Source organism: Rhipicephalus sanguineus, chromosome 1 (assembly GCF_013339695.2).
Source record: "Rhipicephalus sanguineus isolate Rsan-2018 chromosome 1, BIME_Rsan_1.4, whole genome shotgun sequence".
Taxonomy (NCBI): Eukaryota; Metazoa; Arthropoda; class Arachnida; order Ixodida; family Ixodidae; genus Rhipicephalus; species Rhipicephalus sanguineus.
In genome coordinates this window covers 202874447-202936804 of record NC_051176.1, presented here as the reverse complement: position 1 = coordinate 202936804, position 62358 = coordinate 202874447, and the positions used below count along the sequence as shown (strand labels likewise).

Genomic DNA, 62358 nt, shown 5'->3' with positions numbered 1-62358 from the left:
CTGTTGGACCTCGATTGGAACTCAGCGGATATTTACGGATCTCCAATTGATACCCATTACAGCCGAAGCGGATATATATAGGATGCCTGAGGGATATCTGTGGTTTGCTTGGGTATTCTTTCATCCATGCATTGTCCTGTACGTCACTGCCGGTGAGTGTTCCGTTACTTTCTGTACAGTGCGGTGAAACACAAGCCGAGGAAACCTCAGTGTGATCGACTTGCGCTCAAATATTGAAATGAGGGTACAATCACAATTTATAATTCCAGTGAGTGAACTATATATTGAGACGTGCGCCTTATGGCCGATGAACAATGAATCGGTTTAGATAGATAAATAATGCTCTGAGCACTCTAATGTCGTTAACTCACCATCATATAGGTTTATTAATACAAGAAACAAATAAATCCAAGTTTTGTTTTCGAATTTCGCACTGAAATCCGCGCGGGTTACGTCACGGATTTTAAGCGTATTTTCGTATTTTGGCGATTGGCTCAACTAAATTCCTGAAACTTGGGTATGTAAGTCTATGCGCTCTCAAAGGACAATGCACTTCATTTTTACGATTACAAACTACGTAGGCCCCAGTAGACGCTGTCAAAACTTATGACGTTACCGCGTTTGGCGCGGAAATTTCAAGGTGATGTCGCCACCCGCATTTTCTTTTTGCGCATTTTCTCGCTTGTGAAGCGTCTTCTCGCGGCAAGCGTGGCGATTCGAGAATGGCGAAAGAGTTCATTTGCTCATATAAAAAAAATCGTTTTTCTCTTTAGTGTCCCTACGTCCCTACTATCCTTGGCATCCAAACTAACCATTCTTCGAACAGTTTAAAGCGAAACCAGAACATGAAACGACCGTTTACACTGCGCACGTGACAGGGTCATGTGGCGTAAATATGTCCCGCCGTTTCGTCGTTTCGTTGGTTTCGTGGTTTCGTCTTGGGACCGTTCGGACGGCGCGTTTGAGTCGTTATTGCCGTGTGTTTCTACTGTTCTTGTATTTTCGTGAATTTCGCGCAGTGTTCGACCAGTTGACTGCTTCATCCGAACGTGCTGTGCTTTATTACGCAATCGTGAAGATTTGCCTCCACTGCTGACGTAGTGAGGGACAATCGGCTGGGAGCCTCGGTGAGGAAACATTCACCTATTTTGCACCATAATAATGCGCGTTCACCATTGCGCAGGCCTTTCTTCAGCTTATGCCTTGGGCTATATTCGCGTGTTAATAATTCCTCTCAAGGGCGTCCGCAGAAATTTTCCAGGGGGGGTGCATCCATGGGGGGGGGGGGGGGTGGAGGGGGAGGAGGGGGGGGTTCACTACCGTGACTTGACCGGCATGGTTAGTCAGATGCCGGTTAGTCAGTAATATGTAATAACGTGCAAAGTTGGCTGGCAATCCTGAATGCCGTTTCACACGGATTGCGGACCTTTTGTGTGCTAACGAACGTGTGCAGCTTATTGCTACTGCATAGAAAGATATCCGAAATTCCAGGGGGGGGGGGGGGGGGGCAGCCGCCCTCCCTTGCACCCCCTCCGGACGCCCATGAATTCCTGTCAACCGTGGCCTCAAGGTACATATATTAATGTCATCTGAGAGTGCGTGAGAGTGGAGTTGTTGCACACCCGCTGAACAATCTACAAAGCGCGTTTTCGGAGCTGCAATCGTATATGAACATTTCAGAAAACATGCACATGAAGAAAAAAAAAAAAAAAAAAAAGTAAAAAAAAATGGGCTCGTCCGGGATTTGAACCCGGGACCTCTCGCACCCGAAGCGAGAATCATACCCCTAGACCAACGAGCCAGCTCGGGAAGGGCGGGCTGAGAATCGTATTTTGCAGCTAGAGAGGCCGCGCGACGTGAAAAAGATTGGGGGTACTGTAATTGGGGGAAATGGCGCCAAAAATCGGGACAAAAGAGGGGTGTTTTCCCCAGCAGGTACGAACCAACCGGCCCATTGGGCAGTGAGAAAAAAAAAAAAAAAAAAATGGTACAAGTTTGCTTTATGCAAAGAGATGTGCTTATTGCAGTTACTGCACTTTATTCAGGATGTCGAAAAAAGAGAAAAATTCAATAAAATTAGAAGTTAAAAAAAAAAAAAAAACATTGGGCTCGTCCGGGATTTGAACCCGGGACCTCTCGCACCCTAAGCGAGAATCATACCCCTAGACCAACGAGCCGACGTATGTTTGGGGCAAATATGCAAAACTTTGGCGTATTGTGCCAGTATTTTCAGTTACGAGAGTAAGTTTGCTGGTTTGCTTGTTCGTCAGCAGGCGCAGTCCTGAACCGCGGCAGCTTTTAACCGGAATTTTTTTCTTGGCGTGCAACTGTTGAAGCATTTGATGTTCACACCATCTGCGGCGACTACACCGGGGATTCGGTGTTTGGATCGAGAAGCCCTGCAGGCGCGGCCGAGTGAAGGGCGCGTTTTTAAGCGCAGTACGAGTCAAAACTTGCGTGAGTGCCGAATCCATTGTTCTTGCGCTACTTTGACGAATGGAGAGATTACATCAGTATGCTAGCATCTGCAGCTGTTCAGACTTTGAAGAGGAGTATGTCTGTCACGATATGCACCGTTCATCATTCGTTGGGCATGTAAATAGGTATTGTGGACAATATGTCAGGAAACTTCCCCGAACATCTGCCGATAATGTCAGTGGCTGTCTTTTTGTTCAACTGAAACGCTGAGATGGTCATGATTAGATATGGCATTCTTCACCTATCAGTCGATAGACGCTTTGAAAATTTCATGTCATTAGTTGCTAGTGTGGTTAGGCGAAGTGTGCCACCGCAATTGCACTTCACGCGGTCCCAATCGTATATTTTAATTAATGTATGAGAAGTCTAACGTAGGAATGTTTCATTTATATCTTTTTTGTGTGTGGCACGATGGTTGTGAAAATAGCAATATTTTTCTGTATTAACCCATTCGACTCTTAGAACTTGATTTATTTGGATCACCACTGTGAACTGATTGTGAACTTCACTCATGCTTGCTGCTCTCCAGTCATCTCGTTGATAATTAGGTATTTGGTAACACTGACATTTGCATCAGGCACTAATTAAGGAGCTCTGGTATCCAATGTCTTCATTTAATAATAATAATAATTTTATTTGCACAACAATGTGAGCCCTCCGGTGGCGTGCGAGGCTAGACAGAAAGGAAAGACCCTACGCGCGTGCGTCTGCCAGCTTAATCATGACTTTGAGACACTCACAAAATTTGATGAGGCAGATTGGTGTGGCACGGATGAGGGTGCAATTGCTTGGTTTAAGCGAGGCCTGCATCCCTCCCCCAACACATGTGTAACACATTCAATCATAAATTTTATGTTGTCGGTACAAGTACACGTTTGCAAAAATTTTTGTTATGAGACGTATGATTGGTCCACGTATCACCTTGAAACCTTCAATGTAGATTTAGGTGCACTTGTTTAACCCCAGCTGACTGAAATTTTCGGAACCCTCGGATCCACAGTGTGCCACATAATCATGTCGTGGTTTTGGCACAGAGAACCCCAGAAATTATTATATGAAACCTCGAACATAGAGAACTCGGGGGTCAGGGAGAGTTTCAGTGCAGACTGGTGCCAATCACAAAGCACATTTCCTTCAACATTATGTCTACTATATTGTGATTCGTTGAATGTTGTGCAAATTGGTGCCAATCATGAAGGAAATTTCGTTCAAACATTAAACCTACTATTTCTTCGTTTACCAAATGTTGTGCAAATTGGTGCCACCCCCTTGTGAAGAACATTTCCTTCAACATTACACCCAGCTACTATATCTTGATCTGTAATACATTGTGCAAATTGGTGCCAATCACAAAGAACATTTCTTTCAACATTACACTTACTATTTCTTGATCTGTTGATTGTTGTGTAGTCCTTGGCATTGTCTCGAGTTTCTTGGTTAACCTCCCAGCTTCATTGCCTTCCCCCAAAATATGTCTTCAGACTTGAAAGTGCTTGCCGAGCGTGCTCCTATATACACCCTTTATATCTGTATGCAAATTTTGTTCACACATTCTTCTATGACATGGAGCTGAAGTGCAAACGGTGATCTACGTGAGCAGGCTGACGATGCGAGATGACGGGGATCATTCAAACTGCCATACCCCGGTTGAAATCCATTAGACTGTGTTAGCTTTACCCATATACAGTAAGGCACCAGACTACAGTATAATATAATCTTGATAAACAGAAATTGCTGAAACAGAACTGCCATTGATGTGGTTGTTCTTGTACTTGACTGCTGCACCACTGTACGCCTTTCTCATTAGATGAAACTGCTGTTACAGGGAGCATATTTTCCCGCCACCTCCAGGTTCCGTGTATTGGGATTCTACAGTGTACTGCACTTGACGACTACGACTCAGCACATGTGTTAGGGAATGCACAAGATTCCGCTACAGTTCAACAGCTAGCTGCACCAGGAAGTTATTAGTAAAGGTGGCAGTTTATAATTGAGGCACGTGGAAAAGCTCAAGACGGGAGGAAGCTTTATGCGCTGCCGACTTTGTTACGAACAATTACCAACCCGCCTACTCAAATGACCTTTCAGGCTCTAACTGATGTTCTTATACCTGGTGCTAACTGTACAAATTAAAAGGTGCATGAGGTCTATACCTTAATTTACAGCTGGTGCTTAGTTGTGCGTTTCAAGAAACGCACCAGGGTGTAATGACTGGTTCAGAATTATGTATTTGGAAATGAACCAGACTCTACACTTGATGTTGGCATAATTGATAACGTCCAGTCGTTTTACGGTCTTTCTGAGGTGAAAACGCTCGCATGACAATACGTATGAAATTTTTGTAACTTGGCATTCTGCCACCAACAGTCGCAGCTGGCGTCAATACTGCCGCCCACGTCTCCGGTAAGCCGGTGGTATGTAAGCTGTAAAAATATTAATGAACAAGCATGCAACTTTCATTAACATGTTCACAACAGCCAAAGACAGAGGTGCATTCAGGCAATTTATTTTCAGCAGGACAGCAGTTTAGTAATGCAGGTGTTGCTCAGTACAGAGAGTCTACAGCTTGCATCATTTCTTGCAAACAGCATAACCGTCGAAGTTGCTAAACGCAGAGCAACTAAAGAACCTCGGATGTTGCACAACGAAACCATGACCTGCTGAGAATTCACGTAAACAGTTCAAAGCAGTGCTGGCGTAATGTGTTCATCGGGAACAATAAGCCATAATAAATGCAGTTGCGTAAAAAAAAAATCAACAGGTGAAACTGAGAACCGCCCAGGTGTCACTGTATTCTACAATACGCTTTCACAGAAAGCTCCACATCTGTGTCTTAGTCGTTCCACTAATCGGCGAGCCGGATGTAAAAGATCCGTAGCGAACAGTGAAAAGATCACATTTAAACAGGAACTCGAGAAGAAGAAAAAGGAAACGTTGGAAAGAAAAAAAACAGATCGTCAATGTGACGATCCTATCTGTCTAGTGATGCAACTTCGTTGGGCGAAAGGTTTACGTTTACCAATGCGGCGAGCAGCTTGTCAAACACGCAAGGGAGAAAGTTTACCTACTGCGGATGTCTACTTGAGCACCCTCAGGAGACTTTCACGGAAGTGAAGCACTCCGTCAGGTCAACTGTTCTTGTCGCATAATGTTGGATCGGATTGCTGGGAGCATGTCGTCCTTTTAGCATGAAATGGCACGAAGAGCCGTCTTTCTTTGCTTTTTCTTATAGACATACAATTTGGCCATTAGTTTCTTGTCTATCTTCATGCTTCTATCTTCTATCTTCATGGCCTTACTGATATAGAATGCAGTTACCCGTCCATTCAGGAAAATACAATTACACTTACAAGTTCATTGTTAAGTATATCCAATTGTTGTGCCACGAATGTTGCAGACATTTCACGTCATTCGTGTACCAACATGTTTCCTTTGCATTGTTATTGAACTTTCTACGTCCCCTGCAGCCTTTGCGACAATTCATGCTTACAGGACTTGGTCATTCCTAAACACAAGCCTACTTGATGTCAAATAAATTCGTTAAAAACATTGGATTAGGCAAAGGACGGTGTTGTTGTGACATCTTTCGACGTTGCAGGAATGAAACATTCCTTTACGCTAGCAATGTTTTGGCCAGCGGTTAAACTATTACAACAATTTATTTAAAACAGATGCTGCTAGAAATCGCAAAGCCCCTGTTGTTTCACCGTGAAGTTTCCATGAAGCTGTGGAAGAAATGCGGCAATCATTTCCACGCAAACCAAAACAAATAATTGACCCATTCAAATCACTTATAGACTAACGCGGGCACGGAAACCAAGACAATGTTAGCAGCCCGTGTCATCAAATGAACAGCCGCATCATTCGTGCGCAATCTTGGGCATGTCGTCGGAAACCGGTAACACTGAAAAACGTGCAGTTTCATACATTTTAAACATACCACTACGGAAAACACTGAAACAATGACAGTGACGAAAGGGTGACATATAACAGGTAAATAAATAAGGAGCTCAGCACGCGTGATGCTGCGTGCATGTTCACATCAAAAACTGCATATCATCATTGGTCGAAGAACAAACGAGACTCCCTTTCCTTTCAATCAGCTTGTAGAGAACAGAGATGTGCTCATGAGGAGGTGCACACACCTGTCATTTGTTCATGTCGCATGAACAGCTGTACGTAGAGCGACATGTACTGTCGCAGGCATCATCCCTACTGTCTGCAACAAAACTTCCATGAGGAAGAAGATCGGCACGCTTGGAAGTCTCGTCTAATTTGCCGAATATACACTACTACCTAATCTTTCTGCCAGATCGTACACTGTGCATTGGCAGCCGCTTGGGATATGTCGAGTCACGCAGGATGACAGTGCATCCCCACGTCTCACAAGAGCTGCATCAGTCCATCGTCCCACACACGTGAGGCCTCGCAGCTTCGGGCATACTCCACAGCACTGAAGCTGCCAGCCTAGTTGGCGCCATGTTTCTTCTCGGCCACTGGCCGCAGCGACATGGGTAGCGAATCGAGCCAGAGAAGTGCACCCGAGACCCTGTAAATGGGGGCAAAAGTGCCGACACTCGCTCCAGAATAAACTAACATCCTTCGACATCGCAACCGCCAAGTGTGGGTTGCCAACCGCGAGAAGTTTTCAGCATCCGGAACCTAGCAAGTTACGATAGGAGCTACTGTTCAGCACAGACAGCTTCACCACTCCTGACAGTGGGAGCATCACTGTCCTGTATTCTACATGACGACTGCCTTGTTGCAATGGTTCCTCTGACTACCTCTTTGCCTTAAAGGGGTGGTGCCACCATGTTTGTGGCTTGCGCGTTCTTTGCTGTAAGCGTTTCCTATAGCTCCAGGAAGAACGATGCACGCACCAAGATTCATGTATTCTGCTAAATAATTTAACATCGCCTTTTGATGTAGACAACTTTCGGTTTCGGTTTCTGGGCGCCGAGGTTGGGCAGTGATGTAGAAGTGTAGGAGGCGTGGTCACGTGACCACACAAGGCTGTGACGCACTTAGCCAGAAAACGATCAAAACTCGGCGAGTGATGTAGCAACCGATGCTTTGCCGGTACTATAGTGAACTAGAATATTCTAGTTCACTACAGCCGGTACGTACGTTGCGGAGGTGGCGGAGGTCCGCAGGCCGCTCACGTCACTACAGCAGATCTGGTGTGACGTCACTACAACTTTCGTTGTCCATCCTACAGATCTACGTCAGTGTTGGCGCGCTAGCGATGGGTTTTGATCGGGAGAATGGGCATTTAAGTACACTTTGGAAGTGAATTAAAATATATTCTAAACGTTTGCTGTGTCCGACCCTTCGTGTGGAGTGTCCTTGCATACAGAGGAAACCACAACAGGCTTGTTATAGCCTCGAAATTTGATGGCACCACCCCTTTAAGGAGACCAAAGATGTGCTGTTGACCTGCAGAGGCTTTGATTACCGGATGCTTCGAGTCAATGCAGGTCTGTTTAAGCTAAAACTCGCTCTGACAACTGAATCACCATCACACCTGCATGCAAACAAGCAGTCTCGCAGCACTCTCTTGCAGGTTCTCAGGTCAACGCCAATTATTACACATCTTTCAAGAGCATTTTGATGGCAAAGCTGACGCAAATGGTCACTTGCTTCTTCGTGCTTACCATATCAGGTCAATTTCACTGGTCATTTCACCGGTTGCAGGAGTGGCACAGCGGTTGAATTATAGTACATTTTTCTTGAAAAAATAGTGCGACAAAATGTTTGGGTTGTTTGCGAGAGTCCACAGTTGGTTTACGAAACTGCATCACAGTTCACCGGAACCCTTGTGTAAGCATGGATCAGGTGCACACAACATCAGTTCGGCATGAGACGTGTCCCCACAGGCATTACAACAACCGAGACATTTCTCGGCACATTCAGTGGAAATGAAATGTGCCACTGAGGGTGAACGAAAGAAAAAGAAAAAAATTTTCACTGTTTCTGAGAACTGAGTCATGAGTGCACATCACAACACGTCCATTACAGTCGCCACGCAGTTTAAATAATCACAAACAGCTGCACACACACTTTCACATGCACAAAAATATCACTGGTGAGCATCTCGCGTCAGAGATCTGTTCCTCGAAGTCGACAAACAATTAGCACATTGTCTATATCCACTGATCAGGTTTGCCTGTGGCAACGTGCCCATGGCTGATTGCCATTTCGGTGGGATAAGTCTTTAAGTGCGGCCCTTAAATGTGACCCTTCATGAAGGAGTGGCGTAACAGTTTTCATGTAAATTGCCTCCTTTTTCCTTGCTTACTGAGAATGCTTGCGATTGAGTCGATACGCAAAAGCACTTGCAGATTACTGCTGAGGATGCCTTCAAATGAGTTGTTTCGACTTGTAACATGTTTGCTGTGCTTCATTTTCAGACTTGTAGGCGTACAATAACACCATGTCTCTCTTAATGTGCAAGCTTTTCTTCGTTGCTAGCGATTCAGTGTGCATAAGATAAGCCTTTCTGAGCAGGCTTTGCTCAACTTGCCACGCTGAAAGCCTCCACCATATGGACAACGTGAAAGTTGCGTGCAGTATAATGTTGCTTGCCGCCCTTGCTTTGTTCCGTACCATTGCGAAGGGCTGTAGGCACGAGTGGAACAGCATTTGCCTTTATGGTTGCTCTGTTCTCGACAGTTTGTCTGCATATAACTATACGTAAGATGACACATGGCTGACGGTGCTGTTCCCTTTCTGCACTCAGCCTGGACTCCTCTGAGGGTGGATGACATCGATTTTTTCACATCACAACGATTCAGTGCCTGGCTTTGAACATCGCAAATGTGACCTCTCTTGACCACAGTTGCAGCCGAAGAGTCAAGACGAAAATGCAGCTGCAGTACGTTGTGCACATTATGAGACGGTGTCTTAAAATCTTATGTTGGGTGTTTTATGTCTGGCCAGTGCAGAAATCGTTCGAATTGGCAGGCCATGTGCAGGCTTGTGTCATAGTGGTTGTCAGCTTTGGAAAGCAGTGACTTGGGCCACTGTGTTGGTGAAGAACTTGCAGCACTCAATTCATTTGAGTGCTGCCCGTTTGGCACTTGCGTTGTTGTGCTTCTCTCAAAGCTGACCACCAGTTGAAAGGCCTGCCAGCCAGATAAGCTGACTAATTTCACTGCCGCTGCATTATGGCGGCAGCAACTGAGTGTAGCTGTCGGTGCTGCACTGACTGTTTTCGACTAGGCTCTCGGTCGAGCTATTTGGCTCGTACGGCGACGGCTCCGGCTGCTCTTCCATTCTCTTGTCATGTTGTGATTCGTCGGTCTGCTTAGCTTCCTCGATGGTCGTCGGAGGTGCGGCCAAGTCGACAATGACTGACGTCGGCACCGACTCCTTTATGGTCGGCCGGTCATCTCCGCGCAGCAGAGACCGGCGTTCCTCGACCGTGAATTCGTGGCTGCGATGGTCAAGGCCCTCGCAGAGAGACACGGTCCGTGCGGTGCGACGGCTTAATTGCGGCCGCGACACAAAGTGTGGCACGAGCGGGTGATCCTTGATCTTGGGTGACTGCGGCAGGTTGTCGTTGCTGCTGCCGATGATGAGGTTGAGGAGCCGACTGCCCGTACTCAAGATCCGCAGTCCCGTTTGGGTGGTGTTGTCAGAGGTGTTCCGAGTCCTGCAAGCCGCCGAAGTAGAACAGGTCAAAATTAAAATGGTGCATCACACATTAATAGAAGAAAAAGAGATATGATGTGGGCCTAGTATATATCAGCTTTCTGATGTTTGTAAAAGTATATGAATCATTACAAGATGTGGACATCTCAGAAAAGCACACAAATTGCTGTTGTCATATGCTGTAATAGCTGGAACATTTTATTATGGACCACGAACCCATGTGAGTTGTAACATACGTGAGAATGAGCGTAAGCATGGAAGTGTACAGTTTAGAAGTACCTCAGAAATCTGTTCTACAGATTATTATGCGTTATGCTGTAAAGCTTGGAGTGCCACATTCGTTTAATGTGATCAAATCTAAGGAATACCTAAAAGCTCTCTTCCAACAACCAAAACTTGACACATTATTGATTGTAGCCATCTCCCACAGCTGGAAATTCCTGTGGCTTTGGTTCTCAACTGCTCTCGCTTTCTATTAGTGCACAGGGTAATAGAATAGGGAAGCATCTAGAATTCGGAAACAGTGTAGCTTCAAATGTGTCAACACCACTGGCATGTTCCGACATAATCACAGAGGCCACAACCATACTGCTTGTGCATATTGTTGGAAATAACAAGCTGCATGGCTGCTGCACAGAAACGTGTTGGCAGTCGATTAGGTAAGCAGACAATATTTAGCAGTGAACTGGGTGTTCAGAAAATGCTGATGCATTGCTGTGCATGAACCCATGTCTTCTCCATGCCATCTGCTGCACATTGCAGGTAATTGCACCTCTCCTTTTTGTCATGTACACTATGTACATTGCTAATTGTCTGCATTGGCAAGGGCAGTACAATTCTTCTAAGTGTAATGTGCCAGAGTGGACAAAGAGGGGACATTACTCACGTGATGAGTGGGCTGTCGAGGAGGTGATTTGAGATAGTGGACGGCGGTGCGCACTCTGATGGCTGAAGGTGCAATGGCACGTGGTAGAAATGGGAGCCCAGTGGCCCGGGCACCTGCGGCACGTCTGCTGCATTGGGTGGTGACGTCGGTGGGCTCGAGTACTTGTGCTCGTCATGGTCCTCCTCCAGGATGGTCTCCATGGGAACGAACTCGGATTCCTCTGGGTCCACACTGTGACAGGAAAAAGGGAATTCCGAATGCTTTATCATGTCCTTGCTTTCTATGTATCTATGCTGTGTAGGAAGACCGACATCATCACACGAATCTAATATTTATCTAGCTTGCTCTGATGATTGCATGCTTATAGTAATTTGATACAAGCAACATATTTTCGTGTCTGACATGACTTCACCTAGCACACAAATAATACATGCATGTTGTTCAGCGCAATATATGAGACAATGGTCTTTGCAACAAGTGTGGATGACATTACAGTGAAAATGAAACGTCAGGTATCAATGCAACATTTCACTTAGTGTAAGGGAAGCCATAGAAGCACCTAGCATGAAGAGATGGGCATTAATACGGTCTTATATGAGTAGCAAAGAACACCAAATGTCACATGATGCGCCGTGAGCATGTGGTTTCTTTCTGTCTATGTTTTTATACTGGTGTATCGCTACTCAAGCAATAGCATAGTATTTACTTGATATTTCTAATACCAGTCAAGTCCTAGAAACTGTGGTGAAGTCCAATGTCCAGTGTGAAATTCAGTGTACAGACACTGGAGAAGCCCATTTCGTTCTCTGTGGCCGTGAAGTAGCCTTCATCAAAGTCGGTCAATTGCACGTTTCATAAGGTAAGAGAGCAGCTAAGCTGTTCCCGGAGTCTGTTATGCTGTCCGTGGAGTCATGCAAATGTAACTTAAGAACCCACGAAAGCCAGAAAGCTTTCAATGAGGACAGTGCAAAGCTTGGCTGTGGACATAGCAACTCACTCGAGAGTCATTGCTGAACCCAGGTGTGGCTGAGTGCGGAGGTTCACCGAGGACTTGGTGTAAGGAAGCTGTGGTTCTGCCTCATCCCAGTAGATGTCGCGTACCAACCGGGGGTGTCGCTGGTGCATGTCGTCCACAATTTGGAATGATACCTGCGGGCATCCAAAGAAAACGATGCCACTTACAATTACAAGGGGAAAGCACTATTGACGTTTGTATAGCATATACAAATGGTTGTTGTATAGCAGCATACGTAATATACTGTTTTCAAGGAAGTGAACTGTATTACGTAATATGTAATACTGCTCACTTCCTTACGTGACATTATAACTGTGGCATCACCTGTCGCTGAGGTCAGTTGCTGTTCACTTTGATGAGGAATTACTCGTTAGCAATCAACCTCTTGAAGCACTTTGAAATGAAAGCCTGCAGGATAATCATTCGTTGACAGATACTAGTTCCCTCTTGGATATCTATATCGGAAATTATGTTGCACTGTCTTCCCAAAGCAGAAGGAAATTTCACTTACACCATGTGCTTCAAGTGGGAATAGGCAAAAGTTTTGTACGCAATGCTTCAGAGACGCTAACAACTGCTTTTTGGAAATGCATTACTGTCAACAATGGATGTCAGTAAACATTCGATAATCACTGATAACTAAGTCATAACTAGGAGCTGCTCATCACCTTTTAGAATAAACTACCTCTAGGACACATGTTGAAATGAAGAGTTGGAAGCTGGTCAGCGTTAAACCATGTCCAATTAGTCGGGGTCCTGAAACTTCAGTAGTTCAGAGGTACCCTTCCCCGAAGTTCCATATGTTACATCAGGCCCGTAACTAGGGGGGGGTTGAGGGGGTTCTGACCCCCCCCCGAAATTTTTTTGATGCTTTAACTTTTCGGGTGATACTAAAATATTTACACGCCTTCACAGCGACCACCAGCTGCCAAAGTTACACTGCAACTTTCCTGGCATTGCTTCCCTCTTCTTCCTTTCTTCAAACCTACCCTTTTACCAGAACACCTCAGCGCTCCCCTCCCCCGCACGCGCACCTGCCCTATTTGTACAGCTTTGCACTTCGCCCTCGCGTTCCTTCGAGTCTTTTTTTTTTTTTTTTCGTCTTTCACCCCGTAGCAGCTCCTTTATTGATTCCAGATGCTTTCCTTGTGCATTGCCGCTGGAGAAGTTATCCGTCTGTGTGGACCGCACGTGTCGGCTTTGGGTTCCTACGAAAAGCGCGTCTCCTTCTGTGAAGGTAAACAGTTCGACAGCAACGGCAACACCAACACGACGTGCGCAAATTTGCCAGGGAACGAAACCCCTAAGCGGAAAAACTCAGCGGCGGCATTCCGAGGACGCAGGCTGCAGGGTAAACTTTTCTCAAACTGTAGTCCTCGCCACCGAAACGAATCATCGAAGATGACATCTACTAAAAGACTGGCATATCCGAGCAACTTCGAACAACCTTAACCACACGCAAGGACATCTACCTCTTCTGTACACAGAAGGTATATGCGCCTCCCTACAAAGCGCACAAAGCGAGGATACAGCCGGCACACAATCCGGCACCAGCGGTCAACTTTCACAGGAGAGAAAAAACGCCGCCAAGCTGGGCTGCGCGCGGGAGTACAGAGGCTGACGTCACAGCCTACAAGGTGCATTTTTGGGGGGTCACGGCTATTTAATTAGCGCAGCCCAGAGAGAATTATGCAGGCGCCCAGGGAGCCGTCTGTGAAAAGGTGACTTTTTCACAGGAACGGAGCAACACCTCCTTTCTGGACTGTACCAGGGGAGTGCAAATGTTTCGGCAGTGCATTCTTGGGGGTTCACGTATATTAAGGGGAGTATGCAGTGCCCGTGGAGTCTTCTGTGAAAAGGTCTTTAAGTAGCGTTAACCCAGCTTGCTGCAGCTGGAGTACAATAATGGGCCTGCATGCACACCAGCTGTAGCGGCGTTCAGAAAACACATGCGCCACGCGGGAGCCGGCGCGTTCATCACACTTCTACATTCTAGCCACTGCAAAGTGGATAAGAGAGGAAGAAAACATCGCCCGCCGTTCACGCCAGGCAGTCGAAGCAGTCGCAAACGTCTTTTTGGAGCCACTGGCCACTTCTGTGTGCGTGCACAGGAAAATGAAAAGACACTCTGCAACAACGAAGCAAAGGAGTCTTGCGTCTTACTTCAAGAAAGTTCGAACCGATGAAGCGGACGGAGAAAGAACCGCCTCCTTCGAAGGATAAAACTTCGCCCTCCTGAGCACTGGTGGAAAGCCAAGCGCGTCCGAACTCCTGTAGCGACTCAGGAGAATGCACCGGTTTATATGAATCACCTGAGAACGAACACAAGCAGGACACCCATGCGCCGCCGGGAAATGATGGTGGCCGCAGTGCAACTCCAAGTGACCTTTGTTCTACGTTCAACGCTGGGCAAAGTGACGCCTTACCACTGGGCAATGCCCAAGGAAGGTGAGTGGCATGGCACCTACACATTCTGGTTCGCCTCCCCTCACACGTCTCTGATCTCTTTACTGTCTCTGCTTACGTACGGAACGACCTAACCTGCTGCCATTCCCGTCGCCGACTTTGCGCTGGCGACGCTAGAGTGGCAGCTTGTAACACATACATACCGTTTTTGTACCGCGGTTACATTGTGTTACTTCATCAGGAGCCGTTGGTCGCGGTGTCCCCAGCTTTGGTGGTGCTATTGTCCAAACTTATTTCTTGCTTTAACCAGAATTTGAGGTTGACATACCAATTTCTTTATTTGGGTACAAATAATTGAAAAGTACCATCGAATTATTACAAGTAAGCGATGTACTTGTTTTATTCACGAAAATAAGCCAGTATAAATCTTAAAAAATGGCAGCCGTTCTACACGCAAACCCCCCCCCCGAAAAAAATTCCTGGGTACGGCCCTGGTTGCAAGCCGATGCGTCGCGGCGAATGAACTACGATTCCGGAGGTTTTCTTCCCCCCGCCTTTGTTCACAAGCCAGCGCGTCCCATTGTTTAGGTCAAAGCTGTGCGCTGTTGTCCAGCAGTGTTCAGCAAGCCTCGTCTTAGAACGAGTTGCATGGGTTGCTTTAGCAACATCCCGTTTTTTCTGCCTGTTTCGCCGATTTAAGTCGCGCCGACATCCCCGCATTGTACATGTGTATAACCCGGCTCTGATATAACACCGCAGGTGTGTGGCCTGGGTTTCGCAAACACATGTTCCAAGGTATAACGGGGCTTAAAAACGGTTCGTATGTCCAGCGGACGTAGAGCTCTCCGAACAGAGTTTGATACACATTGAACATAGGGAATACACACAATGGACGTCGCCTTCACTCGTGATGAACTCCCTGTTCCTCTTCACATGCATTTCTGGGTATCGTTAATAAGCATCCTAGAATACTGCTGTCGATCGTTCCAGTGCATCAACCACGTTTTCCACTTACGGTATCCTAGGACGTTTATGGATGCGACTAAATAAGGCGTACACAACGATTGCTTGTATTGGCCCCCCTTTTGGGTTTCCTTCGTCTAGGGTTCGGCCACGTGCAAGTTTGACTACTCGCACGCCATCGTATGTTTTTATTAAACAAATTCTATCATTTGTTTTGTGATCTATTACATATTTGATACACTAACGAAAAAGTAATGACTTTTTCACAGTAACTGTAACTGTAACAGGTTACTTTTGGAAACACTGTCTCTGTAACAGAGTTACTTTTTTGGCTTAGGTAACTCTAACACTGTTACTTTTTACTGGTAACGTGCCCATGACTAGTTTCGACCACCTGAATCGGTACGTAACGCGGCGCATGCACGCAACGACTACAGTAATGGTTACTCTCTGTCTTCTCGCATTGTAAGTCCAGTTACGGTTGTAGATGAAACAACTTTGTGCTTTGATTCACCGTGTTTGGGAGACGTACCCGTCGTTGTTGAACGTTCACACTCGCTTTATACCGTTATACCATTGTTGATTGAATTGAACTGAACTCGGCACATTGTCAAAAGTTCGGTGCCTGCAGTTTACGAGTCGGGAAGGCTGCTTTATCACGCCGGAACGGACGTCTGTGCATTTTCAGCAAACTTTGACATCGTTCTGCTGGTTTGCTTTCTTTTGTCACTTTATTAGGGTGATATATATTTAAGCCGCTAAATATAACTGGCACTTAATACATGCTTTGCAATTGCCACCTTGCAGTAGCCACCTTCTGACTTGCGATTTTCTAGCCGCGTTGCAGCAGGTTTTATACGCCTGTAAAGTCCGCATCCTCATAAAAAGAGAGTGCAAGCATGACGCGAGAGCCAAAAAAAAAAAAAAAAAACGAGGCGAGCAGTTCAACTTGCTTCACAGTGGTTAAAGCTCAGCTAGCTGCCTCGGGTCTTAATCGGCGGGTGATGCTCCAGCGGAACGGATGACTCGACTCTAACCTGCTCAGGAAAAAGTGTCATGGCCGTATAATTCCTTTTCTTCGCACGCCGCAAACGTTTGTTCACGAAAGTACACGGCTGCTACTGCAAGCATGCCATATCAAAACAACATTCATATGATTCATAGTCCACAACGCAGAACATCGATAGCGTGCATGGCTTCATTTCGGAGTGCATACGGACCATTACGTATCTTTAACACGACAGAATGAGACTTACCTCGAGGTATACGTCCTACACGGTGTAATCGCGACTTGGGAAATGCATTTCGCTTTGAGTCGGGCGTCGTTGTCATCGATCGTCTGCTATTCACCGTGAGGGTGATTGACGACCCTTTTTCCTTTTATCAAGTTCGCTTTTCGGAATTACCTGTCCAGCTTTAAGATCTTTTTGAAGCCGCACTGCAGGAAGTACATTGTGAGGCCAGCAAGTGCACCGTGAGAGCTGTGCACCGAAGCGAGCGGCAGCGCGTTGGAGAGAAGGGAAAACGCGCGTCGTTTGCCCCCAGTTTCTATTTTTCAGCCAGAGATGGCGCTGCCTGTCAAGAATAGCAGCGCCACTAAGCGGTGCTTGGGGAGTCTGCGATGAAAGGAGAGAGCGAAGACGCTGGCTCATCTGTGCCGCGGTTGCCGAGGTTCTCTGCGCGGTCGCAGCGGCGACGGCGGCAAGCTGCGTAGGACCATCCTGTGGACCATCCTGTCGTTCAGCTTGCTAATGAGTTGAAGCGGAAACGTCAGTACAAGCGCGCAAAGTGGCAGGCTGAAATGAGTGTGGAACGCGAACTTCGGCGAGCTAAACATCGGGAGAAGGATGCAGATGACGACATCGACGAGCTTTATTGACGCTTCGCGTTTGAGTGTGGCGACGGCTTCGGAAACTGGCGAAACGACGGCAGTGAGAGCAGGCAGTGCGGAAAGTTCGTCTAGCCATACCGTTCGGTTGACAAACTGTGCTTCGGCTATGAGGGTAAACAAACATAACAAAGAAAACGCGCTTTCGATTGCATAACCGGGCCTAGGCGAGCTAAGCCGCAGCCATTTTTTTTATCTATGCGCCCAGCATTCCTTTATTTTTGACAGAATTCAGAAATAGGAGTGAAATTGAAGTGGATTGCTGAAGCAAACAACCCTCGTTGAATTATAACCATCTTTGTCTTGTGGAGATAGGTTTGCGAGACGCTTACCCTACGAGGCGACCGGCAAGGGACGCGACGTTCTCCACTGCCGCAGCGAACAAAGACGCTACGGCCGGGTTCGTCGATTCTCCGGCACGGCGCAGAAAAGGCACTCGAGGCAGGAGGTCAACAAACAACACGGGTTTATTAACCCAAGATGCAGCACATTACGACAGTCACGGGCTTGCAGGCCGTAAAGGGAACTCCGCAAGACTGATCGAGTACGCTTGCCATCGGCGCTACGACTATCACACAAAGGGCAGCAGTCGAGCACACGAACGAGAAGCCGCCTGCTAGAGCAGCGCGCCAACCTCTCGCGCCAGCCTGAGAGCATCTCCCCCGGACAAGCCCGCGCCAGACAGAAGCGAGCTCAAGGGGGAAGGGGGTCGTCACTGGCGGCCAATGAGGACAGGCGTTGCGCAGTGACGTATAGCTAGCGTGGTGGCGTGAGCATGTGAGCATGTCGAGGCATGCCCGGACGCGTGCCCGCGCGCCGGGAAGCTGACGCATGGCTCGCGCCAGACAAAGAGGCCTGGCGCTGCCGCCGTGGTCCGCCGATTAACGGCGGTTCCCGGCGCTCGAGCCGCGCGGGGCCAACACGCGCGCTAGCTGGGGAACGAGGCGCCAAAGGGAAGGGCGCGCTCGATTCCCACAGTCTTTCCGTTTTTCAGTCACTTCTCGTCATCATAAAAGAAGTTGGCGTGCGGACACGGACACAAGAGATCACTATAACGCCGACTGACAACTGAAAAAGCGCACTTCTTTTTTCATGAATCCATACCAACTAGCGCAACTTTCATTCGTTCTACGCTACTCGTCGTTGCAAGGCGTGCGGCATATGCAGTGAAGAAGTGGGCCAATCATATATACTGTAATGACGAAGAACGATAACGGGGCTCTGGCGCGAGAGCAGGATGCGCGAAGAAGAGAAGAACGAGGTTCAGAATAGAACAGCCGGCCTATTGAACAGGCGTTGTCTCTATGTCTCTGTTTCTTCATCACAATACACACAACGAAGTTTTGCAAACCACCAGACCAGAAGCTTTATTGCTTGTCAATGGACACGAAGCATAACTTTTAACGCAAACTCCAAGCAGCACGACGTCCGCAGAAGCGGCATCAATGCATGGTGGCCAACTGAGTCGCAGTTGTGGTCGTCTTCTGATAGTGCTTATACCGATTTGTCATTGTGCTGTCGGACTCAATTAAGCATAGGTAATTTGTATATATACATTTTACAAGATAGCCACTGAAAATAGATATCTGGTCTGTTCTTCTGGGAAGTGTTTTAGCGATGGGCACCGATATTGATTCATGCGGAGGCAACCTATTTGTAAAGATATAAAAATTTGAAGTTATAGTAATCATAAAAAATCACAGGATATCCACGTGGTGAATTATGATGAGTGGGGCGAAGCTCCGGAGGGAATCATCGGTAAACCGTGAATCTTCCGTGTAACGCATTGTGACTAGAATGCTTGAGAACCACAGTCTGTCGCACACACCACAACTATGGCCGAAACTGTTGTCAAGGAAGTCCCGTTGGAAGCGCGCGTCGGCGCCTTCGAGCAGAACCCGCCTGATGCGTTTTGCAGTCACTTCACGAGCTCGCACAGCCTCGGGCTCTGCCTGCCAGTACGCGCGCTTTCTCGCCGCTTCACGGTCCTTCACATTTTGCAGATCCGATTCGCGCCGCAGCCGTGCAGCTTCGGCCTCGCGGGCTCGAACGGTGGGGTCTTCTCGCCGCACCCGTGCAGCTTGTCGAGCAGCTTCGGCCTCGTGGGCTCTCACCTCAGGATTCTGTCTGCGAGCGCGCGCTGCCGCCGCCTTCCGTGCCCTCCGTTCCGCAGCCTTGTCTTCCATCCGGCGACTCTGAGCGAAAGAGAAAGCGCGCCAAGAGGGAGCCTCTTGGCGTAGAATCACTGTATATGCTACCTTTAGGTAGCAGAGTTGCGCATAGGTCCGGCTAGCAACCACAGCTATGCGGTGAAGTCGCACTTCGTTTTTGCAGGCGACATGCCTACCGTGTCGCCGATTAACCTGTCTGGCGTGTCGAAGACGGGCGATAAACATTGGCTGTCGATGGCTAGTGTTAATTCAGTTCGTTGCCGCGGCGGCGTCGAGAAATAAACAAATTGGCCTAAGCGGCAGCTTCTCCGCCATGCATGGTTGCTAGCGGAGTTGGAAGACAGATGCGCAACTCTGCTACCTAAAGGTAGCATATACAGTGACTCTATCTTGGAGCGCTAACACGCGCCATCTAGGGATCATTCTTCATATTATAAAGCGAGCCATAGAGCGCCATCTGTCTTCCATCCGGCGACTCCGTGCGAAAGAGAAAGCGCGCCCAAAGGGAGCCTCTTGGCGCGCTAACACGCGCCATATCTTAGGTTTAGTCATCAACTATACTAAAACTAGCACCATCTAGCGATATTATATGCAATATATATATATATATATATATATATATATATATATATATATATATATATATATATATATATATATATATATATATATATATATATATATATATGGATGGATGGATGGATGATATGAGCGTCCCCTTTAAAACGGGGCGGTGACATGTCTGCCACCAGGCTCGAAGAAAAAAAAAAAGCTTCCTTGTTTCATGTTGGCCTAATACCTTATCTACATTGATTAAATCTATGTTATTATACCAAAAAAATATAAATTCACGGTCCATCTCTCTGCCTCTTAAGGCCGAATGACCTTATTTTTCCCCCATTATTTATTTTTGTTCTTTATCTCTACTTTTCTGCCACCAATACTCTAACCATCTCTTACTTATTTCTATCGCGGACGTGTGCAGCTTTCCATTGTTGTCCTTAAAACCCAAGGCTTCATGTAGACTCGTGCCCACACGTATACCTGGGTGAATATCGCCACATTCAATCAGTACATGTTCCATCGTTTCCTTAGTTCCCCCGCAGCATGTACATTGTTCTTCTTCGTTACTGAATCTCGCTTTATAACTAGGCGTTCTAAGGCAGCCCGACCTTGCTTCAAACAGTAAAGCGCTTCCCCTTGAATTATCATAAAACCTTTCCCTCCTTATTTCGTTTTTTCCCTTTCGGTAGTTACTCAGAGCCGGCTTCTTTTCCATCGCTGCCATCCAATAAGTCCTCTCCGCCTCTCTGACCTTCCGCTTAATGCTCCTTGTTGCCATATCGCCCGCACTGCTAGCCGTATATTTACTGATGAGCCTCCTAGTTCTTTTTCTCCACTGCGTGTCAACGCTTTTTCTATACAAATACCTGAAAACCTTCTCTGCCCATCTATTGTTCTTCATTTTCCTCAGCCTCTCTTCGAATCTCATTTTGCTCTGAGCTTCCCTCACTTCAAAGCCTGTCCATCCCATATCACCCTTTACAGCCTCATTTGTCGTCTTCCCGTGAGCGCCCAACGCGAGGCGGCCCACCGTCCTTTGATTTACATCCATTCCTGATTGTACCTCTGACTTCATGCACACTACTGAGTTCCCAAATGTAAGCCCCGGGACCATCACACCCTTCCACAGCCCTCGAAGCACCTCGTACCTATTGTATCCCCATAAAGCTCTGTGCTTCGTAATTGCAGCATTCCTCTTTCCCTTTGCTACCGATGCTTTCTCTTGTACCTCCATATATCTATCCCCCTCATTTACCCATACTCCGAGGTACTTGTACTCGCTTACCCTCGGTATTTTTTGGCCCTGTATAAAGACCGCATGGTCCTCGTGATCATTGAATACCATCAATCCACATTTTGTTGCACTAAATCCTAGTCCTAGAGCCTCACATTCCCTTCCGCATATATCTGCCAGTCGCTGTATATCATCTTGACTGTCCGCAAATAAGACAATATCATCAGCATAAAATAGACCTGGAAGCTTCTGCTCAACCATCCTGCCGACCTGCTTGTGTGACAAATTAAATCCAATGTTGCTACCTTCTAGCGCTTTTTCCATCCTCACCATGTACAGCATGAATAACAGCGGGGACAAACGACATCCCTGTCTCAGCCCCTTGCTAATTTCAACGCTGTCCTTACTACTTATTCCTTCCCATTCTATACAAACTGTATTTTCTCGGTATATTTCCCTCAAAAGCTGTATACAGTCGTCACCTATGCCCACTTCTTTCAGTATATCCCACAAAATTTCCTGATTAACGTTGTCATACGCCCCGGTAATATCTAGATAAGCTACGTATAAAGGCCTGTTTTCTATTTTCGATATTTCTATACACTGGGTAAGAACAAACAGATTATCGTCTAACTGCCTGTCAATTCGAAATCCATTCTGAAGTTCTCCCAAAATATCATTTTGTTCTACCCACGCTTCTATTTTTAATTTTACTGCCTGCATCGCCAACCTGTATAGCACCCATGTAATGGTTAGCGGTCTATACGAGCGAATGTTATCCTTTTCTCCCTTGCTTTATAGATTAAGTTAATTCTACTTTTTCGCCAACTGTCTGGTATTTCCCTCTCCTGTAAGCACTTTTCCACGGCTTTCTGCAGTGCTTCTTTAGTTTTATGTCCGAGTTCGTTAATGAGGCTGACGGGAACCCCATCTAAGCCCGGAGTAGTGCGCTTAGGAATTTTTCCTTCGGCCTTCTTCCAATTGAAATTCTCTAGTACTACATCTTCGTCCGTTGAACTCCTTTTCGTACTTTTACTCACTGGGGGAATCCCCTGGGCGACCTTTTTAAACGAATCAGCTGTTATCTTTCGGATGTAACCTAGCGCTTCATACCCTTCCAATTGATTTCCTCCTTCATCTACCATATGTTGTTGCATTGTGACAGACTTCCTACCCAGCGCTTTTAGGTGGCTCCAAAATATCCTAGGCGCGGCCTTCTTCTTTTCGCGAATCTCTGTCATCCAGCGTTCACTTTCACCTTTAATTTTTGCCTCGACTAATTTCTGCACAATGGATTTTTGCTCTAAATATATTTCCCATATTTGGTTGACTTCGTCCTGTGGCCGCTTCTCCTTTTTGCTTGTCTGTGCTCCCGTGATGCCTCACGTCGCTTCTCGATCGCCTCCCGGATTTCTTTGTTCCACCAACGTTTTGGCTTTCTCTTTCCTTTCCAACAAATAGTTTTCTTCTCTTTTTCCATTTCTTTCGTGATTACATGTAGCAGCTCACTATACTTCCAGTCTTTGCCTGGTAGTTCGTCTACTTTTTCCTCGACTCTTGCGGCTATATTTGTTATCTGTTTGTCATTTAGATACAAGCTGCCAAACTTTGATTCTATGTTCTTATTTTCAGTTTTATATCCCATTTGTAATATTATGCGTTTATGATCACTACCCAAGCTGTTAATGCCTTCCTCGTCTATTCTCATCTCTCTAAGTTTGTCATATATTCCTTCTGTCATGAGACAATAATCAATGCTCGATTGCCGGTTTCCGACTTCCCACGTGATCTGCCCCTAACACTTAGGCCCCACGTTAACTATCTCAAGACTACGTTGCTCGCAGAGATCTAGCAATAACTTGCCATTGGTGTCTGAATATCCGTCAAGGTCATGAATGTGAGCGTTCATGTCCCCTAGAAGGATTATTTCGGCATCATGACCAAATTCTTTAATATCGGTGCTTATGCATTTCACTATCTCCAGATTCTTTTCTCTGCAGTTATTGCCTGTCCACAAGTAAGCTACACCTAGCCACGTTTTCTTTCCACCTACTGTGCCCGAAACCCACATGTGCTCTGAACACGTTTGTTTCACTCTATCCAATTTTGTTCTGCTATGAATTAGCATTCCAACACCCCCACCTCTCCTTTCTGAGGTGATCCTGTTACATCCTTCCCAAATATAATTGTCAATATGTGGTGGCTCTTCCAAGTCTCTAAGGTGTGTTTCTGTAACCGCATAAACACCTATCTGTTCCTTGCTTAACTGCTCCTCAATCTCTAACCATTTTGCCTTTTTTCTGCCACCCTGCATGTTTATGTAACTAATTGCAACACGCGCCTTCTCCCTTCTTTTACTTTTTCTCTGGTTTTTCGCTATACTGCCTGTCAAAGAGTCCCCCTGGTTGTTTTCCTCATTACAAGCTACCGTGGGCACCGAAGGGCCCGCGTGCCCCCAAAAAAGCTACTGCGCGTCCTGCCAGTCGCCAGCCCACCTCATGACCAAGCCTCTTATCGAAGTGAATTCTGTCTCTTTGGAAACCGCCCCACCTGTGCACCTCCCTGTTTATATCCACTACCTCGAAGCCCTTCTCTCGACTAATTCGCCATATCTCTTTGTTTGCGTCGACAACCGCTCTTTGCCACCAACGCCATGTAGTGAGCACTTCACGAACTAGAGGCGGTTGCTACAAACAAACGGAGGATGGACAGACCACGGCATAAGAAGCTTCGCCCCTAATAACACAGTAGATGTCGGGCAAAATAACTATGTGGCATTGTGAGCAAAACATAAAAATGAGCATCCTTTAACTGTTTTCATTAAGGAAGGAGAAGCAATAGGTGGAAAGACAGGGAGGTTTGCCGGTTCTGAGGCCGGCTGGCCACACCGTGCTGGGGAAAGGTTGCGCAGGCAATAGATGGTGGTGGAAGGAGAGTCCACCAAACAGAGAAAAGAAGCGGAAAAGAAAGGAAGCAGGAAACAGCATACCTTTAAGTCTGTGTCTGAGTGCACTTGTCCGTAAAAAGCGCAACTGCGCCTTCAACGCCTTCCATGCTGAGGACGGTCTCGGCCAGTGTCCCAAGTGTCTTTCCTCCGACAAAGGGCGATTGTAAAGTGCGTCTAATGCATTTGAGAATTGTTTTGTGGGCGTACTAAAACGGGAAAAATCACAAAGAAGATGGACAATCGTTTCCTCGCAGCTACAATTATCGCATGTACCCAGCTAGCACAAAAGCGATAGAAAACTCCTGGTATACTGATTAGCCAAGACGAAATGAATGTTTTCAATCAGCATTGAAAAGTCTCTTCAATCCATTAAGCAGGACAAAATCGGTAGTACATCGTTGCTAAAGTCCGGCGCATATGACTATCACAAGAAGTTCTATTATCCTGCTTAAGGTAGGTTCTAGAAATTTCTTCATAAAATGGGATTTTTCTCTTCATAAAATGGGATCACCAGAAGCGCTTAAAAATAAGCATAGCATCTTTCTTCAATCCGGACTGTTATACCTATTTCTTTCATTTTCTTCCCCTTTCCTTCCCTCCCCTTCCAGTACCTTTGTACCCTCACTCCTCGCCCATGCCTTTATTTTTTTTTGTTCTTCTCTGCCACCCGCCCTTTTCTTTAAAATCTTCCTGTGATCCCGGTAGGGGCCTAAGGGTTTGCTCTTGCGCTATACAGAAGAGAAGCGCATACATCAACATTTTTTAAATGCGAAGCATTTCTTAGAGAACCTCGGACACTTTGGCCGTTTCTATCTATCTATCTATCTATCTATCTATCTATCTATCTATCTATCTATCTATCTATCTATCTATCTATCTATCTATCTATCTATCTATCTATCTATCTATCTATCTATCTATCTATCTATCTATCTATCTATCTATCTATCTATCTATCTATCTATCTATCTATCTATCTATCTATCTAGCCGCCTACGTCTGGGCGCTCTCCTGGTCGCCTCCATAACTCGTAATATACCAAAGTTGGCATAGCAGGGGATCAGTGTATGACGAACACAACTGTCTGGTCATGACATGAATAACGCAAAACGTTTGTCGCGTACGTCATGAAACCCCTTCCCTCAGTCACGTGTGGCATATACTCGCATACCACAGTTCATGTTATGCAGGTATGTGTCACATGTGATTCACGGTCTCAATCAACACAGTAACCGTGAGCATACACATTGAAACGCTAGGCCAGTGAGAGAGCTGAAGGCACAACTCCCCCCGAAGACGCTCAACTGCCGTCCACTCGTTCACGTGGTCCGCCAGAATTACGTAGTGTTCTCTTCATTTCTTATGAGGCTGGGCGATGGCCACATGCTGACCGAGTATGACGTCAGATTGATTGAGAGCCGCTTTTTGACACGCGTAGAAGCCGCCGCTAAGTACCCTGACGGCATACGGCTATACTACAGCAATGCGGACGTCGAACGCTATAACGCACGTTGCCTCGACGCTGCGGACAACGTGTTATGCATGCGATAATATAACTGGCTATAAGAACGAGAAGGTACATAGGGATGCCCTGACCAAGGTGGCCAAGATGAACGCAAGCGACATGGGTGACTTGCCGGCCTCAATTTGCCTGAGCATCGGCGAGCCGTACATGATCACGGCCAACATCGACGCAAGCGACGGCCTCGTTCATGGAAACACGGGCACCTTGTGGTACACCGAGCGTGACGAACCCGGCAGCCTCGTGCGACTGTGGCTTGAATTTCCAACGTACACGGTAGGCATTGTCGTCCCATCCAGGACGAAGCACGTCACTACCGCACACCCCTCAATAGAATTGAAATGGGTGCCCGTGGTAATGCGAACCACCACAACCACGATATACGCGAGAAAAATATCTCGTGCAAGAGGACACAATTTCCCCTTTCGCAAGCAAACGCCATAAGTGTATATAAGTCACAAAGGGCAACATACGCCCAGGTAGTCTACGGATACGATAAGAGAACCACTGCAATTGGTCTATGTAGCACTTTCCAGGGCTACCGGCCTCGACGGCTTATACCTCACCAACGCAAAAGGTGACGTCAGCTTCCGTCATGTCGTCGGCTCTATCGACAGACGGTCTGTCGACGACATGACCCGGCTCGCAAACAGGCCTCTAGACATTGTCTTGGACCGGGCTACCACCTTAATTGGATGCCACAACCATAATAATCGCCTCAAGCTCGCCGCTCTCAACGTGTGCACGCGCACGTGCACGACCTCGAAAAAGACGCTCTGCTCACAGAAACTGGCGTTTTAGCACTTTCTGAAACCTGCAGTGATGAGCCCACTGTGTCGTCCACAGCAAGCGGCTTCATTGCAGGTGCGGAGGCGTGGGCCCATATAAGAACACGGCGATGTGGAACTTCAACGTAGGCCGCATCCCACTTCGCCGGCCGCCGGCCGCCAGACACAGAACACACACAGACGAGCAGCGGAATCGGAGAGATCTGCGTTGCGCACATCAATTACAATGACAAAGGCATTCTGCTCGCCGCCATCTACCTGAGAGCTCTGAAGAACCCCTTCCACACATATACAGGGGTTCGTGAAACGTGCGTGCGTTCTCTATCATAACGGACAAGTATAAACACTACATATAAGCTTACTGCGTCTGGTGTTAATACCCAAGTTGCTGTTATCATCGTTATGCAGCTGTAAACAACTGGTTATATAACACATGTGCGACTGTTCAGCATATGTGTGTGCGTATACCATTTTCACATATCTTTAGCGGCATTTCGTAACGTGTCGCTCAATGTTAAAAAGTTACGCCACAGTCACCTTCCCGCCGCAAGCTTCGCATAACATCGATTCTCACGGTACGTGGGATATCTGCTGTTAGGAAGGAGGTAGCGCCCCTCGGGTGCACAGCGTAGGATACGAGGTCGTGGCATCCCACCGCTGCCACCGCTGTTACGAATGAGGTTGCATGGCCCATCGCTACCGCCACCGTTATGGTCCGATGTCGTCCCTCAAGCTCGTTGCTGGGAATACGCGTCGTTGTACCCCACCTCTGGAACCGCTGTTGGGACTCGGGTTGCGTGGCCGGCGCGAACACGGGTGTCCATCGTGCTCGGAGTAGTCAGTAAGGACAAGGTGAAGAAGAAAAAGATTTTATGTACAGACTATTTACATATTTTCGCTCTTAGGCAACATGACTGCCAGCCCGACCACGTCGGCTGGTTCGACTCGGTTCGACTCCGTTCGAGTCTCTTCCGTTCCGATCGACCTCCTTAACAACCGACCAGCCTGGTCTTAAATAAGGCACCATTTCATTGTGACGTGTCCTCTCCAGGCAGGTGCTGACCGAAGTCCAGGTGTTGACTCCTCTCCTGGTTGCCTGATAGCAATGCTCTGGCACACAGCACACAGGTGCTGACTCCTCTCCAGGTTGCTCGAAAGCAGATGCCCAGGCACAACAGCACGCAGCTGTTGACTCCTCTCCTGGTTGCCTGATAGCAATGCTCTGGCACACAGCACACAGGTGCTGACTCCTCTCCAGGTTGCCCGAAAGCAGATGCCCAGGCACAACAGCACGCAGCTGTTGACTCCTCTCCTGGTTGCCTGATAGCAATGCTCTTTTAGGCCGCAGGTGTTGAACCTCCTTTACACCGCAGGAGTTGAGCAGCCTTTCCATAGCTGGGCAGCTTTGAAGAACGACTGACGTCAGTTGACGGGGCCGGCTGGGCGAAGACGCCGTTTTCCAGGGACCCTCTTTGTTGAAAAGTCGGCGACATTGTGACCTTTGTGCTGAGGCACAACACTGCCGAATTTTTTCGCTATCGCATTCATTGTTTCGCCCTTGAGGTGAAACTTGGACTTTTTGATAGTAGCACACTCGTCTAATGTTAACGGGACATGCGTAGTGTGATGTTAGCATGTGTATAAAAGGTCACGCAATTTTCGAAATAAAACTGTTGTAAGTTTGCGCTTCGTGCGTCTAAAGGCACGTTCACACCGAGCGCGGATCCGGAAAGCGGAGAGGCGGATCCGGAAAGCGGACGCGGATTATCCGCAAAAGCGGAAAACCCGCGGCCGCTTTCCCGGATCACTCGCGGACCGATTTTCTCCGCGCGGAAATATTAGCCGCTTTTACCGCAGCCAATCAGGGCCCGAGAAGCGCGCGCGCAGTATTGCGTAGTGCCGCAAGATGGCTACACGTTCGCCATCGATTGGTGGATTGCTCCATCCCCGCGGCGGAGCGGGCAGAAGGCAACGCGGTCGGTCTGAACAGCCGCGCGGCTTCGCTGCCTTTCCGCTTTGAAAATCCGCTTGCCCGCTTGCGTGCTTCGAGTTCGGTGTGAACGCGCCTTAATAGTGTCTCCCTTTTGTCCGTGTCTCAGTCAGGCGACTTAGTGCATTCTAACACCGATGCAATACCAAACTTTTTTTTTTTTTTGACGAAGCGCAGACGTTGACATTGTAGGTCCGCTTCCCGAGTCTTAAACGTAATCCAAGGTTAGAGTGGCTCTTAGAGAGCAATAATTGCTTTCCTGAATTCATGAATGACGTTGACATTGTAGGTCCGCTTCTCGAGTCCTAAACGTAATCCAAGGTTAGAGTGGCTCTTAGAGAGCAATAATTGCTTTCCTGAATTCATGAATGGCTTTAGGACAGTCCTAAACGTAATCCAAGGTTAGAGTGGCTCTTAGAGAGCAATAATTACTTTCCTGAATTCATGAATGGCTTTAGGAGAGGCCAATAAGCCATTGACGGTGTCATCAACTTGGTATCCGATGTTGAACAGGAAAGATGTCGACGCAGATTAGTGGCCGCAGTTTTTCTTGATATAAAGGGTGCCTACGTCAATGTCCTGCATTATGCCATCCTTGATGCGCTAGATGATTTAGACATCGGCGGCCGACTGTATGCATGGATCGTGAGTTGCCTTAGTGGCCATACCGTGTATATGTCGACAAGCGATGGAGATACCGATCGTTATAATATTCTCCGCGGAGTTCCCCAAGGGGGTGTTCTCAGTCCGACCATCTTCAACATCACGTTGATTGGACTTCGTGCTGAACTTCCTGACACGGTGAAGGTTAGCACATATCCTTTTTTTTTATCTGGGGTTTAACGTCCCAAACCCACCATATGATTATGAGAGACGCCGTAGTGGAGGGCTCCGGAAATTTCGACCACCTGGTGTTCTTTAACGTGCACCTAAATCTAAGTACACGGGCCTCAAACATTTTCGCCTCCATCGAAAATGCAGCCGCCGCGGCCGGGATTCGATCCCGCGACCTTCGGGTCAGCAGTCGAGCGCCATAACCACTAGACCACCGTGGCGGGGCCACATATCCTGACGACATCTGCATATGGGCGTCTGGAGCTACGACTGCAACGTGCAGTGACCATCAAAGCAAGGTACCTACGACGTCAAGGTCTCGCACTCTCAACTGAAAAATACGCACTGCTAGCATTTACGCTCAAACAAATGACGAGGTACCCAATAATCGTGAATGGGACCGAGATTCCTGCGGTAGCGCAACACAAGTTTCTTGGTATCATCATCGACCGGTATCTATCGTGGTCAAAACACGTCGCTGCTATGAAGTCAAAGCTGAAAAGTTTTTTCCACGTTCTTCGGCTCTTGGCAGGAGCAAGATGGGGTCCGTCGGAGGCTGCTCTCCTATAACTGTACCAATCTTTATTCGTAGGATACTTACGATACAGCATGCCCGTGCTCTCAAACATGAAACCTAGTTGTGTGCGCACGCTAGAAAGCATCCAAGCTCAAGGTTTGCGCACATGCTTGGGCCTGCCACGCTGCACATCAACCAATGGAACTATCGCCGAAGCTTGGGCTTATCCCATGGGTGTATATAGGCTCTGCGAGCCCCTTCGAGTCCATCTTCGCTTGCTGACCCGACACAGGCAACATCCCCTATCAGCGCTCCCTGATACCCACCCAGACTGCTGTTATTCAAGAGCTCTATCGCGGCACGAGAACATTATGCCATCAAGATTCTCTCCAACATCGATTCCTGTGACACCTCCGTGGGTTCTGCCTAGACCGCTTGTTAGGCTTCAGATACCCGGGATTACGAAGAAGTCCCTGGTACCATCTATTGGCCTAAAGCAACTTACCCTCCTGCACATTTATACAATGTATGGCGGTGCGGCACACGTATACACTGATGGATCTACCACCTCATGTGCTTCCGCCGCAGCCTTTGTCATTCCGCAAATGACCGTCGCTAAAAGTTTCATGTTGGATCGCAAGACCACTTCAACTGCTGCGGAACTTGTTACTATTCGGGAAGCAATAAGATTCATTTCCGCAGAGCCCGCTCGAAGATGGACGATATTCTGTGACGCCAAAGCTGCTCTCCAAACCATCGATTGCATCACGAGACAAGGCCCGTATCATACTTTATCGATAGAAATTGCAGGGCTTCTTGGCAATGCTATGAAAAATGGACATCATGTAGCATTCCAGTGGATACCTGCTCACTGTGGCGTGATGGGGAATGAAAAGGCTGACGCCGAAGCTAAAACAGCTTCACATAATGCCCCGGAAGTGTGCATTGCGTTTTCGCGAACAGACACTAACGCCTTACTTTGGCAAGTAATGCGCAACTCCACTTTGGAGCACTGGAACAAACCAGAACGCCGGCACAAGCGGCTTCATAAATGGGACCCCGAAATGAAGTTTCGTATGCCTCACAAGCTGAAGCGAAAGATGACATGCATGATTCACCGCATTCGTCTTGGTGTGGCATTCACAAGACGCTATGCCCACTTGATCGGCTGCAGTGACACAGGTCCCGATTGTGGTCATTGTCAGTTACCAGAGACGCTTGAACATATGTTTTGCGCCTGTCCAGCGTACGCACGAGAACGACAGAAACTGATCTCATCGATTGGGCAATATCATAGCAGGCCATTAACCGATGAGGTTGTGTTAGGTCCTTGGCCTGACGTCAGCAGCACAAGTGTGATTATAGAAGCAGTCGTAGCCTTCTTACAAGCCACTGGACTGGATGCACGTCTTTAGATTTGTCCCAGCGTCACGAACTATATTCTCATCTCCTTACCTTACTATCGTCACTCATCACTCTTTCGCTCCCCTGTCCCCCCTCCCCAGTGTAGAATAGCAGGCCAGAGCAAACTATAGCTCAGGCCGACCTCTCTGCCCTTCTGTAAATAAGTTCTCTCTCTCTCTCTCTCTGTAATCCAATGGTAAACAGGTCGCTGGCATAGTCACAAGAGTCGCGTGATTCAATGGTCAACGGAGGCTGCTGCTCAACGCGCACAAAGTGAAAAAGGGCTGCGCGCAGCGCGAACATTCAAGACGTGCTAAGAGAAATAAAGAAGGGTGCTGCAGACTAGCGAACGACCGGGCAAGCGCTGCTGCGATTACGAATAGCGAAAGGGAATAGTCATGCTTGTAGTGCGCTACCGGTAGGACATGGACCAACAAACAAGGAAAAACAACACAAGATGATGCGCAAACTCACAACTACTTTATTTCGATAACGTACAGCCTTATGTACGTACAAGAAAGAAGGCACACTAAATGACGAAGGGGGGGGGGGGGGGGCGAAGTTCGCGTTTCCTCCTTCGCCAACGCCTGCTGCTATGCTGGCAATGGCTCACTCGTTGGCTAAGAAGGTACCCGACGATGCAAAACAGGGGTGTATTTCACAAGTGGTAGAAGTGGTGATGAAATACCCTAAGCCAAAAAGATCGACCGCAAAGACGACAGAAATAGTGAAGTTCTTGAGAGCCGAGAACCTGGGTTTATTAATCGCTGACAAGACAGGGCGATTCGTGCTCCTTGACAAGACCGAATTGAAGATGAAATGCTTGGAAGCCATTTGCAAGAATTTCGAAGCGGTTGAAGAAGGAAGAGGGAAAAGTTTGGAAAAAGCACGGTCGAAGGCTGTGCAAATGTGCCTCGACATGGGGTTGGAAAAATTGGAGAAGAGCGTCAAGGCCTGCAAGCAGCTTTCACTGAAACCCTTTTTCACTGTTAAAACACACAAGCAAGGGAACCCTTTTAGAACAATCGTTGAAGACAGAGGGACCTGGCAGAGGCACATCGCAAGATTTCTGCAGAGACAGCTGTCTTTTCTCAGCGCTGAGGACCCTTTCCGCATCCGAAGCTCGGAAGAGCTGACGGCGTTTCTAGCTAGGACTAAGCCAGTGCAGTGCGTTTCAGTGGACGTTAAGGACATGTTCTTCGACATTCCAAGGCATGATCTGCTCAAGTCTGTGAAGAACGCTGTCCAGGACTTTGGCGAGGCCAGATTTGTAGAAAAAAGTGAGACGTACGTGCCTGCGTGACTTCATTGACCTTTTGAACTTGTATTTGACTTCACTGTACATTGAATTTGAAGGGTCTTTATACTCCCAGAAAGAAGGTATTTCCATAGGGTCCTGCATAGCACCTATCCTGTCAGATCTGCACATGGCCGAAGGGAACAGATCTCTGGAACCACTTCTTCGCGAACGAGGCGTTGTTGCCTGCTTTAGGTATGTAGACGATTACCTTCTTTGCGCCCCTAGGGAGGAGGAACATAATCCTTTAATGAACGTTTTACCCTTGTTCCAAAGCCAATTTGAAGGCCTCGAGTTTACGTTGGAATCCCCTACAGGTGGTGTCATACAGTTCCTCGATATAAAAATAATTCTTAACAAGCATCACACGTGTTGGGCATATAACCCTAGGGGAGAGAAAGAACTAGTCAAGTTCGATTCTGGGCAGTCGAAACTGGTAAAAAGAGGAGTGGCATTGTTTGTGTGCAGCAGGCTATCAAGAAGTCGTGCTTCCACACGGTACCGGCCAGCCTTGAAGCACTGACTTCCAGGTTAAAAGAGGCGTTGTACCCGGATAAGGTTATCTGCTAGGTTGCTGAAAAGGCCCTTGCAATCTTCACTACAGGGAAGATAGAGCAACCCTCGAGGTCGAGTGGCAGATTGGAAAGACCGGCTGTCGTTCCGTACATCCACAATCTCTCCCATAGGATAAAGAAAGCAGAGTGTCGGAACGGAACGAAAACCGAAAACGAAAAACGAAAAAACAACGATATTTTTGACCGGAACGAAAACGTAACCGAAACGTTATTTATTATTTCGTTCCGGAGTGAAACTGAAATTCTTTCAATCGTTTTTCGGTTCACGAGAAAATTTCGCAATCCCGAACAACTGAGCTCATGCAATGTGAGCATATCTCAGGGTATAGTATTAGCGCGTACCTCAGACAGGAAATCCAAAGCAAAGATATGTTGAAATTGTCCGAAAAACGAGAACACTGGCAACCAGAGATGTTTATATTAACGCAAGTGGACTTTGGCGCGCCTGTCAAGCAGGCCAAAGTGGAGAGGTCATTGTCGGCGCTGATGTTTCTTACAGCGAAAGCTGTTATGAGATCACAACAGCCGATTTTGGCTCCATTGTTGTCCGCAGCCGCTGGTGTACGTGACCGCTATCGCGTTGTATAAGAAAAAATTAAATGAGAAACAAATTTCTAGGATCCGCGCCCTCTGCGTGGCAGTCGGGTCTTCCACCATAGTGTCACGCTGGTGCTTATAACTCCATCGCAAAAATACTCTACACAGGCGTCATGTCGCGCAAGGAATCGCGTTAACATATGTAATATAGCGTGGCTGAAGAGTAAAATAACAACCAGTCATCACACAATGCTAATAGCGCAAAGACTGTGTGGTTTAACGCTTCCCACCAGTGTTGCGGAGTTACCACTCCGGAATTGGAGTGACTCCGGAATCTTCAACATATCCGCGACCCCGCAATGGAATGGGGACAACGCTCGGAAGAATGGAATGGGAATGGAATTACGTCTTTTTCCGAAAATAGAGGACGTTTTCGTCTACGTGGTGTTTTTCAAGCTTCAAACGTTAGTAAGTCAGAGCCTCGCAAGTTAACACTAAAGCAGTATTTTTAAAATGGCTTAGCTGATTACAAGCACGGTACATTTATAAGCAACGCGCCTACTACAAACGGAGGCATAAGTTAGTGTACAAACAAATGCATTGTCCCAGCAGATACCGAAGGGAGAAACAAGTTACCCCTGCCCGTTGGTTCCCATTGATACCCCCACACGAAAATGGCGAATACTCTATGCACAGCCTGATCTTTATCTCACGAGCAGTTTAGTACCTGACACACGTAAATAACCTTTGCGACAAGGAAGACATTGCATGCCTGCGCACAGGCGAACGCAGAAAGTTCTCCTCACCCCATTCATGCTTGCGAGGCGCGCTTGACAAGCGTGAGTGCTGACGGGCAGTGCGGCCCAGTGTTCCGTATTCGATGCAAAGGCGCTTTTGTCAGCATAAAAATACGCTATGATGTCATTTTAGCATTAACAGATTTAAGCTTAAACAATATTGAAACACCACCATTCGTTCAAACTTGTTGACCACGCAAATACTATCGGTAGCGGGAGAACTGCCCCTATGGGAATTAGTAGGGTGGTTGTACTACACGAGATATGTCACCAAGCTACTATTCCTCGACCTTGGCAACGTGTTTTGCGTACTTTTGCAGTTCCTAATGCATTCGATGACATCAGCTTTCTGGGGCGTTCATTCTCAACTCGATAAAACTATCAAAATGCCTTTCCTACGTTGAGGAATTACAGGAATGGAATCGGACTGCCAGGCCATTCCCTTAGTGCCAATGGGCTAAGTTTTTTTCATTCCGAGGAATTGAAAGGAATGGAATTGTGGCAAGTTCTAATTCCCCGGAATGGAATTGGAATCGAGTGGAGGCGCCCATTCCGCAACACTGCTTCCCACCCACTGCAAAGTGCTCAGCCATAATTCTTCATTATCAGCCACAGCACAAAGTGCAGATAACGCCTTACAGATGTGTAGCGGGTACCGCGATTCTCCGAAGAATGAAGAAAAATGGCATAGTGGGAACTTCGCTACTTCAGAAAACTTGCGACGATTTATAACGTAGTGAGTACGTTGCATGTTTGCTTGTATTAGTTCCCCCAAGAGATAATAACAGGCTCTACAAAGTCCGCTCTTCTAGCTTTTGTTGTGACTTGCTGCGTGTTTCACGTAGGCCTGGCGATCTTTGTTATCGGAACAGCGATCTCGCACATCAGACAGTACACTCAATGACGTGCTACTTCTGCGATCGTGCTCACTCCCTTGACACAAAGAATTAAGCCAACTAAAAAAATTCGTATTTGTCTTGTGAGAAAATAAATACTATGACTGAAATTAATACTGGTTTGTGCTAGTTGGTAGGAATTCGTGGTACAGTTACTTCCGCTCCTCTGAAGGACGTGTTTTACCGTTGTCCCACTTTCTTAAGAGGAGGGCAAGTAACTACATCACAGATCCAATGTTTTTTTTAAATGATTGCTTTACCTTTTTCATACTGGAAAAGAAAAAAAGAAAAAAAAACCGTTACGAACCGTTACGGAACGTTTTTTTTTCGTTCCGGAACAGAAACGAAACGGAACTTTTTGCGGTGAAACGAAACTAAAACCGAAACGAAAAACATTTCGTTCTGACACCCTGAAAGAAAGTCATGTCAAAGTTTGACGTACGAGTTGTTTTTTCAGCGCCAAACAAACTAAAAGGGCTTTGTAAAAGGGTCAACAGTGGTGAACGCGGAAGGAAGGAAACGAGCTGTAGCGTTAGGCACAGAAACAAATTGTGGAATGCACAGAAGGCGTTGTTTACGGCATTCCCCTCTCTTGCAATAGGAACTACATAGGCCAAACGGGGAGGTGCATTAATGAGCGACTAAAAGAGCATAATTACGCTGTATCGCTGTTGACACACCCTGGTCATTTGGCTTCCCACTGCGCAGAATGTAAATGCAAGGCGATGTTCCCTGACACAAAAGTTTTGGCACAATCTTTCGACCAGACAGAGAGGGAAATCACCGAAGCATTTTACATGCACATCAGCGAAGGGTGCGTTAGCACACCCTCGATCGCCCTTTCTCAAACAAAAATTAACTTTTTGAAGGAAACCGTATTACCGCACGCGTAATCTCTTGACACGTTTCGGTGACACTGTTTAAAGCCATGATATGTGTGCCTTCTTTCTTGTACGTACGTACATAAGGCTGTACGTTATCAAAATAAAGTAGTTGTGAGTTTGCGCATCATCTTGTGTTGTTTTTCCTTGTTTCTTGGACCGTGTCCACCGGTAGCGCACTACAAGCATGAATACGTACCAACTAGCCCCTGTTGCCGCCCTACTAGAAAGGGAATAGGCTGGAAGGGCAGGCTAAAGTCCAGAAGAGAGAAGAGGACGGAAAACGGTCATATGCAAGCGAATCAACCGAACTGTTGTCTGCACTTCTGGGCAATTTTCACCGCGTGAAGAAAAAAAAAAAGAAAATTCGCCTGCGAAAGCTACCTCCACAATTAAAACAGCACCAAACAAGCAAAAAGTAACAATAATACAAGGGCTCCAGACTAAGGCGCTTTTCAATTTCTTCTAAAATGTATCTGGATTTTGCAGCTTGGTTGAATCATTCTTGATGTTGACTTCTTCCATCTCGATTTATGACGGTTAAGGTGAAATATACTTGAATAAGACAGATTGTATGTTTTGTTGTGCTAGCTGGGGTAGGGTGTTTGTCCATTCCGATCCCAATTGAGTAGATATGCGTGAAGGCCACGCCAAGTCACAGGCAGCACAGCAGCCTCTCCTCACCTCAAGGCATCCCTAACAGAAGACGGAGCTGTAGATTCGGATCCATAGGTGAGCGTTGGTGAAGTCCGCCGAGCGCATTGTGCAAGTGTAAGTTCACGTGCCAGCGAACGCAACTTTGTAGCTACGTCGGTGCTGGACACATGGCATAGCCAGAGGTGAGAGGGGTTCAACCACCGCCGAAATATGCGCGCACAGATACAAACACACACACACGAACATACATATTGTATGGTTCATTTATCTTAACTTATCGCGCTGTCGTAGTAGTTGTTGATGTTATCGTCGCCATCCTCATCGTATGTCTTTGCCTTTATTGTCGTATATAGTGCCGTTGCCGTTATATACATATAGCGTTTTGGAGCTTGGGGAAATTGAGCACCTCTTTACGATTTTAGCGCGTAAGCGGTTTTTCTCGAGGTCTGCCACCGATTCGGGTTTCCTGAAAACTACGTCATAGCACGGCATGACTCGACCCAGGACACCCACATTCAACAGATCGGTGTATACGTATAGCCATCGATATGCTACTGGTACAAGTGCGGCGATCCCCACCTCCGCTCTCGTTGCAAGAAATACCATTATAGGGCAGGAAATATCATTAGCGCAACATATATGCGCCTTCAAGCGCATTATTCTTTGATAAGCAGGATTTGGTTGCTTTATATATTTCTCCCATTGTGTGTTTCAAGTAGCTTTCTTTGTCTCACGCCTATTTTAGTGCTCAGGGCGCGTGTTGTCGTACAGCCGTGTTTGTCGCTTAACATCTACTAGTTATTCAATCTTTTGTCTGATTATTTATTTATTTATTTATTTATTTATTTATTTATTTATTTATTTATTTATTTATTTATTTATTAGGGCGAAAACCCTATATTAGGGGTGTGCGAATATCAAATTTTTCGAATACGAATCGAATACGAATATCCACCTTCGAATATCGAATCGAATATCCGAATATCAAAGAAAAAATGCCTCCACAGTAACGATATTTTATTTAACATGTAGCTATTTGAAGAAAAAAACATCAACAGCCTGACTGGCAACACAACATACACTGCTATCTCCAGAACACAATGTCCAGGCTAGCACAATGGACATCACAACACAAGCAAATATCACGGCACAATGAAAGTAATGACTACATGTTATCATGAAGAAATATGAGTTGCTCCATATGATCAGGCAGCAGGCGCTCCCTTGTAACAGAGACAACCCCCCCCCCCCTGCCACTGAAAAGGCACGCTCGCTTGAAACAGAAGTGGCTGGTATAGGGAGTTACATGGGGCAAAGCTTTGCCAGAGTGGGGTATCTGGAGGTGCCTACAGTCCGCCACCAGTCCCGTGGCTCACTGTCTTTCATCAGAAGTGGTCCCGCATAGTGAACGAGTGGTAGTGCGGCACGTTACGGCCGCATAATATTGAAAATGTACGGTTACATGATCGCCAACAGCGCTGCACGTCGGAGATGCACCAGCAATAAATCATACGTATTGGGGCGCTCGTCGCAGGCAGATATCGTGCCTCCGTGTACTTACGGTGTTTATCGCTCCTCTCGGCAACGTTTTTAGCGATACGAACGCCGCAGAAATGCGGAAGACGAGTTATTTTATGCATGATAATCGAATCGCATATTCGAATCTTTCGAATATTCGAAGTTATCGAATATTCGAAACTTTTCGAATGTACGATTTTCGAATCGAATACGAATATTTCGAATGTAATATCCGACGAATATTCGAAACTTTCGAATATTCGCACACCCCTACCCTATATGCCTCGTGAAACGCGAAAGCTGACCAGCGTACCGCATAGGCGCCCCCGTCGGCGGCGTCAACACGAGCGACGCAAAAAAAAAACTAATCCCGTGATGACGTCACCATATGACGTCACATATCTCCAACTTGTGTAACATCATTATGACGTCATCACGACGTCACCGTGACGTTACATATAAAGTGATCTTGCACTGCCTCCGGGATCAGACGCATTGCAAGCTTTTTGCACCTCACCTGATTTCGCAGTGCCTCCGTGATCAGCACACCTTTGACCACGCGACGATTTCCTGTGATGACGTAAACACATGAAGTCATCATATGTGATGTCATAGTGACGCAAAAGGTCACGCAATTTTCTAAATAAAACTGTCGCAAGTTTGCACTTCGTACTTCTAATATAGTGTCTCCCTGTTGTCCGTGTCTCAGTCAGGCAACTTAGTGCATTCTAACACCGATGCAATACCAAACTTTTTTTTTTTCACGAAGCGCAGACGTTGACATTGTAGGTCCGCTTCCCGGGTCCTAAACGTAATCCAAGGGTAAACAGATCGCTGGCATAGTCACAAAAGTCGAGTGATTCATTGGTCAACGGAGGCTGCTGCTCAACGCGCACAGAGTAAAAAAGGGCGGCGTGCAGCGCGAACTTTCAAGACGCGCTAAGAGAAATAAAGAAGGGTGCTGCAGACTAGCGAACGACCGGGCAAGCGCTGCAGTGCAAAACAAGGTGAGGTGCAGAAAGCCTGCAATGCTTCCGATCCTGGAGACATTGCAAAACCACTTTGGTTGCAGAAAGCTTTCAGAGGGGGTCGCGGGAGGCTCAATAGATCGACTTAGAAGAAAAAGATGAAGATGGCTTTTGCCTTTGAGTCGACTGGGGCGGATGCGTAAGGGACCCCGTGAGTTTTTTTTTATTATATGGGCGCAGTGACGTCAACCCATACGCCCTCTTCACCAGCTGCCGTTCGTGCTCTGTCTGGGTTTGCACTGATGCTGTTTTAGCGGCACTAGTACCGAGTGACACTCTTTGCTATCTTTCAGACCACCCTGTCGGAAATACCTGAATTGTCCGAAAACTTTGATAAAAATTTAAAAAAGAATGGATGGAATGAGTTAAGCTAAGGGTTGTATATGATAGAGTTGACATGAAGGTATGCCATAAATTACGATTGGAGACATATAATTCGTAGATATTAGTATAAGCAAAAATTACATTTCTGAAACCCATCAGATGGGGCTCGTTGCGGCCCCTGACGGATCAGATCTCAAACACGCGCTTCTTTCTACGTGCCTTCTGTACCGCGCGAAACGCAACGTTTACCTAAAAAATACACCAGGGCACACGAACGCCGAAAATGCACATCACTGAGATGGAATGGGTGTTCCGTTGCGCCAGCTGCGCGCCGGATTACACAACATTCACCCCACGTACACCCGTGAGCAAAAGTATATACGGACCATTGCCGTTCGTATACCTTTGCCATCTGCGCCGTCTAGTGGCGAGCCGTCTGCTGTCGAGAGCATTTGTCTGACAAAATCCGTCAGAGTAATGCTTCAGACAGCAGACGGCTCGCGACCAGACGGCGTAGACAGCGATTTCGGCTCGAGCTTCGGTGGTCCGTATACTCTTGCTCACGGGTGTACATCACGGGACAGGGATCGCGTTGAGTACATTTGCCCCAGCGCTCGCCACGTGTCGCGCACGTCGCCTTTCTCCTTCCCTGCCCCCGTACAAGAGCGCGCTTGCTTACGTCACCAGTTGCTCTTCTGGGTATGCCATGGTGCACTGAACTAGAAGAGGGGTGGTGGGGTCACTGTAGTCGAACATAGTCACGTGATCAGAGATTAAGGCTTGGTGTCGTCACAGATTGCCAAAATTTGTGACACCATTATGACGTCGTCATCACGTCACTATGACATCACACATGATGACTTCATGTGTTTACATCATCACACAATATCATCGCACGGTCAAAGGTGTGCTGATCGCGGAGGCAGTGCGAAACCAGGTGAGGTGCAAAAAGCTTGCAATGCGTCTGATCCCGGAGGCAGTGCAAAAACACTTGAATCAATTAATTGTTAGGGTTTAACGTCTCTTTCATTGCAGAAAGCTTTCAGAGTGTGGAAGACAAGGATCAATAAACCGACAGAGAAGAAAAGGAAGAAGATAGCTCACAGTTACAAGTTTGCCAACACAGTCAGTGTTACTCTCAGACCCCTAAGTATTGCATTAGGGTCACTGCAATTCCTTTAATTTGAAGGTGCCGCGCTTTCATAACGCTGATAATTTTTGGCGTGAGCCGGATAACGACCCAAAAATCCCCACCAACTACAGGCTAAAAGCTTCGCTATAAACAATACGATGTCAATTGAAATCGTAAATAGGCAACCTGGAGTCATCAAAAAGAAAGAAACAAAATAGTAGAAACAGAAAGGATGGAAGGAAAAATAATCTATACGGAGATCGAGAAGTGCGGCAAGAAGGACATCCGTACGGAAAAATCTGTGCAATTCCGCTATGTGTATAGTGCCTTCCAATCAAAAGGCCGAGCTGACTGCTTAAGTGAAAAGATAAATAACATAAAGGAGCAAACGATCGCAACAGGAGGAGTTCTCCTGGAGCAAAAGTCCGGAAACGACTCAGCACTCCTTAATAGAATTCCAGGTTATTTGCCTAGCACCACCCTGTCACAAATTAGCGTGTTATAAAGCGCGCGCGCGGCCGCTTTCAAGCAGCTGCGCGACAGAACGGCGCGAGTCGCGCGACCAAGAAGCGAGAACGACGAAAAAACAAGCATCAAAAGACGCCGGCGCGCCGAATCCTCCTCACCCACTCGAGCCAGACGCAGTCAACACGATCGAACGCCCGGCAAAGCCTGGATCTTTCTAGAAGGAAAGGGTGACGCATCCGCGAGCGATGCCGCCGCGATTCGAACCTACGAGAAAGCTCTCGCCCTTTCTCTAGCCTCAGCTGTACTGCACGCCGAAGAAACCTCCCGACGCTTCTAGAAACCGGGGAAGAAGGGATAAAAGCGTGCAAACGACGAGGGTAGTGCAGACAGGAGAAGTCGAGAAGAAGTCAGTGAGAGAGTCGAGACAGGAGTGAGTCAGTCGGCCCGGATGGTGAAGTTATGCTACGTGTGGCTCCGTTAGCCAAAGAAGACGTGTTTATGATGGTGTGCGGTCAGTCGATCGTTGATTTGGAAGAATCCGATGACGACACCGTGTGAGCCGTGACAAGTCACGACGACGGTTGAGCTACGACGATCAACGCTGGAGCTGGCGTGAGTGTTTCCTTGAAGAGAAGCATTCGATTACCGTCCAAGTATTGTGGACTGGATACGCCATTATCTATTCAGGACTTTAACTGTCGTTGAATAGTTGTAATGCATGCGATTGCATTCGTAGCGTGTGATCTGTTTGTTTAGCTCCCGTTGTGTAAACACCATCTGAATTATATTGTGAAGCTGTAACGGGTACCAGCCGAGTGTGCACGTGTTTGTGTTATTTGTATTGCCTTAACTGAGAATATATTTCGTTTTCGTTTGTGTTGTCGACTCTCGGCTCTGACTCGGTCTTTGGACCACAACCGGCGTTCGCTGGCGCACCAAAGGACCAACTCTAAATTGTCCGTGCTTTCGTGGTGCGTTTTCGGAGGGCCGTGACGCCAGCCTTTAGAATCCGCCCGGCGGATTAGTGACACACCCGTACAAGATGTTTCCCCTTCTAGAAGCGATGAGGTTCGAGATGAATGGAAGCGATAAGTCAATAAGTGGTCTGCAGTTGAGATAAGAGTCTTGGTGGGGAAATCTTAGCGGGGAAAAAAAAGAGCAGAAAACCGATTGATAGAGCCGGAGTCGTTACATGTATAGGTAACTGCGCATTATAGAGATGGAAGTTCTAATGAAGAAAGACACTAAAGAGATAGGGGTAATGCTAGACTGCGATAAGTGTAAAGCCTAGTTAGATGAAGCTGGCCATGTGGCTCTTCGTTACCTACCCTTTTAAAAAGTAACAGACATAGGCGCGCGCACTGGGGTGGCAGGGGGGGGGGGGGGGCTGCGATGAACCTTCGTCCCCCCCCTATAGGGTAACCCTGCGCACGCCCATGGGGACAGATATTATATTGATAATGCTTCAGGACACATACGCTAAAAATGATGTTCCCTATGCTCCTCAATCAGCGCTGTAGACCCGTCAGCTTGCTTTCACAAACATTTCATTACGACTCCCTAAAGCACTTCTGCGTGCCTGAGTTTCTTGTACAGCCTAACGTCACTTTATGCTTCAGTGACTTATGGGACAACACTGCAGGCCTCCATCGGGAGGCAATCACTTGCTCAGTAACTATGTCATATACCTTCTTTTTTCATGCTGTGTAATTGCTTCGTTGAGCCTTGTCCAATGAACTAATCATTGCCGCAAAATTCAAGGCATAAATAACTATTTTCTTGCCTCTTGACACGGTGCTCTCGAAATCCACTCTTTTACAGCGCAAGCTGTTATGAGTTCACAACAGCCGATTTTGGTTGCGTAATTGTCCGCCGCCGCCGCTGCCGCCGGAGTCCGTCGCTGCTAAAGTGCGTAATGAGAAAATAAAAAGCCGTATCTGAGTGAGATTTGAACCCAGGCGCCCTCAATCGAACCCCACTATTCACCTATTATTACTCGACTAAAGCACACCGCTGGGCCACTAAGAATGACGTCGTCCGCGGGCAAAACTGTAGGTGCCACAAAAATTTGGCAAACCCAACTACTCACCACTTGTCCACTTAATTTGAAGAAGAGAACACACTGGCTGCAAGCACCAGATAAGATTTTGCATGAAGCGCCTGCGGCAAGCCAGACAAGACGAGGCATGCCGTGGCAAAGCGACACATATTCTTCAAATGGAAAACTTATACGCTAACTTCAAAAGGGACTTTCTGGACAAAAATTTCTGATTTTGCTGCAGGGTGTATGATCGGCTATGGTTCGAAATTCTTTGTCAACCCCGTGTCGTATGCTAAACAGCTTCGCTTGTCGTCCACTTTTACAAAGTGGATGACACAGAGACAGTAATAAGTTTTGTTTAGGCTGAATCTTTCTCACAGTAATTATTTACGACATTTTGTTGTACACTACTGGTCATGTTCGTACCTACGCTTCCTAGAGCGTTCAGCGCAAATGTTGCCTGTTCCGTGTGCTCGCTAGTTTGTTGGAATGACAGTAACACTAAAATATTACTTGAGTAAAAACTTGATTAATGTAATATTTATTATTAAATTGTTTTCGGAGCTATCTATTACGGAACCGGCTCTCCAACCTATCAAAAACTGCATTATACATAAAGTTTAAAAAAAATTGTAAAATATATAATGTTCATACTGATTCATCCTAAGGCAGGAGGTTCATTTCTATAGGAACACATACAGGCTGATCTTCCATTTTCTGAACAACAGAATAGAACAGAAAAACTTTATTCAAAAACAAAATAATTTTTAAGGGGGGAGCCCAAATCGAGAACCCCACTGTCCTTAGACACTCATCAAACCTGGACGATCAGGGGTTGCTGGTGGGCCAGGTCAGAGCTGGACAGTCGGGCCCCCCACTGTTCCCTCGTGTTTGCTGCTGCTGCTTCTGTGTTTTTCAGGTGTGGTGTCTCTTTCGAGCCGCCCCAAGTAAAGTGTAAGACTTCCTCCGCACCAAATGTATAAATCTCTGAACCTCGCATGGAAATATTGGTATACGTTACTGTGAGGTAACGGGTTTTAGAATCATTTGTGTTGTATTTTTTCGGTATTGCAGAAGCGCAATTTTTAGTGCTTATGTATGTATGCCTAATTCTAGCTTTACTGTCGCTTTTTAGCAAAGCTCATACGTAGCCTCCTTCGCACTGGGCCGCGCTTCACCGGCCACCGGTGCGTCTGTTATACAGTGACGCCGCCCTAGGATCGATGAGCCCAGGATCGTATCCCCAGTTGACTGGTCTTGCTGTGGACGAGCTTCGACGTCGGAGGTATTCTTGGTATATTTTGTATTGTCGCATACAGTACACTGGGTTGATCGCTCGTGACCACGGATACAGCACGCAGTAGAAGTAACGCGGCTGCATCACAACCATCGAAAGCCTTGGCGACATGGCCGGATCCACTCCTTTGATTGGTTGAAGCTGCGCTCCGATAAATAAAATAAGGGGAAAAATCAATATAACAATGATAAGCAGTCATGCATAACACTAATAAGAAGGGAGTTAACTTCAACCTGCATACTCGTAGCAATGACCGACTAGAGTGTCAGTGCCAGAGCGAATGCTGACCGAAAAAATAAGGTCTGAGCTTGGCGTTTTCATGATAAAATAAGGTAGGCGTGTAAACACGGACACGAGTGAAGAGATCAAAACAAAGCAGACGCCAACTATCAACCGAAAAGGCGCACTGCGGCGAAAAAGAAAATAGACAATAAACTCATCTGCACATGCGCAGGTATGGGGAGCCACCTGTTAATCCGGCACCCGTGGGGTTCTACGCGAGAGATAACTAGTCATGTATTTCAAGCCATCTTTATGAAGGTTAATCGATGGCTTGCTCACGCATGCGCTACCGCCACTATCGATATGCCAGACCTCGACCATTAGGCGCGCTTCTTCATTCTTGTGCCTGTACAACACTACACATTCATCGAACTTCGGCGTTCATTTACACTCTCGACAGTGTAAAGATAGATTAGATGGTGAGCCTCAGGTTAACGACCTCTTACGCTCTGTTAATGCTGATTAACACAGCGGCCCTTCTTCCCTACGTAGAAGCGACCGCAGCTAATAGAAACTTTATATACCACACCTGTACGGCAATTAGTAAATTTCGTGTGGCTTGCGAAACATGTCAGTCCGCCTTTTGTCTATTACTTGCTCATTCTTTCTCTGCACAGCAGCGCATTGTCTAACCTTTAGCTTATTGTCAGCCCTAAAAACAACATTAACACCGTAGCTACATCCTACTTTCTTTGTCCTGTGAGATAAGCAATGGACGTAAGGAATACCTACGACACGCTTATTTCTAATGCTTTCTGCAACCATGTTCGGTCTTGACAAAATGAGCTCCTTTACAAATTCAGCTGTAGTGGCTACAGTAGCGCGAGAATAACCTATACCTGCCTATACTTCTAAAAGATGTGTATCCTGAGCGTTAATGCTGGCGTTCATTTTGTGCACACGTGATTTAGTGAGAAAAGACTTCAGGCGTGACATGGCAGTTATGTTTATTGCAACCTGAGAGTGCTTCGACCAGAAGTTCAACAGCGATTTGGAAGATCTGGGAAAGTACGGCCAGCGCACGTGGTTCCCCTGTAAAGTTAAGAAAGTGTCTAGAAATTGTATTACGCCGTTCTGAAAAATTCATTAGTAAACATTAGTCCTCCTCAATTTAACTCGAATTGTTTACTCACTCAGGTAACCACGGATTCCAATTCGTCACTACTAGAAAAAAAATCAAATAATCGTTCGCGTACCGAAATACCTTAATAATGCAATTACCCAAGGCGTGCTCTAAGCGTTTCTCAACCTTCCTATGGTATAAATTACTGTACCTTAGTGCAATCCCTAAACCTAGCAAGTAATAGACGCAAGGCGGACTGACATTTGTTTCGTAAACCACACGAAGACGTTTACTAATTGCCGTACAGGTGTGGTATATAGAGTTTCTATTAGCTGCGGTCGCTTCTACGTAGGGCAGACGGGCCGCTGTGTTAATCAGATATTAGTGAAGCATAAGAGGTCGTTAACCGGAGGCTCACCATCTAATCTGTCCTGACATTGCTGAGAGAGTCAATGAACGCCTAAGTTCAATGAACTTCCAGTGTTGTACAGGCACAAGAATGAAGAAACGCGTGTAATGGTTGAAGTCTGGCAAATCGATAGTGGTGGTAGCGCATGCGTGAGCCGTTACTTTTATTTACCCAGTGGCCGTTCTTTACTTCTAGTTTTGAAAAGGGCTTACAATGGTTACCGCGTTCGACGATGTTGCATCTTTGTGACACTGCCATTACTACTCACAAAACAGCCCCGCCATGGTGGTCTAGTGGTTATGGTGCTCGACTGCTGACCCGAAGGTCGCGGGATCGAATCCCGGCCGCGGCGGCTGCATTTTCGATGGAGGCGAAAATGTTTGAGGCCCGTGTACTTAGATTTAGGTGCACGTTAAAGAACCCCAGGTGGTCGAAATTTCCGGAGCCCTCCACTACGGCGTCTCTCATAATCATATAGTGGTTTTGGGACGTTAAACCCCAGATATTATTATTTATTACTCACAAAACAGCAAAGTTTCAACAACGTCATATACCTGTCACATCATAACAGACTACCACTCCTCGTAGATACTGCCTGGAGTACACAAATGATGCTGCTCAATGAACAAGAAGCCGCATCACTTCTGTCAGTCTAACGCCCACATTGACATTCGGGATTTCGAGGTAGCCAATGCTACGCAACAGAAAATCCACACACCCTGCTCTCTATACTGCGGTTCATGCACGGTGTAATCGAAGCCGCCAATAGACTAAAGAAAATTGATGAAGTTAACACCAGCATTCACTACCTGGAGAAAGCTGGCGCATAAAGATAATTCACAAGAAGCCACTAATTCGTCCCAAAGATGTGCAGAATCTTCGCGGGTCATTCCTCTTGGCGTCTATATACACTGTGTGCAGGAACGTGGTCAGAGGGCCTGTATACCACGGAATACGGAATAGTACTATTCTGTTTGCTCCGTGTCGTCAAGCTTTGGGCGCCGCGCGTGTGTGTATGTGTACGGGGGAGGGGAGGTGTTATTTCGAAATGGCCAATGAAAAGCGATCGCAGTGTCGTAGTGCAGGGGACACTCGCTTAGTTATGACAGGCAGAAGTGACCAGTCAGGGAGGACCAACACTGAATAGTATTCTGTATTCCGTGGCACAGACATAGGCCCGCAGGACTCGAAACGAGTACGACTCTCTCGCGAACAGAACTGCGCGCTACAGTTTCACCCCAGAAGTTTCACGTGATACACTCCCATAAGACTTCCAGTTGATCTCGTAATTCGAAAATCATTTCTCCGTCAGTACACAGCGTTTTGATCATTTCGTGCGCATGCTCCCTTCCGAATAAAGCTGGCATCTGTGTTAACGAGAAGAATCAGGGGCGCAGGTACCTTCATTTTTTTATGCGTAGTAACTGAATGAAGTCAAGGAAAACGTAGGAGAAGTTAACCCCCATTTTGTAATTGAAATGCACTGCTATTAAGGAAAAGATACATGCAAACGTAAGGCGGTGAAATTTGAACACACATCCTCTACTTCATTGTAGGCTGCTCTAACAGTCAGGCCGTGCCACCTGGCCTCCACTTTCGTGGGTCTCTGTGTGCGCCTGTTCGTAAGTTGTACCCTTCAAATTCTGTATGGATGCCACTGTTGCCGCGTGTTTGAGAATGCGTCATTAAATATTTCTGTAGTCGTTATGTTCGTTATGGAACCGTTATCACAAACCTGCATTGTGTAATGACCTGGACGTAATAATAAAAGAATAAAAAAACTGACGAGTACGTGGTGCAATACCATGATGAAGTTTGAGTTGGTCTGTTGTGGTTTGTTGTGTTACCTTTTTTACGTCATTTCAGTAGGCATCACGCTAAACGTAGAAATAATGACAGTGAGAAAGTTGAGGCAAACATTTCGTTTACGGTCCAACGCAGGGGGACGGCAACATTAAATCAGGAGAAGTGAGTCTAAAATAAGGAATGACTGGGCGCGAGAGCACCCAGTGGCATTGATAGGCGTCACAGTGCAACAGGACCAAGAGTCTGGAACAAGCTGCTTCAACTCTCGGTGTACTCACTATGTTAAGGTACTGGCGAAGTCCTCTAGCGGATCCAGTTTCACCAATTATTGCTGCAAACCACAAGAGGTTCTCAGTGTCATTTTCAGGGCCACTGTAGAACTGTGCGCGCGAAGAGCCTGTCAAAGTTTATCAAAATGCAGCAGACCGTAAAACGGTTATGATTGACAGGGCAACGCTTATCAAACGCTTTATGATAATAAATTTGAGTTGCAAGTTCAGGTTCATAAAGCGCGGCAGAAAGAGATTATCTAGAAATATAACATTTTGCGTGAATTGTCACAACGGATGGTTGTTTCCGAAGGGCACGCGTGAAAGTATAGGGGCCGACTTGCAAGTTGCAACTCAAAGGATAGGTGAATGAACCTACGAGATTATTGCAATATAGTATATAGCTTCCATCAATTTTCTTCTTACAAGAAAGAAAAATGACGCGTTCTCCGAGGTTGTAGTTTGCTTCCTTGGCACCATATTAATGTGTGTTACCACCAAAATCACTCGCATAAGTCTGCCTCAAGAATACCATCTAAACATATTATGCATTGGCGGCTCGGTTTACTGCCACATCCTACTTTCGCTATCATTAACTTGCGATTCAGTGAACAAGCTGCCAGCATGGCATCACGAAAAAAAAAAGTTTTAGTTTCAGCACCCTTCCTTTGAAGAAAAAAAAAACATTCGCGTTTAACGTCGCCTTTGATCGAAATATTGGTTCCTTTGAGACTCTACAAAAGTCTGAAGACTCTCCACCACTCGAAAGCCAAGTTTATTTTTTATATCCTTCCGCAAGGTGAACCATTAGCCCCAACACCTTACCACATCAAAAACTAGAGTGTTGATCAGACGTATTTTAGTTTTAAAAGAACGTCTTTGTCTGTCCCTCTCTTGTTGAATGTATCCTCATTGCGATCTTTCCGAGTATTATGCGCTGAATCAGGGTGCGCAAGGCAAACGTTGAGGGCGTCGCGGAGACGCGCGGACCGGAGCCGTAGATTGCCTCCTGGGTGGTTTTATAAACGACCTTTGGAGCTGTTCACGACAAAGACATTCCTTCTTGCGGTACTTAAAACGCCATTGGCGTAAGCAGCGCACAACACTTCTACGACGTGCTGGCACGTAACGCAATTGAAATCGTGGCTCCGAATCATCACACTCGCGCTGGCGAGCACACGACAGGTCATTCGAAGCGACGCGACGAAGACGCAAGCATGAGACGAACCAAGCCAGACAAGGGGAGCCAGGAAGTTGCCAAGCGTCGCTGCCACTCGGTTCCATGATGAAAACACTCAGATCGTCGACTTCATCGTTACTAGCGCATCGTCGCTCAGGGCGGTGTGGGGGGCTCACTGAACCAGTCGCAGTAGAGTCGATGTTGCAGGGTGCTGAACGTCCCGTTGAGCCTTCGCACGCTGTTTGCCGTCGAAATAAAATAACTTCCAGGTAACGCACGTAATTTATAATTGGGCCGAAAAAGCCTATGCATACCGAGCATTCGAATGAAGGGCTCATCACGGGCTTAAAATTTTATGTCAGCGCTCGTTTAAGAGTTTAACGACTCAAGCAAGTCAGTGTAATTAAATTTACGATCCGTCTTAATTAACCAATCTTATTTCTCATATGACGTGTTTTTACTCCTTCATTGACTTACCAAAGAAAAGAAGAATGCCGAAGGCCATTGTCAGTCGCATGTGGTTGACATCTCTCTGCAAGCAAAAGTAGAACAATATATTAAATACTTAAGTAGTAAAACCAGACAGGTCTAGTTAAAACTAAATTGCTTGGTATGGTGGTGTGATTAATTGTGTATTTATTTCAAATTTTCCAAGCGGTGCTTTATTCTGATACCAAAAAGAATTATACAGCAAGCAGTGCGGAATTAGCTTTTACTCTGAGCTTTGTTGTGTGCTGTGCCTATGGTAAACTGCCTAAGAAATAATGTTTGATTATATTATTTCCCGTTTATAGTCATATGCAGTCGAGTTCATACAGTTGAAACTCGATTTAACGAAGTGATGACTGCACTCAAATTATTTCGTTAAATCGGGAAGTTCATAAAACCTATAGAGGGAAAATCTAAAATTGTAACGTAGCGGCACCCGAAAGTTACCGCGCCATTTTGTTTGCCACTAACACACGCCTGTGCGTCTGTAAAGTCCTCGCGGGCAGCCCGGACATGGAACTCCTTGTATGCGGGCGATACAGGTGAGATAGAAGGTCACGTGAAGCTATGACAAGCTACCGATGTGCAAAGACCGGGAGAACGAATGCAGTGATCGTACGAGCAGGCAGAGCAAGGAAGTTGCGAGGTTAAGATCAGTGCCGTCTGTGGCATACACCATTAAATAACGGAAGCAACCACCGTGTTCCTGTGGGAGCATTTACAGGGGCAACAAACCACCACCGTCCCTAGCACCATTTGGTACATAAAAGCGCTACCGACTGTTAAATCCGTTGCCTGCATGGTAGTGGCGTGCAGCCTAGTCAAAATAAAACTAGGGTCTTGACTAGGGCGCTAGATGTTTTAATGCGATAGCGCTACAACGTACGCCCGTACAAAAGCCCACCTAGCTGTGTCAAAATTAGAAAGAAATGACTGCATATTTTGTTCATTTATTTCCGGAAAAGCTTCGTTAAATCGGGTTTAGTGCCATGATAGCTTCGTTAATTCGAATTCATAACAACATTGAACAACATTTCAAGCGCTATCTTATCTAAAGAATAACTGAGCCTTTTATCCCGTGGTTTAAGCTTCTGTCCAGCAAGCGGCAGCTATAATAAATTTCAGTTATACAAGGATTTAGACAACTTCGCACGAAATATGAGGCTGCACGAATATTTCTTCGATCAGCCGGCTCCCGCCGACGATCCAACCGCTTTACCCTCGTCTAAACGTTGGACACCGGCGTCACAACGTAAGAAACACTTGGACATGTTAATTAAAGCAGTACAGCGAGATATCATTCAAACTTATAACGAACCCCAGTCTTTTTGTCGAAACCTATCGACCCTAGAAATAAAAGCCATAGCAAACCTTGGCGAACGCACTGACATCACAATCAAACCTGCCGACAAAGGGGGTGCCATTGTTGTCATGGGCACGACCAAATATATTGCTGAAGCGAACAGTCAGCTTGATGATAGGTCGTTTTACAAACGACTCGATGCCGATTCGACTGAGGATTATAAAGCAACGTTAGACAGCACAATAAGAAAACTGATAAAGGAGAAAAAACTAAATGATAGGGCAGCTTCTCTGATCCCTCTTAGTCCGGCAGCTGGCAGGTTCTATTTGTTGCCGAAAATTCATAAACACAATAACCCTGGTCGCCCAATTGTTTCCGGCATAGGTACCGTGACAGAAAACTTCTCGCGTTACGTAGATAGCCTGATAAACCAGATACCCCATACGTTCCGGTCATTTCTGCGAGATACTAACGACTGCCTTTCCGATATTACCAACCTTACTGTACCTAACAACTCTCTCCTTGTCACTCTCGATGTTACGTCTCTCTACACAAACATACCACACTTGGATGGTATAAAGTCCGTGGTTGAGGCTTGGCTTACGATCACTCCGCTCTCAACAAGTCCATTGATAGCTCGACTATAGTTATACTGCTTGAAATGATTCTTCAGTACAACAATTATGAATTCGATTGCATTATGTTCAAGTAAGCGGTACGTCTATGGGTACTAAGATCGGGCCAAGCTACGCGAATATATTTATGGGATCTCTTAAGAACAAATTCTTGTCGGGTCGTTCGCTAAAACCTTTTTACTACAAAAGATTTATTGATGATATACCCATGATTTGGTCACATAGAGAGGCGGAACTTTTGTCTTTTATTTCGGACTTTATCAATGCTCACCCTCCCATATCCTCTTCGCACACATATTCACCAGGGACCACAAACTTTCTCGATGTCACAGTATGTCTGAATAATGCGAAATTAACCACTAAACTGTACCGCAAGCCGACTGACAGAGAGAGGTATTTACATTTTCAAAGCAGTCACAAAAGTCATTGCAAATTCAGCATACCTTACAGCCAGGCCTTACGCTTTAAGCGAATTTGCTATGAGCAATCTGACTTTGATAACAACTGTAACCACTGCACTTCTTAAACAGAAATATCCGCCCAAGTTAGTCAATGACGCGGTGAGGCGTGCCGACGCACAAGACCATAGAACACTCTGCATCACCAAGGTAAATCCTAAAAGTCATTCACAGGTTAACTTGGTTTTAACCCATAACGCATCGGCGCCTAACGTCGCATTTATTCTACGTAAACACCACAACATACTTATCCAGAGCGAACGCCTTACAAAAGCGTTTCCAGGACCACCGTGTGTTGTCTACAGACGAGGCAAAAATTTGCGGGATTTGTTAACTTCCTCTAAAACCAAACAGAACAATAACGTTCAGACGGTTGGTTGCCATCTTGGAAAAAACCCCGCTGTAAAGTGTGTGCACACATGACCACGACAACACTGGCAGCCAGTACAGCGACTAACTTCAAGTTCAAAATTAGGGGCAATTTCACTTGTGATACTGCAATTGTCGTAGATTTGCTAGAATGCTCAATCTGTCATGTACAATACATAGGTCAAACCGAAACTGCTTTTCGATACCGTTTCAATAATCATAAAGCTCATGTGCATGCCCTTCCTAACTTACCAATTTCCAGGCATGTCACCGAGGCAGGTCATTCTTTCAGTAACATTATAGCTACAATACTGGAATCGATTTTTAAATCACACCATGAACGTGAAGTGAAAGAGTCATTCCTAATGCATAAATTCAAAACACTTTCTGACGGCATGAACGAGAGCCCGGGTACGCTTACTTGCATGTTGCCTTAGTAAATCGCCGCTTTGTGTTACTGGCTAGTGTCTATTTCTTGCACGATGTTGACCTATGGTGCTATTCTGGACATTGTCAAATTCCGCCATGTTGTCAAATTCCGCCATGTTGATGATTTGATTGGTCACGCGAAGTCGTTCGCATTGTGGCGCTGCAATGGCGTTACGACACAGGAATCCGCGATGACGTAACGTGCCAAAAAATAGTAAATTTTTTCCGAAGCAACGCTTCGCCGTACTCTGTCATGTAGAAATAAAGGTTTGGGTGAAACAACGAAACCGAAATATGGTACTGAGCTGTGCCTACGGTCAACTTGCGGTTTATCGAAACTACTGCTCGCTTGACGAAGAGCCGCCATGTCTGCAACACGATTGGACATTGCACTGATGGCGCCCATTACGTCACAGGATCTCACTTTTTGTAGTGTCAAATTGACGTTGCGTGACGTTGCATCCTGCCAAATTTGCAGCTTAAAATGTGAGAACGATGAAGTGCCCAAAATTGGCCGCCATATTGTTGTAAATTGAGTTGCTTGTTCGATGTGCAGCCTCACATACGTATGTGTAGATGCCATTCCGTGAGTTACCTTACAAGCATGCTTTCGGTTAATAATATTATAAAGTGTTGTACATGAAGCTTGCTTGTTAAAATAAAAGGTTATTGTTTAATTTGGCTTGTTCGAATTTGCAGTTCTTGCCGCAAGAGAACGCTAGATAAGCGAAGAAAAATGGCGCTGCCCTTTGTTGTGTAGTGGCTGCAGCTGCAGGAAGCATCGCGAGTACCGCGATGCTTTTGTGATGACCGATCAATTATTTCAACTGTGGTGCCGGCTGACGAAGGACACTCTGCGATGGCTGTGCGGGGAGCTTCGTCAGGACCTGGAGAGGCGGCGTACGGACACGAGAATAGCCCCGTCCGTTGTTGTTGTTTTTGTTGAGCTACAAGTGCTTTGCGCCCTTCGCTTGTTCGCCACCGGCAGTTACCACGACGCGATCTCGAACAACGAGGACGTGGCGACGAGCTAGTCCAGTGTGGGTCTCACGATTCATGCTGTCATGGAAGCGATCGTCGAGCGCCTCGGCAATGAGTGGATCGCCCTCCCTGCCAAAAGGAAGGCTTTGTCCACATAGATGCAAGATTTGAAGGCTGCGTTGACGTGGTCGACGACACGTTCGTGTGCATAAGTGGGCCGTATGAAAAGGACGATGGCAACAAGGCTGCGCACTTTTGCCGCAAGAACTTTTACGCCCTCAGCGTCATGGTGGTGAGAACAAATTTCATCTTATTCAATCTCGCGCATGCTGTTAGTAGAATGCATATGAGGAACGTGAAAGACAGCTTTTCGCCACTCTCCAGTATTTTAACGACATTTGCCGTGGCTCCAACTGCAGTGATAGAAAAGAATGAAGTAGTCGCGGTAAACGGAGTTTCGGTCACTATTTAGTTTTGTCAGGGTGACGTGACACCATAAAAAGTTCATCGAGCTTCATATTTGATCGTGGTAGCTTTTAAGAAAAATAATGCATGAAAGGAAATCAAACGTGCTGATTGCGCTCTAACTTCATAAACAGTGATATGCAGACATGCAGTAACTGCCACATATGAAATGAAAGATACAGCTCTCGAAGCTGCGCTCCGAAAGCAACTCGAGAGAAATAAGTGCGTTGGACCACACAGTTACAGTTGTTCTGCCTGTAGCTGGTTGTATTGCTGTTGCCAACTTCCTTCCAATACAAACAACACTCTGCAGGTATGTGACCAACCCTGCCGATGACTGCCCTCGCACTCGGGGCCCGTGCACGACGCCTTTATGTGGAAGACATCCACCGTGAGCCAGGACATGGCAGTGGACGCCGTGGCCAGGTTGGTGAATAGCTGCTTGGTATGCAAGCGTGAGAATGCTTGTGCGGTGTCTCAGTGTAGCAAAAACATTATTCATGGTAATTTTATTACACGCTGCATGGTTCTTAACTACTCAAGTCTCTTTGTCTAAATTTCTGCCCCGTATGTTATTACTGGCAGCTACCTTGGTCGAACACTATCTACTTTAGTGGCACTCGTGTTCCCTTGAATGAAAATTCTCTCATGCACACATTTGAGAAAACAAGTCATACTGAGACCCAAGGCGGCACACAATAATCCGACTTGTTCTCAGTGTATAACTGCAACTTGTCTTTCTATGGTCATGGGAAAGACTACTAGTGCAATAGAAAGGTCAAGCATGAAATAAACTTTCATGAAGAGATTGTATGATCCTTTATTATAAAGTGGTGAAATAATAAACAGTAAGCATGCGATGATACAGAAAATGCTACACTCTGAGGCTATGTTAAAAAAAAAGAATACATCAAATACAACTGCGATAGATGTACATTAATAAATACAGTTATGTGTAGAAGGGACAACTTGTATAAAAAATACAAATAAGCAAGCACAGCCATGTGCTATATAGCAATAAAATAAGTCAACTGACAACTCAAAGGTATTTCAGTCATGGTTCATAAAAAGCACTAAAAAACAACTCAAACGGTTGCAAAAGAAACCTGCTGTCACGTTTCATTGACGGCCTAAGCACAAAAAAAAACAACTAAGGGAAACCAAGCCTTGAGTGCGCTGACCGTCTGCAGCCGCACATCAGTCCCATGCAATCAAAAGAAAGCACAACACCCTTACCACCAAAGAAGGTGCGCCTTCTGTCACTCGCCCCTTCTTCTCTATGAAAGAAGTTAAAGGTTGCAGTTCAGTAGCTCCGTTGTCATTCCTCCTGACGAAGGAATTGAGTTGATAAAGCCATTTTTTCGTTGGAGCATTTCAAAAGCCGTAATTATGTAACCTAACCAGACAAGCAATTCTATGAATATGTCTAGCTGTAAAAAAAGGAAAGCAGTGCATATCAGTGACACGATGTCTTCGAATAAGTTAAAAGAAGTGAGAAAGGAATAGTACATATTCATGTATACATTCATATTATGCTAATTGGAACACTGTCCTCCACAGGTGATAGTGCATACTCGCTTCAACCTTGGCTGCTTAACCCCATCCCTGGAGCACATCCTGCAGAATCCTCTGCTGCCCGATTCCACCGCACCCACCCTTCACTGCGGTGCGTCGTATAACTGTGCACTGGAGTCCTCAAGGCCCACTTTCGGTGCTTGCAGAGGTACAGAACACTGTACTATGGCCCACTCTTCACGTCGAAGATCATCGCAGTTTGTGTCGTGCTTCACAACCTCGGTGTTTGGCAGCAGCTGCCTGAGCCAGACGACATCCCTTGCACTGAAGAACTCGAATGAGAATATGCGGACCTTTACAACAACAATAGCGACGATACGGCTGCAGTAGACATGAACCAGGCGGGTAGGCAAAGGCAGGATCACGCTCTGTAGTGGTTCACAGCTGGGCACGACTCGATGTAATGGGGTTTACATTCCTGCGAGATGTGCACAGAAACGTGAAACACAAGAAGCTCTTGCTGTTTCTCATGACAAAGTAGCCACATGCATTGTATTCGATCCTATACCTATCCCCTGTACTTGTGTTCTTGCAGGAATTGTATTCTGACAAAAGCTTCATTGTGTTCGTTCATTGAGAGCATGCTAATTGTACCAAGCAGTTAGGCAAAAGCATGCTCAGTTTCTGCCGCAAATCATAGCAGGACTAGTTTGTTGAGACCATAGTGACTCTGTAAACAGCCTGTGTTATTTTGCAGCAGTGCATGAAACATTGAATGCCATTCCAGAGCATTGTTTTCGGCACTTTATTCACAATGCGAACCCATGTGATGACTGTACGAGTCTGGCAGGTGTGTACAAAAGCTCTATTCATGTAGTAGCCACTCGTACATGCAAGAGCACAAGCTTGCTGTGGTTGGTAATGTATGTAAACGCTTGTAGGCACAAAAGGAACAAGTACCGAAAGGGGCAACGTGGGCACAGCACTGTGTAGCTACTTTCTGTCCTGGTTTCTCTGGTGGACTATAAAAGTTTACATGCAAGAGTAATACATGATATTTCATAATGTATTGTGAGTAAATTGATCTTCTTCTGTTAATTCATCATTGTGAGTCAATTCATCATCCTTGCAATAATAAAAAGCAGTCAAGTTGTCTCACTGCTTACATCATTGTCTTATCATTCACTGCTGCCAAGAACAACAAAGGATGCGTCTAATATTGTACCAGCCAGTTTTGAAACCAGCACATCTGCATAAAAGACATCTCTTTGAATGCAGTTTGTGCACTTCTTAGTGTTGCCAGTCCAATGTAACATCAACTGCATGAAATACTACAATTCCTCTTCTTTATCTGTGGCCATTATGCACTTCTTATCCGTATGTTGTAAGCAACGTGGAAGTACCTTCCACAGTTAACACATTCGGAGGTGCATCACTTCTGTGGATTGAGATTCGCCTAGACTTTATCTTTCAGATTCAACTGATCGCGCGTAACGTGAGGTCCTGAAACTTAACTCTTATTGTTTCTGCCCATGTATATTTACATGATTGTAACTTTTACTTACAGTAGTCCTTACGCATCCTCAGCAAAACATATAGCACCATCTTAATGATCACGACAGTTCAGGAAGATACTTCGCGCATCGGAGACGTTATAAATAACTCAGCTGGCTATTGGGCTAGTTGGCACATTACTTAAGATAAACTAGACGCGGAACAGCCACCGCAACAAAAAAGACAGAAGAAACAGAAGGGGCATTATTAATACTTGCAATGCTGTGCAGCTCCTTATAGCGCTTCTGGACGCCGCGGGCCCTGGGAACGAAGGGCCACCGCAGCCCAAGACGGGGTCGACGCGCATACTTGTAACGATGCGGGCGTCGTCCACCCAACCGTGCGTCGCCAAATCGAACGGCCATCCGCCTGTTCTCCTGCAATAAGCATGTGCATAGCTGAAACTTCAACACCACCCGAGTGAAACGCAAGCTTACCTGACTGCACCGTCATTCCGCGCCTCGAGCTCGAGCTGCCGCCACTCCGGCGGCGGCCTGCTGCTGGGGCCCAGGCGGTAAAGGCGCTCTGTCATCATCTGTCACGGCTCCCATCGTACCTCCAGTAGTAAGTTGCAAACCACCCTCCCCATACAGGGACGATCGGTAAAAAAACGCAACATCGCGGCCCACTGTTCGCGATCTGCCGACATAACCACAGAACACCTACACAAAACAACCAGCGCAATAACGATGTCGGCAATGTTGACGCTGGCTGGGCTGGCTCGCTTATTGGCTAAAAAAGTTACTATGGCTTTGTCGCTCATCTCCAAATAAATTGCAGACGTTATCGTCTACTTCACAACTTTAAAACTAAACGCTTCACTTTTCTTTTATTTTTTTGTTGTTGCATTAACAATTTCAGATAGAAAATGCTATTTAATTGCACGTTTCTTTGCATCTTATGTCCCCTTCACGTCACGTTTCGCAAGCATTTCATGCGTTTGCGTCATCATTGTGTATACGTCACGCCTACATCAAATTTGACAGAAAATGGCGGAAGTCCAGAATAGCACCTCTATTGTCTATTATTACGTACACAATGTCGGTGGCCTTTGTCGCTACATGATTATACTCGTATCCATTTTGCTTTGCGTGCTTTTTTGATTTTGTTTTTACCTCTCTAGATATCTTTTTCTTTTTTAAAGGCCTGCTGAATGTCTTTCGGCTCCGATTATCCCGCTGCATTTATGTCCAAGTGAGCTGCTGCGTGCGCAGTTTGTTATTTTGTAGACCTAGTTCATTGCACACAAGTTCTAGGATCTAATACGTGCCAATTCACTATTGTATAATGCTACGCGTCTTCAGTTCTACGTGCACTACCGCCACGTGCCTTTGGTGATGTATAATCTCGTTTCTTAAACCGCTGATAACGCCTTAGCCGTGCGATACGCAAAGAAGCGGCTTATATATGTGCCCTGCGTGGCATATATATATATATATTTCTGTAGCGGCAGTTAAGGACATCATTTAGGAGAGTAATTAAGAAAGTTACAATAATTAACTTTTTAATTAGTGGAGTTAGGTGATTGTGTCAAATGGGGAATTCTTCATGCGAGGAACCCATCCGAGCTTTGATATTTCGAAAAAGTGACCTCTAGTAATTGTTGTGGCGTAATGGAATTCAACGAAATGCAACGGCTTTCAACAGCGAAAGCAGTCGAATTCGGTTGAAATTAATTTTTCGTAATTATTACCAGAGGCCGCTTTTTCGAAATCTCAATGTTGGGATGGGTTTCTGGCACGAAGAACTTCAATTCCCCAATTTGACACTGTCACCTAACTCCACTAATTAAAAAGTTAATTAATTTAACTTTCTTAATTACTGTCTCAAGTCATGTCTCTAACCATCTTAAGATGCCTAGCGCTACAGAAAAAGTCATTCACTCATTTTGGACGTCTCAGAAGAATATGGCAGTTGCGTTCTTCCGTGTTTCTGTTTAGGTTTCGCCATTGAATTTGGTTGAATGTCATTGCTTCGTAATTATTACTAGATGCCACTTTTTCTAAATCTCAAACTTGGGTTGGGTTTCTGGCATGAAGAACTTCAATTCTCCCATTTGACACAACCACCTAACTCCACTAATTAAAAAGTTAATTAATTTAACTTGTTTAATTACCGTCCCAAATAATTTCTTTAACCGTCTTAAAATCCCTGCCACTACAGAAAAACCAATTCCGACGGCAGCAATCACATCTCGCGTTTTCCTGATTTTTTGAGAAGGTTGGACACATTTCTTGAAACACCCTGTATATATATATATATATATATATATATATATTAGGGGTGTGCGAATATTCGAAAGTTTCGAATATTCGTCGAATATTAATTTCGAAATATTCGTATTCGATTCGAAAATCGTGTATTCGAAAAGTTTTGAATATTTGATAACTTCGATTATTCGAAAAATTTGAATATGCGATTCGATTATCATGCATAAAATAACTCGTCTTCCACATTTCTGCTGCTTTCGTATTGCTAAAAACGTTGCCGAGAGGAGCGATAAACATCGTAAGTACACGGAGGCACGATATCTGCCTGCGACGAGCGCCCCAATACGTACAATTTATTGCTGGTGCATCTCCGACGTGCAGCGCTATGGCGATCATGTAACCGTACATTTTCAATATTATGCGGCCGTAACGTGCCGCACTACCACTCGTTCACTATGCGGGACCTCTTCTGAAGAAAGGCAGTGACCCATGTGACTGGTGGCGGACTGCAGGCACCTTCAGATACCCCAGTCTGCCAAAGCTTTGCCCCACGTACCTCCCTATACCAGCCACTTCTGTTCCAAGCGAGCGTGCCTTTTCAGTGGCTGGGGGGGTTGTCTCTGTTAGAAGGGAGCGCCTGCTGCCTGATCATGTGGAGCAACTCATATTTCTTCATGATAACATCTAGTCATTACATTCATTGTGCCGTGATGTTTGCTTGTGTTGTGATGTGCATTGTGCTAGCCTGGACATTGTGTTCTTGAGATAGCAGTGTATGTTGTGTTACCAGTCAGGCTGTTAATGTTTTTTTTTTTTTTCAAATAGCTACATGTTAAACAAAATATTGTTACTGTGGAGGCATTTTTCCTTTGATATTCGATATTCGAAGGTGGATATTCGTATTCGATTCGTATTCGAAAAAATTGATATTCGCACACCCCTAATTATATATATATATATATATATATATATATATATATATATATATATATATATATATATATATATATATATATATATATATATATATATATATATATATGCACCGCGTCGATAAAGAAGAAGATGAAGACGATCTCCTGACACAGTCGACGTCATTTAAAACTTCCGCGGAGTGGCGCCGCCCGCTTGGCGAGTATTACAAAAAAATTTGCGCAGTTTCCACTGAGTCGCGCAAGGCTGGCGCAGAGCAGAGCTGGTCGGCACCGGGCTGGTTCTGGCTTGACTAGGCGCGTGCATTCACACGCCGATGTACGAAGTGTTCACGTGATCACATTGTAAATTTCCAGTATTGGCTAGATATCGATTGGGTTCAATTGTGAATCGCTTGGCAATCAACAAGTAGCTTAATTACCCTAAATAGCGTAACTAGCTTAATTTGATTAATTTGCACATTCAAGGTTGTTTCTCGATTAGCTTGCATCCAAAGTCAACCCAGTCTTAATTATACATTAATTAGCATAATTAGGTTAATTAGCTTACTTGGCTGAATTTGCATATTCGAGGCTTGTTCTCGATTAGCTTGCGTCTTAAGTCAATCTATACGTAATTAGTAAATTAGCCTAAATAGCACTAACTAGGTACAGTCTTAAATAGGCTTAGCTCGGCTCATCTTGTCGAGCTCGGCATGACTTGGCACACAATAATCTCAACTAAGCTTAATTAGTATTAATTAGGCTTCGACATAAGTAGCTTAATTATATTAAATAATTAGGTATTACCAGGCTTAACTAGGCTTAATTAGGCTTGGCTATGATAACTTGGCTTAACAAGGCACAACTATGCTTAACTTGGCTTGGCGTGGCTGCACCAGCATGATGATGATAATTTGTCTACACCGAGAACCGCAAAAACGGCGGGCATAACGATGATTAGTGGGTTTTTGTGGCGCAAGGGCCAAGGGTGGCCAAAGAGCGCCATGTCTGATGATGTGGTGTTTGCGTTGACTAGTGAGTTTCGATGGTGAGTGTAATACGGCTGTATAGAGGCCTAAAATCACGTGCTGTATGGCAGCGTAAAAATGTGCATATAGCATAAAATTATGACACTGATCCGTGATGTGATCTATGCGTGTGCAATAAATGGCCAGTGAGTATGATTTCCACAAGGGAGACATTTTCACTAACAGCTCTGCTAAAAAAACGGGGTTCGCATGTTTCACATGCAGCGATTTCGCTCCAAGAGCGGAGCGGCTGCCGTCGCGGGAGCCCGAAAACAGGTTTTAAGGGCGACC

General features: G+C 46.1%; 1 protein-coding gene, 1 long non-coding RNA gene and 2 other non-coding genes across 5 annotated transcripts; all 4 read right to left on the bottom strand.

Annotated features, from left to right (window-relative positions):
- Positions 1-1729: 1729 nt before the first annotated feature.
- Trnap-cgg (transfer RNA proline (anticodon CGG)) lies at positions 1730-1801 on the bottom strand. The gene has a single exon. It is a non-coding gene; the product is annotated as a tRNA-Pro (tRNA).
- A 304-nt stretch (positions 1802-2105) lies between these two features.
- Trnap-agg (transfer RNA proline (anticodon AGG)) lies at positions 2106-2177 on the bottom strand. Its single transcript has one exon. It is a non-coding gene; the product is annotated as a tRNA-Pro (tRNA).
- Positions 2178-4968: 2791 nt separating this feature from the next.
- On the bottom strand, positions 4969-12181 carry LOC119405726 (uncharacterized). 2 transcript variants are annotated; one of them, XM_049418779.1, is made up of 5 exons: positions 12015-12181; positions 11018-11248; positions 7880-10132; positions 6772-7264; positions 4969-6734 (listed from the first exon to the last, which is right to left on the bottom strand). In XM_049418779.1, exons 1-3 carry the CDS (start codon positions 12140-12142, stop codon positions 9643-9645), a joined length of 849 nt encoding a protein of 282 aa, XP_049274736.1. In that variant the 5' UTR covers positions 12143-12181; the 3' UTR covers positions 4969-6734; positions 6772-7264; positions 7880-9642. The 2 variants fall into 2 exon arrangements, with proteins under 2 accessions (XP_049274736.1, XP_037528494.1); XM_037672566.2 differs by having other exon boundaries at positions 4969-7264.
- Positions 12182-44196: 32015 nt separating this feature from the next.
- On the bottom strand, positions 44197-50272 carry LOC119405720 (uncharacterized). The gene is made up of 3 exons (XR_005186478.2): positions 50195-50272; positions 48547-48599; positions 44197-44849 (listed from the first exon to the last, which is right to left on the bottom strand). It is a non-coding gene; the product is annotated as an uncharacterized LOC119405720 (long non-coding RNA).
- Positions 50273-62358: the final 12086 nt, after the last annotated feature.

What these genes read in the sequence shown, in the direction of transcription:
- LOC119405726 (XM_037672566.2), bottom strand. Translation starts at nt 12,142, where the DNA reads ATGCACCAGCGACACCCCCGGTTGGTACGCGACATCTACTGGGATGAG. An exon ending in GGTTCAGCAATGACTCTCGA is followed by an intron (nt 11,249 to 12,014) that starts GTGAGTTGCTAT and finishes TTCCTGTCACAG; the next exon opens with TGTGGACCCAGAGGAATCCG. An exon ending in CTCGACAGCCCACTCATCAC is followed by an intron (nt 10,133 to 11,017) that starts GTGAGTAATGTC and finishes GGCGGCTTGCAG; the next exon opens with GACTCGGAACACCTCTGACA.